Genomic DNA, 72,089 nt, shown 5'->3' with positions numbered 1-72,089 from the left:
TTTCTTCACTTGGATAAAACATACTCCGATTACTAAAATTACCCCCACAGCATTGGTCTTAAATTTGATCATGTCTGAAAAAAGAAAAGAAATTCAGCATAAAGTGTGAATCGTGTTCTTCAAAACCATGATTCAGCAAAGTAAATTCTTCTTAAAAATATAAATTCAAAACATTTTCCAAAAAGAGAACATTCCTATATTTTAAATATGAGTACGAGTGCTCTTATGTATGTATGTATGTCTAAAAGAACACTAACCCTTTTTATTGCGAAACAATTTACATATTTCCAAGCAAAGCTAAAATATTATTATATTATTTATTTTAACAGCCATTCTGTCAGTCCTTTGTTTAGATGCGTGCTCCCGTTAAGGCAAGACCCATTCAGTACTTATTTCAGTACGCTTTACTGGGTTTCTGGTTGTGCTCTGACTTTGACTCTGACTCTGGCTTTGCTGCTTTATCCTTTTTTCCTCTCTCTTTCGATGATGGTTTCTCAACAATAATATTACGAGAATGTGTAGAATGATAACATGTTAAGAATTTTAATTTTCCTTTTCTGTCATCCTTGCTCAACAACAATTCAAAAAAAGGAAAAAAAAAACAAAACATACATAATAAGGAAAAGCTCCCACAAATTGCCGCCGCATGAGTAAGAAATTTTCTTCCCTTAAATTTTTAAGGACGAAAAGCGTCGACAAGGCTCACGCATTTAAAACGAAAGCAAAAAAAAAAGAAAACGAAAGCAAAGGAAAGGAAACGGCATCAGAAAATATCAACACTCAGAAGACTGTAAGGACATTCGGTATCCTTTTTTATGGAAAATTGAAAAACCATTCCTTTTCGGATCATGTGTGTTTGTGGAGCAACTTTTTGTAATAATAACTCCAACAACAACAATGAAAATTGCGAAATGCTTTGCCTTCTTTGTTGAGGTCTTATTTGCCTGGGCTTGTTTCAAGGACGACTACGACTACAGGACGATGACGACGATAACAACGATGATGATGCTTCTTCACTCTCTCTCTCTTGCTGGTGTGGCACTCCCTTAAAGCATTAAAGCAATGACCGAGCACGAGTGCATTAGAAGTTTAGAAGCTAAGGCTCGTCGTCGTATGGGCGACGAGAAAAAGGGTGACTTAGCTGACATGTGGGGTCTCTGATTAGACAGATAGAACGGGGAATTCCAGATTCTGGTCACGTTTGAATTTATATCAAGATAAACTCTAGTTTTGCAAAAGAAAAAAAACTAAAATAAACGAATTAAGACTTCTCCTCATGTACGGAAAAGGTATATTGGCTTTTTTCTTAACAATATCTAACCATCTATGTGTTTGTGCAGATATTGTATTTATCCTTTGTCTCCACTTTCTATAGATGTTTAGTTTAGTGTATGTACAAAGGACTCGCTTTAATTGTAATCACAATTAAAAGTAAAACCTGGAATAAATGCTCTCCGTTATTTTGATATTACTTTACTATGCTATGGTGGTGAAATAGAAATGGGCATCATAGGGAGGGGATGAAGGGGGCTTATGTATTTTTGGCTAAGGTACTTTGATTATGTACGAATTGAATTCGATGGTCACGTAACATGAGAGAAGTTCTTATTGGAATTGTTGTTCAAATCAGTTAATTAACTCATTGGTACAAAATATACAATACTCGCATATCTGACATAAATGACCGAAAAATGAGGAAGATGTTGCTTCAGTTTTTGTCAATGTATATTTGTATAAGAACTACTGTTAATTTGATAAATTCGAAAAAATTGTTTTTATTTTTGTTTTTGGTGAGTGATAATTTCACATGGTTTGAAATCCTTCTTCTTAACCTCAAAATTTGTTGACAAATGTGGAAAAAGTTTGTTAATAAGCTTATCTATTCTAATTCTGTGCTTGCGTATCTTAAGCTAATCAAGTATTATTATTTGTTAGGTGTATTCACTATTCTAGCTTAAAAAAGGGATTGTTGTGTTAGGTAAACTTTCGGACATTCACTCATGCAATGTTGTCCTTATTTTTTTAAGGATTGGACAAGGTTTTTTGTCTCAGTTTTAATTTGGACATATTTTTTTCAAAAAACTTCTGATAGTTTTTGTATTTAAAAAAAATTAAGATAGTAAAAAATTGTTTGATATCATATAAAGCCTTTTTTACGTCCAATATGATATTTTTGTACTCCTTTAGATTTGCCGAAATGGACATTTTGACATTACTCGACATTTTAAGGTCTCAACAATCTAAATCAAAAGTTTTTAGAGAGGTTACGTTCGTTCGTCCTTGCGCTTGGACATTCATGATAACTTTTTTCGTCGACCATATCTCAAGAACCAGCAGATATATCGATTTCAAATAAATTTAGTTATACAGATAATAATGCAGAAAGATGCAGTAATGGTTTTCAAAACAATTGAACAAATAATGCTAGAGATTTTAATTAAATTTAATAATATAGTAAATTGTGACGTGGATGTTCAAATGGTAGACATGTGCAATCAAGAGCACACAAGCGTCCACAGGTTTTTATCAAAACCAACCTCTGTCTATCAACTCCTACTCTCACCTTCCTGGCAGCAAACGAGAGAGGTGGGGAGAGGTGTTTCCACTTAGGCACCTGTAATTATCCAGACGGCAGCGGAGGAATTTCCGAGATGGAATGAACGGTGGCGTCTACAGTTCCAGTAAGGTGGAATGCTAGGTCCCTTAACAGACCACGTGCAGCCAAAGAATTAGCGGAGGCCCTAGACCGCTATAAAGCAGATATCACCGCCATCCAGGAACTGCGATGGGATGGATCGGGCACAAAGAGGATGAAAAACTCCTATATTTATTATGGTGACTGCTCCCACGAAAACCAACAGCGCTTATTTGGATAAGGCATAGTCATTGGAGCCAGACTTATGCAAGAAGTCTTGAGCTATAGGTGCATCAATGAGCGCCTCATGACCATACGCATCAAGGCTTAATTCGGCAACATTAGCCTGATATGCGCGCATGTCCCCACAGAAGAGAAAGACGACAACACCAAAATAAGTTCTTCGAGCTGCTAGAAAAAACATATGAGCAGTGCCCTAGCTACGATATTAAAATAGTCCTGTGGCGATTTTAATGCCAAGCTAGGAAGGGAAGACATCTTTGGTGGAATAATCGGGAAGCACAGCCTGCACGACAACACTTCCGACAACGGATTCAGGCTCATAGATTTTGCTGCGATGCGAAACGTCATGGTAGCCAGTACGCTTTTTCCACACCTCAACATCCACAAAGGAACTTGGTCTACCGTCAACCAGATTGACCCCATTGCGATCGACGCCAGACACGCTTCCAGCATTATGGACGTACGAATTTTCCGAGGAGCCAACATCGACTCGAACCACTACCTCGTTGTAGCCAAGTTAACACTTTGGATTTCCAGACCCAAGGCAAAACAGGGAGGTGCTGGGAGAAGGTACAACGTCTAACGGCTACAATCGCCGAGTTACAAGTAACATCTCTCGAAGTTCCCTGCCGCCAACACAATGTATCGAAAACCAGTGGCAACATTGCCAAGATGCAATCAGAGAAGCCACCTATGATGTGCTGGGTATTAAACAACCACCAACAAGGAATCCCGGTTTGATGAGGAATGTCGGCAAGCAAATGCAGCCAAACAACAGGCACGCAAAGCGGCGCTGCATAAAAGGACGAGAGCTGCTCATGAGCTCTATGAGCGGAAGAGGAGAGGGGAACGCCGACTTCTCAGAAGAAAAAAGAGAGAGCATGAGAAGAAGCATGAGAAAAGAAGGTTTAAAAGCAGGAATGAAGTTTGAAAGTTTTATGAACAGGTGAAACGAAATTCACAGGTACACAGAACCGAAGCCTGCAAAGACTAAAGTGGAACAGCAGTCAATGCTGAGGATATGGAATGACCACTTCTGCAGACTGTATAACGTGGACGACGAACTGAATTCTGCTGTCAGGCAGGATGATCCATTCAATATAGACGACGAAAGCCATCAATCCCGTTCTCCGGACTTAGACGAAGTAAATATTGCCATATCTAAGCTGAAGTCTAATAAACCCGCTGGAGCAGATGGCTTAAATGCCGAGCTCTTTAAAGCAGCTGGAGATAAGTTGGCTAGGAGCATGCATCAACTTATCTGTAAGATATGGTCGGAAGAAAGCATGCCCGATGAATGGAACTTCAGTATTGTTTTTCCGATCCTGAAAAAAAGGAGACCCCCTAAACTGCACCAACTATAGAGGCATCAGTCTACTTAACATCGCTTATAAAATCGTCTCTGCCGTAATATGTGAACGTCTAAAGCCCATCGTCAACAACCTGATAAGTCCTTATCAGTGTGGTTTTAGACCAGGAAAGTCTACAGTCGATTAAATATTAATCTTACTACAGTTCCTGGAAAAAACCCAAGAACACCAAATCGCCACCCACGATCTTTTCATCGATTTCAAGGCCGCATATGACAGCATCTACAGGGACGAGCTGTATAGAGCCAAGTCTAGTTTTGGCATCCCTGCCAAACTAGTCCGTTTGCGCAGGATGACCATGGAGAATTCACGCTGCTTCATAAAGATTCGAAACAACTTAGTAAAACTTTCGGTGTCAAAAAAAATTTAGAACAAGGTATTGCGCTGCCATACGATTTTCTTAACCCTAGAAAGATGACCTACGTTGAATCGACGTATAAATCATGTGTATCTCTTATGGTCTATAAAATATGGTTATCTTTCTAGGGTTAACATCGTACTTGAAAGAATAGTGCAGAGCTCACATGTCAACACTAGAGGCACTATCTTTCAAAAGTCTGTCCAATTACTAGCATATGCTGATGACATTGACATAATCAGAAGAACCCAGCGTGATGGTACTTTTGTGAGTATTGAGAAAGAGGTTGAAAAAATGGGTTTAACGGTTAATGAGGGCAAAACAAAGTACATGCTGTCGTCAAGAAAGGACGTCTTGGTCAAAACGTCACCATCGATAGACGTAACTTTGAGGTAGTCAAGAACTTCGTCTAACTAGGCTCCGCTGTAAACGCAGAAAACAAAACCAGCCCTGAGATCAAATGAAGAATAACTCTTGCTAACCACTGTTTCTTTGGACTAAGAAAGCGATTGAGTAGTAAAGTCCTCTCTCAAGGGACCAAGGTGTTGCTATAATAAGACCCTTATCATCCACGTCCTGCTATACGTTGCAGAAGCATGGACTATGACAAAAGTGGATAAAAGCACCTTGGGTCGTTTTGAGACAAAAGTTCTTCGTGTGATCTACGGTCCCGTATGCATCGAAGGGGAGTGGAGGAGAGGATGGAACGACGAGCTGTACGGGCTGTACAGCGCCGTAGACTTAGCCAAAAGGGTAAAAGTCCAACGATTAAGATGGCTGGGTCACGTAGAGCGCATGGAAACCAATGCTCCGGCCCGGAAAGTCTTCGAACCCAACACCCCAGGACAGCGCAGTAGAGGAAGACCGCGGATCAGGTGTAGCGCCACCTTAAGTAAGTAAGTAAGTATAAGAAATATTGTTTTCAATATCTGAAAAATGTTGAGAAAAATCGAATTGACAGTTTTTTTACAAAAAATAAAAACCTAAAAAAAATTAATAAAAGTTGGTAAAAATTGATTTTCGACCCAAATATCTTTTCAAAAATTTGAAATATTGGCTTCAAACTAATTTTATCTTATAAGTAATATTGTTTTTAACATTAGATAAAATTTTGATAAAAATCATACATACATCAAGGCTTTGATTAGACTGCCTCGTATATCAATCCCACCGTTTAAAGAACAAACTATATCATCAAGGAAGAGGGAGAACAGTAGTGTGCTCAAGATACATACTTGCCTCAATCCCATAATAGTCAAAAAACTTTCAGGCATCGAGTTCCCGCAACAAACTTTTGCTGAGCAATTTGTTTACATTTTTTTTAGTGTTTTCCACATTTTAAGTGGTAGACCTAATACCGATAGTTAATAAAACATTAAATCTCTATCAACTCTGTCAAATGTGGATTTAAAGTATATAAAAAAGGAGCATAAACTTTTTTACTCTGAGTGCGTTTGATATCGACAATAGTACTAAGTGTAAAAATTTGATCCACAGTGGAATATCCTTGACGAAAGCCAGCTTGAAATTCACTTAGTATCTGATGGTCCTCAACAAAATTGGTTAAGTGCTTATACAAAATACTAACAAATATCTTGCGGATTGTATTAAGGAGTGAAATCCCTCTATAGTTTTTAACCACGTTTTGGTTTCCTTTTTTGAAAACTGGAAGAATAACAGATGATTCAAAGCATGGAGGGATATGATCATTTTCATACAACTCGTTCAGCTGATGTAAAAGACAGTTGGCAAAATCGTCAGAACAATACTTATAAAATTCGCGAGGGATTTTATCTTCTCCAGGCGTTTTGGCTTTCTTCATTTCAACAAGTAATGCTCTTAGTTCAGTAATTGGGAAAGGCTGATCAGTTTTTTGATCGTTGATGTAAATGACGCAATACTGAAAACGTAGAGCTGACTTCTCTACATTTACAAGGAATTGAAAATGTATTTTTAAATCCGATGTTGGTATGTTTATACCAATCCTAAGCTTTGATCCATTTAAAATACGAATCGCTTTCCAAAACTCTATAGTATTTCTACTCCTAATTATGATCTGTGCTTTTTCTCCGTAGTATTGAGCTTTCTTAATCGAACAGATTTCTTTGAACGTCGCTTTTTCTTTGATATTCTCTTGTTTAAAATAACAGGTATCTTACTTTCAAAATAGCTTAAGAAAAGCAAATACCTTATCTTTCGCTTGGCTACAATCATTATCAAACCATTGCTGTTTAGCTTGAAGTTGATGAGTTCTTTTGATAACTTTCGGCGCTGCTTTGCGAATAATAAATGATTGCAATGCATTCATTTGAAAATTCAATGCTGTTTGGTACGAACTTTTGCAATAGTCTCGCGCTGCGGGGCGAGATGTTCTGGCAGCTAGTACGCAGTTCACGCATCTTAATATCCACAAGGGGACATGGAAATCTCCTGATCAATCTACCGTCAACCAGATTGACCACATTGCGATCGACGCACGACACTTCTCTAGTATCCAGAATATCCGAACATTCCGAGAGGCCAACATTGACTCGGACCACTACTTCGATGTAGCCAAGGTACGGCTACAGATATCCCGATCCAAGCCAAAACAAGGAAGTACTGTGAGAAGATTCGACGTTAGACGGCTACAATTGCAAGAGACTGCCATGTCCTTTTCCGATCGAGCCTCTAATAACCTTAAGCATTGAAAACCAGTGGCAACATTGCCTTGCAGCCATCAGAGATGCTGCCTCTGAAGTGCTAGGTTTCACACGGCCACCACAGCGAAACTCCTGGTTTGACGACGAATGCCGGCAAGCGCACGCAGCGAAACAAGAGGAATACAAAACGGTGCTGCACAAAAGGCCTAGAGCTGCTCGCGAGCTCTACGAGCAGAAGAGGAGAGAGGAACACCGGCTTCTCAGATGGAAAAAAAGAGAGCATGAGAAGCGCGCGATCGAGGAGATAGAGGGATGTCACAACAGGAATGAGGTTCGTAAAAAAACCTTCCAAAAAAACCAGCCACAAACCGAAGCCTGTAAAGACGATCAGGGGAACATCGTAGTAGAACCGCATTCGATGCTGAGAATATGGAAAGATCACTTCTCCAAATTATATAACGGCGATGACTAACCGAATTCCGCTGTAAGGGAGATAGAACCACTCAACTATTCCGCCTACCTGACCTCAACAAAGTGAAAATAGCTATATCTTTACTAAACTGAAACAAAGCTGCTGGAGCTGACGACATCGCTGTCGAACTATTCAAAGCAGCAGGCGAAAAAATATGGTCGGAAGAAAGCATGCACGATGAGTGGAATCTCAGCATAGTTTGCCCGATACATAAGAAAGGAGACCCTTTAAACTGCGCCAACTACAGAGGCATCAGTTTCCTCAACATTGCGTATAAGATCCTCTCTGCCGTATTATGTGAACGTCTGAAGCCATTCGTCAACAACCTGAGATGTCAGTGCACATTGGTTTTGAATTCCTGAATATTGCAATAGCTGGGAAAGACAGAGTGTGGCAAGGCATTCCACATTCGCATAGTACGGCTAAAGAACGAATCTCTGTACTTTACAGTTCGACCGAAGATGGGCTCGAGGGTATATTGATGAGAATTGCTAGAAGCGCGAGTATTACGGTTAAACTGTTTAAGGGGAGGAATGCAGCTGGCTATTTCTCTAGAGCATGAACCATTAAAATAACGGTAAAAAAGCGTGAGACAAGAAACATTTCGACGATGTTCAAGTGACGTAAATGAACTTATGATGGTAATATCACCAATCAATCTAAATGCTCTACGTTCAATACTATCCAATTTTTTTTTTTTTCGATTTTAAAGCCGCGTATGACAGCATCTATAGGGAAGAGCTCTACCGAGCAATGTCTAGTTTTGGCATCCCTGTCAAACTTTTCCGTTTGTGCAGAATGACGATGGAGAATGCACGCTGATCTATCAAGGTCGGAAAAGATCTTACCGATGCATTTGATGTCAAAAAAGGTTTTAGACAAGGCGATGCACTGTCATGCGACTTCTTCAACATTGTTCTGGAAAGAATTGTGCAAAACTCAACTGTCAACACGAGAGGCACAATCTTCAAGAGGTCCATCCAATTACTCGGATACGCAGATGATATTGACATAATTGGAAGATCAAAGCGTGATGTCAGTGCAGTGGTGCGTTTTTGAGCATTGCGACGGAAGCGGGTTAAGTAGTCAATGAGGGCAAGACCAAGTATATGCTGTCATCAAAAAAGTCGTCTCTCGAGCATGTAAAATCACCATCTTTAAGACACTCATCATGCCGGTTCTCATTTATGGCGCTGAGGCCTGGACCCTGTCAAAGAAAGTTGAGAGCGTCTTAGGATACTTCGAGAAAAAAATTCTTCGGGTTATTTTTGGTCCCGTACGCATAGATGGAGAATGGAGGAGAAGATATAACGACGAGCTGTACGGGTTGTATAGCGACACTGACCTATAGTTAGCAGAATTAAAGTCCAACAGCTTAGATGGCGCGGATGGTTATCAACGCTCCAGCCCGGAAGGTCTTCGAATCCAATCCCGAGGGACGGCGCAGTAGAGGAAGACCGCGACTCAGGTGGCGCACCCAGGTGGGAGAGGACCTCAACCAACTTGGCGTGCGAAACTGGAGACAGCTAGCTAGGGACCAAGCTGGCTGGAGAAGCATGTTGGTTGAGGCCCGGGTCCGCCCCGGACTGTAGCGCCACCTTAAGTAAGTAAGTAAGTACAGACTTAGCTCTAAACTTAGGTTTAAATTTATTTATAAATAGACTAAACTCTGTACTTGCTTAGTAACAAGTTAGCAAGAGTTACTGCAAACATCTATGAATATAAACCATTGTATCTCACAGAAAATATTATTGGATATTCAGTAATTTTTTATAAGAACCGAACAGTTAATTCTTTCATAAAAAAAATAAAATCTACAAAAATAGTACGAAAAAACTGGTTTTCGACTAAAAATATCGTTAACAAAAATAGATTTTGGAATAAAACTATTTCATTATATGCAAGATATTGTTGGTAGTTTTTAAAATTTGTAAGAATAATTCAACTGACAACTTTCCTAACAGAACACAAAAACCTGCAAACTTTTGAGCAAGACAAATCGACAGGCGGGATGGGAAGTTATCAGTGTGGGTCGAATCGCAGCCTCTTTGTTTTTTGTTGTTCAGTGGATAAAACGAGGTCAATGAAACTTTCCCCAATTGTTGCTTTCCGATTTCTTAAATAGGTACTCTAAGATATTTTTTAATCACACTGTACATATATAAAAGAAATGTCAAATAAGCATGAGCAAAAAATGTAAGCATGAAATATAAAAAAAAATTAAAATAAATCTATTATGAGTGTAAAGTAACAAAAAACGCTTTCAAAAACCATTTCACCTACATACATATTAACTTTATGCTGTAGTTAGTAAATATTAAGGCTGCCAACACAGAATTTCTTAAAACAAAAGTGCTTCTTACTCATATCCGAATGTACTCAGTGCCAGTGCTGTCATTAACAAAAGATACGAATAAAGGTGCACACACATTCCATATATACACATATACATTAATATTTTGTTCCTTTTTTTTTAATTTTGTTGTTGTTGTTTTTTTATACTTCTTAATAAAAGAAATGTCTCTTAAATAAACCAAAAACCGACGAGAATTCATTACTTTGGCATAATATAGTACCTTCCATATGAAGGAAAGGGTTTCCACGACATCATTTTTCTCGTCCCCGTCCTAAAGGTGATTGTCCCGCACATTCACGTAGCATATAGTATAGTAGAGTAGGTAAGGTAAGGTATACAAGATGCATTTTCCACTTGAGCTTTTGGGTTTTGTTTTTTATTTTTGATTTTTTCAAGGATGAGTGATAAACAATGAAGAAAATAGGAAAAATAAAATGTGAAGAAAGGAAAAATTCAGCACTTAAACATTTTTTTTTATTCGTACCCGAGTTTATACGGGGTACCTACAAACATCAGCGTACACGTATAAGCATAAAGAATGGCGTAGGTCCTTAATGCACATTCCTACATTTTATAGAGTCCTTTGAAAAGCGTTTGCATCTAATTTTTTGTTTTAACATTTTTTCGTCAACCTAAGTGTAGTTTTGCGAAGCATTTTTTAATCATACAATTTTTGTGTTTTAGTTTATTTTTGGCAATTCAATCGCTCAAGGTAGGTTAACGGGGATATATACGAGTTGCTAACATCGTGCATCCTTCATTATCCGATGGGTTAGGGTTTTCCTTTGTATCTAATTTTTTTCCGCTGGAATAATTTATGCACCGAAATGTGTATGTCATTTACCTGCATACAGTACCATCCCCCACCCCTCCCCTCCAACTTAAATGAGCAGAAATCAGCTTTGAACAACAAGAGTATTATATTGTATATATAAAGGTAAGGTACCTCCTGCACTATGGGCTATAGAATTTCAAAGATAAAAATGACAGGGTGACAAGCCTCGATTTAAGACAACAAAATTCAAAAAAAGAAAACAAAATCCTTTTTCTTTGAGTAGATTTTATATTTTTTTTATTCGAGTTTCAGTTGCGCTCGCTTCTTTGGTGATGACTTTTAATTAACGGCTCAAAAAGAGAAGGAGACCCCTAGCCCTAACATTTACACAAAAATTTCAAGCCAAAGCTAAAGCTAAAGCCAAATCCCAGCGAAACTTTAGTGCGCGCTCTAATTAGACAAGGAGCAACTCAAAATGATGTATGTTGTTGATGGCTTGATGATGATGATGGATGTGTTAGTTCAACATCGTCAACAGATGGAGCTGGATGCCATCTTACCACCCTCTATATCGTGGAAAAAAACTCTAATCATTTGGGGGTTGAATGCAGAAATGTATGTGCATTCTTGAAGCAGGTGTTTTTTTCACGAATACCATCATCATCGTGTTATCCTGGAGTACCCCCAAAGGATCAAAATCAGCATCGGTAAAGCAACGTCATCAGGGGGTATTTTTTTGCATTATTTTTGACGCTGCTGATGCAATGAACATATAAATACACTTCGTGTCAGATGATTTGGGACAAGCTTTTTTCGTTTTTTTATTTGACGATATTTTTCAAACCCTTGGAAAAACCAAATGTGGAATGAATGAGGTATGTGTTAAGTTTGTATTGTAAAAAACGAAGTATTGTATTAAGTTGATAAATACAAGTTTAATGGCGGTTTTTCCTAAGAAGATGAAATTTTTTTTTGTGTCCATGAATAGGGAAAAGATCTAAAGTCACCTATGTTGTAATCGCAACCTATTATTAACTTCCCATAGGAAGTTTTTGTAATGGGTCCGATTTGTCAAATTAAAAATTTTGACATTTCTCGACGTTTCAAGGTCAATAGAGTCGTTCGTACGTCCGTACGTCCGTACGTTCGCGACGTTTTTTTCGTTGTCCATAGCTCAAGAACCAGAAGAGATTTCGACTCCAAACAAATTTTGTTATACAGATAATAAGGCAAAAAAAAGCAGAAAGGGCTCTCAAGAAAATTGCGTGGGTGGTTTTTTTACCATAGCAGTTTGAAAAAAAGGTGAACATTTTGGTTAACCCTAAATATCTTACGAACCAAAAACGTTAGACACTTGAATTAAATTTTATATAATAAACTGTAACGTGATCTCAAAGAAATATATTTTTTAAAAAAAATCTATCTAACGGTTTTTTTTATAAACCAAAAAAAAACTGAAAAAAAAAATTTGTCACCTCCAAATTTAACGACTAAAATATAATTTCATCTCCAAAACAATTTTGAGCAACGGAGAACAATGTTTTTGAAATCTGATAAAATTTTGAGAAAAATCGAATTGACGGTTTTTTTTATAAGAAAATAAAAATCTAAAAAAAAACATTACTCAAAGTTCGTAAAAATTGAACATCGATTCAAATATCTTTTCAAAAACTTGAAATTTAGGCCTAAAATTTATTTTATCTTATAACAAATATTGTTTTTAACATTCGGTAAAATTTTGAAAAAAATCGAATCGACAGTTTTTTTTACAAAAAAAAAACCTAAAAAAAAAATAATAAAAGTTGGTTAAAATTCATTTTCGACTCAAACATCTTTTCAAAACTTTGACATATTGGCTAAGATTCACTTTTATCTTTCAAAAACTATTGTTTTCAACGTGCAGTAAGATTTTGAAAAAAATAAAATTGATAGTTTTTTTTACAAAAAATTAAAAACCGAAAAAAAAATAACAAAATTTGGTAAAAATTGAATATCGACTCAAATATCTTTTCAAAAATTTGAGATATTGGCTTTAATTCACTTTTATCTTTCAAAAAATATTGTTGTCCACATTCAGTAAAATTTTGAATAAAATCGAATTGACAGTTTTTGTACAAAAAATTAAAAACCTAAAAAAATTTAACAAAAGTTGGTAAAAATTGATTTTCGACTCAAATACCTTTTCAAAAATTTTAGATATTGGCTCCAAACTTATTTATTTTACAGAAAATATTGTTTTCAATATTCAATGATTTTTATATAAAAATCCAACAGTCCGTTTTTTCATAAAAAATAAAATCTACAAAAAATAGTACGCAAATTTGGTAAAATTGAAACTAGTACGTAGTACATATGGACAAACTTTTAAGCAAGACAAATCGACAGACGGGATGGGAAGTTATCAGTGTGGGTCGCATCACAGCCTCTTTTTAAATATTGTAATCACTGAACTTGTCATTGACTTACTCTATATTTATATGTATACCTATTTTGACATTAAAACTTTATTCTGAATTACGAAGTCTTGGTGTTCACCTCTACTTATCATTTGGCGACGAGGATTTTTCTAAATTTCAAACCACAAATTATGATAATTCAAGGAAATTATCAAAGGATAAGATAAAACGTTGGACAAAGCAACCTTGAAAGCTACTTTGAAATCACAAAGTGATTGAATGGCACTGATTTTGGAGGCTCAGAAATCATGGATGGAGACAAACACGCGGGGCACAACTGTTGTTAGTTCAAAAAAGATGAAAACTGGGAAACCTACTTGAAGCAGTTGGAGCAACATTTAGAGGCGTGTGGAGTTTCAGAGGATAAACAAAAGCGCACATTTTTCCTTTCTTGGATTCGAAGCTCTAGGGGGGAGAACACTAATCTACAAAGTCTTTCAAAGAGCTAACGGAGAAGCTTAGTGAGCATCTCGTGTCAAAAATTCATGTTCTAGCTGCCAGATATCAATTTCACAAAACTTGGATTAAGCCAGGCAAACATATGCCGATTGGGTTGCTGATCTTCGAGGTGTGGCACGCAGCTGTAAGTTTTCTTGCACAAAAGAACCATGTACGTAGATAACATGATTCGGGACATAATTGTTCTCTTCACTCCGCATGACACTGTTCGAACGCAAGCTTTACAAAAGATTGACCCAGAGTTAAAAGATGTGTTGGATATAGACACTGCATACGAAACAACGCAAAAAACATTTTTTGCGATCAAAGAGAACAATAATGATATGGAGGTAAATGCATTATCGACCCCAAAGGGATGTTCTCATCAGTCGCGCAGTCCCAGCTGTTTTGTTTATCATCAGAGATGCGATTGTAGTCACAATAAAACTGTTTGCCATGACTGCAAAAAAATTGGGCACATAGCAGCTGTTTGTATGATGACAGCTATTTCAATTGGTGAAAACTGAATCAAGGCCTTGGATTATGGTGGATGTCTTTGTCAATGGGTGCCCGATGAGATTCCAGGTTGACACGGGGGCACCTTGTTCGCTATTTGGATTGAAAGGACTCCACAAATTGGGGGCAGCCAAAGTGCTGTTTTTCAACCAAGCTTCTCCAAGCATTTGCTGGAACACCACTAAGGTTAAAAGGAGAACTGGCTAGTGGCTATGCAGGTGACATACGAAAATTCCACACATTACATGAATTTGCTCGTAGTTGATGATTCTGGTGCGAACATATTGGGATTAGATTGGTTCAAAGCTTTCAGCTTAAAGGTTCAGCACTCTATTTTACAAATCTAATGATTTTCTTCTCAACAGCATTGAGACGTTATGCAAGAAGTACGGCAGACTTTTTTCATCGGGGCCAGGCAATGCACATCCTTTCAAGCTCACTTGAAATTGAAGGAGGGTGCAGTGCCAAAGTTTGTACGTCATCGTCAAATTCCTTATGCTCTTTTAGATGAAACGAAAAAAAAAAACTAGATGGCTTGGTGGTGGAGGGAATTTTGACCTGGGTTCAACGCACTCAATGGGACGCACCGGTGGTGATCGTCGAGAAGGCTAAAGGTGGAATACAGATTTGTGGCGATTTTAAAACAACGGCGAATCCACAAATCGTATGAAATCGTCATCCACTTCCTCGACCACGAGATTTATTTCACAAGCTTCGTGGAAGAAAAGTATTCAGTAAAATTGATCTATCGGAAGCTTATCTTCAGATTGAACTGGACGAATCACCGAGAGATTATGTGGTGAACAACACACCTTTTGGTCTTTTAAGGTTCAATCGGTTGCCGCACGGGATAAGCAGCGCACCAGGCGAGTTATAAGGTGTAATGTAACAAATCTTTGCGGATCTGCCTGTGGGTATTTATATTGATGATATAGTCGTCGATGGCACATCGGAAGTTGAGCATCTTCAAATTTTGGAAGAAGTTCTAAAGAGATTGGAAGCAAATGGATTTCGATGCAACAAACGTAAGAGCACGTTCGCAGCAACAGAACTTGAATACCTGGGGCACACGCTCAATTTGAATGGTATACGTCCCTCCGAAAAACACTTAAACGCTCTTTGTTACCTACCTCGACCAACGAATGTGAAAGAAATGAAAGCAGCTATTGGTAAATTGAATTATTAGAAACAATTTATTTCGAACTATTCGCAGGTGGCTGGTCCATTAAATTCACTTCGTGCCAAAGGGGTTAAATTTGTGTGGTCTGAGCAACAACAAATAGCGTTTGTGAGCTTGAAGGACAGCATCCTAAAAGCAACTCGGCTGCCGCATTTTGATGTGTCTCTCCCCATTATTGTGGCAACAGATGTCTTTCAAGTCAAGTTATGGCATTGGCACAGTCATTTCCCATCGGTTTCCAGATGGTTCGGAGCTGCCGATTGCATTTGCCTCCAAGACTTTGGACTGCCATCAGAAACACTATAGTCAAATAGAGAAGGAGGCGGTGTCGATTATTTTCGGCGTCAAAAGATTTCATTGGTACCTGTATGACCGTATTTCCGGGTTGCAGACGGATCACAAGCCTCTAACGGCGATGTTCAACACGAGTAAGCAGATTCCCGAAATGACTATGCGACGTCTCCGGAACTGGGCTTATATATTGATGGCTTATAGATACAAATAAAGTATTGACCTACAGCGAAACATGTCAACGCAGACGCTCTGTCTTTGCATGGAAGGACTCCCAAATACGATAGTGACGGACAATGGTACGCAATTCACCCCTCAGGTTATTGAAGAATTTTGCCACTACCATTCCCTACAACATTGGAGAACAGCACCGTTTCATCCTGCTTCTAACGATCAGGCCAAAAGGTTCGTGCGAACATTTAAAGAAGCGTTTAAGAAGATTTTCGAATAGGAGAAGAATACTGATGTTGCAGTCAACGTGTTTCTCTCGACATATAGAGCAACACCGTATCCTATTTCACAAAAGCGGAGCTGTTGCACGGACGACAACATAGGAACCTGCTTTCGTGTTTTCTACCGAGCCAACATAAAATGTCATTTTCAAGAAAAAAAACCTAAATTCCAACGAAATCAAAAAGTTCTAGCCAGACAATACAGGAAATCCAAGAAGTGGTGCAATGGAGTTATTACTAGCGTTTTGGGTTGTAACTACATGGTATCCAAATTGTTCGAGGATACATAATGCGTCATCAAAACCAATTACGGTTATAGAAGCATCAACCTGAAGCAGACTCGACTTTCATTAAAAGTTCAGAAACTGCACCAGGTTCTAAACAAGATTCAATGGAAGGTAGTTTTAATTTAAATAACCATGAATTTTCTTCATCTTTAAGATAAATCAGTGATGAGAGTTCATTTAAAAATATGAAAATTGAACCGAAGCAGAAATCATTTGCGCAAGTCACACAACCAAATTCAGAAGTGCACCAGCACGTTTCCAATCATGCGGATATTTATTCACCAGCTGGTTCACTCGAACTTAGAAGATCAAAACGACCTAAAATTGCTCCTGTACGGTTCCCTCAACCTCTTAAGGATGCTAAGTGCTTACATCCTTTGTAATTATAGCAGAGGAGATGTTGCAATCGTAACCTTATTATTAAATATTGTAATCACTGTACTTGTCATCGACTTACTCTGAATTTATATGCATACCTATTTTGACATTAAAACTTTATTCTGAATTACGAAGTCTTGGTGTTCACCTCTACTTATCAACCTATTAGTGTCTTTTAAATCAGATCAAAGTTTACTCTGATTGATTGGGAGCTTAGAACGAGTATTAATTTGATGGAATAAAAAAGCAAGGGTAGTGGTGTGGGTTTAACCATCGAGGAAAGAGACCTAACTCGAGCTGCCCGGACCTTCGCAAAAACCATCGGTTTTATAGCCAGCAAAATTAGAAGAAGTTCAAATGTTGTATACAAACAGCTCAAGAATCCAGAGAGGCATGGAAAAAACTACAAAGGAAGAGTCAAGAAAGCCATATTATTTTAGAAAAGTATGGAAAATACCACAAAGAAAGAAACACGGAATTTAATTACACCGACGCAATCTGGCTTTAGACCGAAACACAGCTGTACGACTGCGCTTCTTAAGATAAGCGACGACATACGACAACAAATCGATAATAATAAAGTCACAACTCTGGTTCTCCTTGATTTCTCTAAGGCGTTCGACACTGTTTCACATACAATTCTTCTGAAAAAAACTGAATTCTTTCTTCTTCTTTGAAAACTCAGCCTTAACCCTCATAGCACAGTATCTAAGCCATCGGAATCAGGCTGTTTTTGCTAACTCTAGGCTGTCGGATTTTCTCCCTACCCCTAATGGTGTGCCACAGGGATCGATTCTTATTCACACTTTTCAATAATGACCTTCCATCTGTACTCAGGCATTGCAAAATTCATATGTATGCTGACGACGTTCAAATTCATTTGAGCTACAAAATCGGCATGGTTGAAGATGCAACTGCCAGAATAAACGAAGATTTGATGTGTTTAAACCAGTGGTCCAGGGAGAATCATCTTAAACTTAACCCTAAGAAATGTCAGGCAATCGTCATCAGTAACACTGCAATAGATACTTCTTATTTCCCTAGTATTGAACTTGAGGGGAAAACGTTAAGCTACGTTAGAACAGTTAAGAATCTTGGGATTGTTTTTAACCAGAAACATACATGGGACGATCACTTGACTTGTGCCGTTGGTCGAATATATGCTGCTTTGGGGGTTTTATATATATCTGCCAGTTGTCTTCCAGTTTCAACAAAAATGACCATAGCAAAATCTCTTGTCCTACCAATACTTTTCTAAGGCAGTCCCATTTTCTGTGCCCTTGACAGCGCTAATAAACGAAAACTTCAAATCGCTTTATTTATGACTTGCGACGGTTCGATCATGTTTCGATGCAAGCAAGTAGTGTTTTCAACATGACCTTCAACAACTACATAAACTATCAAACTTTGACAATTCTTTTTAGACTTATTCATCTCCTGAATATCTATACGAAAGGCTTAGGTTCCCAGTATCACTAAGAAGTAATGTTCTAATTGTCATTTCCTTCAAATTCAGAAATTCAAAACAACAGTTCTTTGTACACGCTGTTGCCCTGTGGAACTCCTTGCCTGCTGACCTGAGAGGGATACACAGCAGCACTCATTTTGAGAACTCTTTAAAGAACTTATACAAATGCTGAAAATGTTTCCAAAATAAAAATCACTTTGTCTTAGAATTTAAAAATGTATGTTATTTAATTTTTTATCATGAAAACTTTTCTCTTAACTTCAAGCAAATTGTAAATTTAGCATACTAATTTGATTCCTCTTTTAATTTTATAAAATTTAAATCTGAACATAATAAGTATTAAAAATAAGACTCTATGTTTTAAAATGCTTAATGATAATAAATAAATACAAATACAAATACAAAAATACAAAATACAAAGAGCGGAGAAAGCCACATCATTTCAGAAAAACCGGTTGATAGTGAGAGTTGCTTCAAATTCAAGGCTTTCCATTAGTAATTCAAGGCATTAACTGGGGTAAATGCTAGTAGATCAACTGTTGCTAGAGTTGTGTAGAAGGCAGACCATATACGATACCACCATAGAATGCTGCACTCAAGAGCCAACGCAATAATTTTGCAACAAATCAAATCGGATGGAATCGGGCTTGACATAACGTCCTCTTTTAATTTATTCGATTAATTTGGACGGAACTGAAATTAAGAAATCTTTCTCGAAAAACGGCACAGCAAAGGAGGTTTTTTAATAGTATGGAAAGCAATCCCCTAACCATTACCTCTAAAATGACGAAAATCACTTACAAATTGATTTTGAAACGAGCTTTTCCGCAGTTTTCTGAAATATTTGGTGTTTAGATAGGGACTTTCCAACAAGATAATACACCAATACATACGGCACGGACAACAAAAGCCTGATCCCAGGTGCAAAATGTGAACCTATTACCATGGCCATTAGGTATATTTTCCTGGCCTGAACATCATGGAAAGCCTATGGGGATGGCTTTCAAGAATAGTCTACAAAGGATGACGGCAATATCAAAGAACCGATCATGTTATTAAAGCTATAAAACAGCACTGGGTCGAAATTTCGCTAAATTATCTGACAGTACTCTATGAATCCATACACCAAAGGTTACTTGAAATAATTTAGAAAGCCAGACCACATAACTAAAAATTATTTTAATCCATTCAATAAAACCAGTTTTTACCTTAACCATAATACTGTTTTTAATTTTCTTTGCTTTAAATGGTCTAACAGATAAGTTTAGATCTTTCCCCTATCCATTTGACACAAAAAACAGGTACTTGTATGACCTTCTTCTAAAAAACTGCCATTAAACTTGTATAAATAAACTTTCTTCCAAAAAGCCTAAGGGTTTGAAAAATATCGTCAAATAAAAACTAAAAAAGCTTGTCCCTATTCATGTGCCTCGAAGTGTTTTTATATGCATATATATTTTAACGGAGAATAAGTGTAAGAGTAAGAGTGAGCCTAAAAATCGTAGGTCCTTTTTCTAATGAATATCCTGCTCGTAGGATTTACGTTAAATCCTTCGAAATTTCTTGCATTTGCATTCATTTTACCCACACACCCTGGTGCCATTGCTTCGTCAGCACCCAATGACAACAAAACAAGTAAAAGCTCATGTTTGTTTATTTTTGTTTTAAATTTTTCTATTTTTTAATTTTATTTTTTCTACAGCTTCAATTTAAATGAGAAGTAAACAAATAAAAATTCAAGTGCATCTTTAGGGTGCATTCACATTCTCGTCCTTGTCGTCGTGTCGTCGTTAGAATATGGTTCTTTTTCTGTTTGTTAACTTCGTACTTTTTTCGTTTTTTTTTTTTTTTGGGAATGTGAGTAACTGGAACCAAGGATTAGCTTTTTCCTGCTAAAATAGCTGAGTGGTAGTTTTTAGGGGTTGGGGGCTGTGGTGTTTGGATTCGTAGGTTGGTGTGTTGTGAGTTAAGAAATAAAACAAAATTTGCAAACGGTTAAGGATAATCACTTTTGCAGTCCAACTGATGATGATGGGATGTATGGCAAGAAGCACTAAAAGTGATTTCGGTTGAGAACTGGCAGCAGTTTTTGTAATGCAAGTGATTAATGAGGGTTGAACTTGAGGTCTGCGTTTATGTACAATTTGTTGTTTTGGAATATCCTTTGATGTTTTTTTTGTGAAGGGAATAAGTTAAATATAACACTACAAACAATTCCTTAAGAGAAACTATATAACTATACAAAATAATAAAAATACAAAATAATAAAAATACTATTTTTTTATTTTGGTTATAGATCACTGACCTGATGATGGTCTTTTAGGATGACAGCTTGGATGTCATTTTGTGAGATGGACACACAATTGATGAATTGCAATTTGAGTAAATGAGTTTTCTTTTCATGAGTATAGGTAATTTGACTTTGAACGTGTTTAGTACTTAAAATGAAAGGCTTTATTAAGAATTGTGAAAAAAAATCGGCATACGGTTATTCCCAGAAATCTGGTAGTTCGTTGATTGAGCTTAAATTTAAATATGGACCCAATTTTGATGGCACAAGATAATTTAGTGTGTTTTTTTCACTTAGGCCTTGCAATTCATCACAAATTCCTTACCACCAAAACAGTGCTACCAAACTGTGAAAATAAGAAATAATTCTGTTCGCTAATCTGTTCGAAGCATGCTGAATGTTTTCTCAAAATTAATCAGGAGCCCAATGAGCAGAAGAGAAAAAAAGACCACAACTTGAAAAGCAGGTGATTTTAGATGTTGACAGATTCTGATGTAATCCATAAACATAGAACCGAAGGCTGCAAAGACGAATATGGAAACATCATAGTAGAGCCGCAGTCAATCTATGCTGAGGATATGGAAGGACCAGTTCTGCAACTTGTATAACGGCAACGACGAACCAAAATCCGCTGCCAGGCAATATGATCCATTCAATATAGACGACGAAAGCCAACAACCTCGTTTTCCTACTAAGAAAAAGTAAATTTTGCCATATTTGAGGTGAAGCTAAACTGAACCAAGTATAAAAGAATTAGTCTCCTTAACATCGCTTACAAAATCTTCTTCGTCATAATAAGTGAACGTCTAAAGCATATAACAACAAAAAGAATGGGATGCGATCCGCACTGATAACTTCACATCCCTTCTGTCGATTTGTCTTGCTGAAAAGTTTTCGTGTTGTGTTAAGAAAGTTGTCAGTTGAATTATTCTTAAAAAAATTAAATTAAAAACAATATTTTTCACATAAGGAAATAATTTAGTTTGAAAATCTGCTTTTGCTAAATAAATTTTTAGTCGAAAACAAACTTTTACCAATTTTAGTAGCATTTGCTAAATTTTTACAAATTGGATAATTGGAAGTGTTTCTCCCCCTGGAACAGCTGTGACGCTCGGCTGTCCCAAGGGCGGCAATTCCACGCAATAGGTTTTTCGAGGGCGACAAGCCTGAACTGAAAAAGTAGAAGGTGCATTCCAACACTCAAAGTCAAGATCATAGCCGAGGTCATTGACAGGAGTCATGTGGATGGTAACATCTCTCATGATCAATGGGCAGACGTCAAGGCTTAACTCGGTTTCAGATTTTTATCCGTCATCGAGGAGAATCCGGGGCCTCTCCCAGACACAGCCGATGCAGGATGGTACCAAAATCGTATCAAACTCATCGCCTTTGGTGATCAGAGATCTTTCGATCAATGGCTTGTCCCGGCTCTACACAACTGCCCAGATATGATCATGAAATTGATCAAAGCAAGTAATCCAAACCTGCCTACGCACGACTGGAAAGTCCCAAAGGTTGAGAAGGAGACAGTGGGTAACACTGGCCACGACCAAAGGCCTGATTAGGTATGGTTTCGATGAAATCGTGAATCGAATCTACAAAAAAGACGAAGATTCGCTTAACACGCCCCCCACAGAAGCCCCTTCAGCGGAAAAAAACGCTTCACTGCCACCAATAATAGAAGTCGATGCAACACCACAAGTGGAACCATCGAGCTCCACAGCCCCAAAAATTAAATACAAATTAATCTCCATCACACCATCATGGCCGAAAACAACTTAATACTCCGATTGCATAGAAACAAGGAAGACATCGTCTTGATACAGGAGCCGTGGGTCTCAAACTCCATCATCAGAGGCCTCAGGACTCCTGGCTATAAACTATTGTATGCATCGGAGAAAGGTGAACTAAGGTCATGCATGTTAGTCAAAAATTACTTAAACGTATTTTTATTCCCCAATGACAGCGACAAGGACACCACCACCGCTGTCTTGACAATTCAATCTGATGTCAAACTGTCATGTCTCAAAAGAGAATTCCTTTTCTGACCACAGATACATTCAGTTTGAGCTCAAAGATGTGGCAAATACATCTACGGGTTTTCGCAATCACCGTAATACTAACTGCCAGCGATATAGGGAGGTACTATAGCACAACTGCTTCATCACGGAGTTGGAAGTGGCATCTATTGGGAACAACTGAACCCAGTCTATTATACAGACTTCCCAATCAATGTAGTGTATTTCAGGCACGAGTAATGGCGATTAAAGAGGCATTATCCTGGCTAAAAGAAAACGTTATATCTTGCACGGATATACGAATCTTCTCGGACAGCCAAGCCGCTCTTAAATCTCTCACGTCTGTCACCACAAACTGTCATATAGTCCACGATTGCCGATCATCTCTGAATGAGATGACGGAACAGTGACACAGAGACATTCCGGGAAATTGCATGTTAGACAAAAACATGCAAATATCTTCTCAAACAATATGCTCTAGAATCAACAAATGCTTGATGGTCACATGGTACCACCTGCCCAGCAACCAAGCGAATAGGTCAAAAGGCTTGATATCCCTGAGCAGACAAAGTATAAGCTCTACAATTGGAGTAATAAGAGGACACTGCCTCATAGGAAGACCTGCTCTGAGGCTAGGGGTCGAGGAGGAAGAGGAAACAGTCCAACACCTTCTATGTACATGTCCAGCACTCTCCATTAAAAGGAATAACTTTCTCGGTAATCCCTTCTTCGATAATACCAGTGAACTGGCAACGATTGACACAAAATTTGGTTTGTTTAAGTTCATTACTCTCCCATGAGTAACAGTATTACAATGGACCCTTGACGTCTAGGTGAGTCAATGACATCTGGACAAAAAAAAAAAACGATACTGAATTTCGAAAACAAAGTTTTCTGTGAAACAAAAAATAAGGTTGAAGACAGTATTTTCACTTTCTTAAAAGCTATTTGAGTCAAAAGTTAATTTTTACCAAGTTTTAGTATTATTTGTTAAGGTTTTTAATTTTTTGTGAGAAAACTGTGAACTCATTTTTTCTCAAAATTTTAACAGATGTTGAAAACGTTATCTTTAATTGCATAAAATTGATTTGGAGATAAAATTATTTTTTGTTCTTACAATTTTCGAGGTGCCTTTGATTTATAAAAAAAAAAAAACATTAATTGGAGTTCACCCTTTATTCAAACTGCTACGCAATTTTTTTGAGAGCCCTTTCTGCATCTTTTTGCATTATTATCTTTATAAAAAAATTTATTTGAAGTCGATATCTCTACTGGTTCTTGACGACATCTCTCTAAAAACCTTTTATTTCGACTCTATGGACCTTAAAACGTTGAGAAATGTCAACATTTTTAACTCGACAAATCGGACCGATTGGAGTAACTTCCTATGGGAAGTTAACTATGCGACCCAGTTGAAGAAATTTTAATTTTTGGATATTTCAACCTTTTACACCAGTATCAAACACGGATAAAATTAAACTTGTAATCCCTCCTAGCCAAAAGGCTGTCTTTTTGTAGATAACTTATACCTAACTAATTCAAGCCTAAGCCAAATTGCATTCTAAATTATATGAATTTTTCAAAAGCCTGTTCAACTGCTACTGATGTCGCCAAAAATGACGCAAGAGATTTTCTAAGGCGATGTAAGAAGTTTTCCTTCTGATCAGGCTGTTATCTACAAGACTTATGTATATACGTCCAAGGCTTGAGTATAATTCAATTCGCTAAACAAAATTATTAAAAACTACCGCTCTAACGACTTACGAAAAATTTAATAAATTGGGGTTTTATTTGAAACAAGTTCTTGTGGCCCTTTAGAAATTGTTGATGCTATGTTAGAACCAATTATCCGTTCAGACAATACGCTCATTATTAAATAAAAGAATAAATTTGTGCTCACTTGTTGTTGCTCGTTGACACGTGGACATAAATTGTACACGTATTATGCGTATTAGGGGAGGTTTTCTTTTAACAATCAATTTGTGAGGCATTAGAAGCAGGGTTATAACAATTGAATTCAAACAAATGGACATTATTTCGATAATCGGACTGATGATTACATAATTTGGTCTTTTAGACTATTTCAGCATTTTTTAGATCCTGAATTACTCTAAAATTGTGTGGATACAAAACGTTTATCTCCAATGACCATTTTCAATTTTTGTTCACCCTAAATCACTGGACGACAAAATTACACTTTTTTGTGTTACGCAGGAAAAAACAAACTCTCGTTAGTCTTTTGAAATCTTGACTTTTACTCTTCCGTGGTTTTGGAAAATACTTTTAGAGTTCAATTTTAGTGCTGATTTTGAATCCGAACTTCGATTTAAACTATCTGCTTAAGTTTTCAATATTATTCCTATAATGTTTCAATATATTTCATAGACCTTGTTAAGACGGTTTCCGTAATTTTTTTAACTTTCTAACAATTCTTTATTTTTCTGTAAAGAACCATTTCAGAATTAATAGTTCAGCATTTCTTTAAGATTTGTATAAAGCGGGTGAAGTCTTATAAATTATGAACATTTTTCGAGCATTTGATGAAATATTAGAAATATTTTAATAGAAAATTGTAGGTAAGCATCAAAGATTTAGAATAGTAGTTTTAAAACAAATTACTTCATGAATTTAGTTTCCTTTATAACAAGCGCACTGTTAAGATGATATTACTACCCTTATTATGTTAAGACACAATGTTCGCAATGGGAAAGGTAAAAAGGAGTTAAAAGGAGGTGTCGGTGCACATTCATTTTTAGTTCTTGAATATTGTAAAGACTGAGAAAGGCAGAGTGTGGTAAGTATTGCTATCTGAGTATCTGTTCTTGACAGTAAGACCGAAGTTGGGCTCGAGAGAATACTGATGAGCATTGCTAGAAGCGCGAGTTTTACGGTTGAGCGGTTTAAGGGGAGGAATAGAGCTGGGTATTTCTCTAGATCATAAACCGTCAAAATAACGGTAAAAGAGGGTGAGACAAGAAACTTTTCGACGATGTTTAAGTGACGTAAATGATCCTATAATGGTATTATCACCAATTAATTCAAATGCTTAACGTTCAATGCTGTCCAAGAGTCTTAAGTAAGTTGCAGGAGCACCAGCCCAGATATGGGAGTTATACCCATGCTTTGGGCGTATATAAGTCTTGTGGATAACAGCTAGATCAGAACACCTTGCAGAATTTTCCGCTACATCGCGTATGTGATCGTTATACAAGAGGTGGTTGGTGACACTCATACGGAAAATATCGAGATGTTCAGTCTCATTGATGCAAGTGCCATTTATGGATAAGGGCAAGGGGAGTATAGCTTGCTTTAAAGTTACAAGACAGCATTGGGTTTTCGAAGCATTGAATTAATTCAGTTTTTTTCCTCATTGTACAATGCTGTTTAGGTCGGAATTTAATGAGCTTATCATATTTTATCGTTGCAGTTTCACATCCGAAGCAGAGGGATGTGATTGTGAAACCGAATATGAAAAGCTGAGTGTACTATCGTCTGCGAAGTATTGTATTGAATTAGAAGTTACAGGCAGGAGATTAATAAAAATGAGAAAGAGTGTTGGAGATAAAACAGAGCCCTGGGGCACACCAGCATTCGTTTTGTGGTTTTCAGACTTGAAGCCATCCTATCCGAAAGGTAATTAATAATGAAGCAGGGATTCATGAAAACTGAAAGCACGCATTATTAATAAGTGAACATGATGCCAACCCTTTCAAATCCTTTAAAAATATCAAGTGTAATAATCTTACTTTCTCCAAAGCGATGTAAAGATTTGCTCCACTGTTCGGTGAGATGAACCATAAGATTACCATTTACATATAACTGCCAAGCCGTACTGTCGGTCATTAAAAAACTTTAGATATTAGAGATATTTCTTGAACTGATAAATTAATCAGCGTTTTCATGACTAAAGAAAGAAGGGACGTAAGTGCAATCGGTCCATAATTATAAAAAGAGGAAGATTCGCCTTTTTTGGGTATGGACTGGACAAATGCTGTTCTCCATCAGTTAAAACCAGATATTAAGAGTAGGACAGATGAAAAGATTATGTAGCTTCTTCAGAACAATAGCGGGGATACCATCTTGAGCAGCGGATGTATGTATGTTGAGATCCTTAACGACTCTCGCCACAGTACGAGTGCGAAAAATGATTGGCCCCATAGAGTCATAAGACTCACTGTCAGTGTCGAATTGGTTGCGAACTGCTTCGCAAAGAGATAAGTTTTCTTGAAAGAGCTAACAAATGGAGTATCATTGGCAACGAGGGTGGTAACCGAAGAGGAGGAAGAATTGCCCATATTTTTTACGAATAACCAAAGCTTTTTTAATGCCTCGGGACATTGCACTATTGTTTGGCGTACCCAGTTATCTTTCTCGTACTGCCAAACTGTTTTCTTAGGAGCTCTTTCTCTAACTGAAAAGTTTTGACACAAGACATTTGTTGGTATAACACATTGGTCAGATGCACCTAAAGGAGATAGAACACTATTAGTGCACTTACCAGGGTCAGAGGTTAAAAACAAGTATTTTCTGCTAGACCTTTCACGTCCGATATTCAAGTAGGAGGTTCAACACAGCAGACACTCCTTGGGGTGTTGTCTGGCCCGAATGTTGACACCATGAAAAATTGTGTATATTGAAATCACCCATAAAATGATTTCAGTGCGAGGATAGGGCGAAGCAATTCATTAGATGGAAAATTCACGAGATGTTGACGCTCTGTTTAGATTAGGGCTTCGATAAAGGAATGTGCATATGTATATGGTGAGGGATCGAAATCCTAACCTACTTAAGTTTCACTTAGTTTCAAAACAGCTGACACGTTTAAAATAGTTTGGAAGTATGTATACGAATAAGTGTTATGCCTTAATAGTGATTTAAATCGAATCCGCCCCTGTTGATCCAAAACTGTAAAAATTGTTTTCAATTATCTGTTGGCGAACGACGTAGCTTCTGTATCAATTACATAAGTTATAAAATGCAATGCAATTTGATGCACATGCTAAGCCGTGAAACTATAGGACAAAAGGGAAACTGGTAGTTAGCTACAAAAAGCCTTATTATGTGTAGGTGTTTTTTCCGAATTCTTAAAAGCAATCATTTTGAAAAACGCTATAGAATAATTTTGGATACAATTCTTTTTGAATCATGGCCGTTTAAGTCTATCGGAAAATAAACTGATTAACAGAAATAAGAACATCATCGACCAGTGTCATTAGTCGTATATAGATCCTTAAGTAAATTGACACCAATTACTAAATTATTAAACGAAAACTTACAAAATTAAAAAAAGAGAGTACACAAATCCTCTAGACGACCTTTAATCTTCAAAAACTTGCCCAATAATAGGGACCAATATATATTTCAAGTAAAAGTTATATTCCAACATGAACCAATTTGAAAAACTTCTAAAAATTTCAAAAATCCACCCATATAAATTATAAATGTACAAAGTGTATCAATATGCAAAGATTTCTCTTAAGTACTAAGAGAAGTCCAAAGTCTTACTGAACTAAATTTTAAAAAGAAAGAAAAAACTACATAAAGTTCGAAGGATTTGATTTTAACATCAAGAGCCTCGAGCGACATACTCACTTAAAAAGGACGTGTAGCAGAATTTAGGACAAGATTGCACCTATAGGTTTGGATCTATTTTTCATCCTTCATTTAAGTGCAATAAAGAAAAAAGGATAAAAACTTAAATCCGAAGCTTGTCTTTGAAATCACAAGGAGTGATGAGTAAGGATATTCTCCCAACCACCCATCTCCCGAAAGCTCGACTTGTTCCATATTCTTGTCGGGTTGGTTTCGTATGAAATGGAGGATAGAAAAAGTGTGGGGCCTTATCAACACTTAGAGTATAGACTCTCCCAGGATTTGGCAGAAGTGAAGTGAAGGTACTTAGAGAACAGCACGCGGAAGATCCAAATATAAAATTAACAAAAAAGGAAAAAATAAAAACAGGACTTAACTAAACGAAACGAAATGAGGCTAAGGAGAAATAAAAAGTGTATGAACATGATTTGAAGTTGAAGTTGTATATTTTCCTTTGAAAACGTACGACCTACGAGTTACGAGTCGAGTAGTATATCCGCATCCGCACGAATTGAAAGAATATTTAGTTTTTTTTTCCACACTATTCGTCTTTTGATTCTGAGAACTGAAAAACCTTCTTTTCGTTTTATTTATTAGTAGTTTGAAGTTGAAGTACTATAGCACTAGTTGGGACTTTTGGCGTGCCGGTACGCCAGCCGCACAGTACCAAGCCGGCAAACCAATCGAGAACAAGAAGTATGGAGACCAACCGAATACCTAAACCTATGTATAAACAGGGTTTGGTACCTCGTACATACAACTCTCTGGCACTTGAATATGGATAAAGGAAAAAGGATGTCGTCTTATCGGACGACGGGACGCGACGGGACGAAAGATAGTGTATGAAAAAGTTTAGCCTTTCTATACTACATATTTTTTTGGTTGTTTGAATGAATATTTTCTGACTGCATCTTCCATGCAATCTGTAAAACGTGACTTGAGTTCGAGAGATAGTTTAGTCAGTTGAAGTTTTTTCTCCAGTCTTTTCTTTTTTACTTTAATCTTTATCATAGCGAGATGTGGTTTTTCTTTTAACATTTTTCGATAGAAGTAAAAATTAAGGAATTTTTCAAAATAAACTATATTCTTTATAGAAAAATTGAAATGAACGAATCCGCGGATGAGTGAGTTCTAGCCTTATGATTGTAAAGAACAAGTTTAAAGTAGATCCTTCTATTGAATTGAAAAATAAAACAGTGTTTTACGTAAATCAACTTTAATTATTAAAGAAATTTAATTATTTGTTCAGTTCAATGTAAAAACTTAATGCACAATTTAATTTTTGTTTACTAATTTTTTAGTTGAATACTTGTAACCTTAAACTACTTAAAATGTAACATTTTTCATGATGTAATATTTAACCAATATAAATAACTAAAATATTAAAAACTTGGCGACACTTCTAGTTCCGAATACTTTATCTATAGATCAAGTAATTGCTTTGACACCCTGAACTGAAAATGTAAACACAGTTATTGAAAAGTTCGGGGTTACTGATTCAATTGTGTATCCAAGTGTTTTAAATGTATTTATATCAAAATAATACGTGTTAATTAATTTTGTGATGGAAAGTAGCGATGGTATTTGACACCTGTCAAACTCAACTGTCTCATAATGATAGTTTAATGGTTACCATTCACAATAATAACAACCTAATCTTTGAACTCTAAATTCATATTCGCGTTATGGTTGACATACCGCCCGAAATGTGCAAAATAGTGGTTAAACATTACCTCAAAAGTACCAAATGCCGTAAGTGGTCATTTTTCTTCGGTCCAATAATAATTTTTGTGAGCTCGGTTGATAATGCTAAATTGCTTGAAGCACTATTTAGTATAAACGTAACGTAAACGATCTTGAAAGAGTTGGAAAAATTAAAGACCTTGACATACAATGCTGTTGGAAAAATTTTGGTCAAACATTTTAGTATCCTTTTCGAGATCAGTTCTTGGAGTTTAGGAACGCTACGGGTTTTTTTGCACTGGAAGTTGAATATTTTATGTCTGTGTCAATTTGACTAGACATGAAATTTCTAAGAGACTGAATATAGCACAACAAACTGAGGTATGGAATTTGAAAAAATATTGTGCCTCAGGGAGCCCAAAAAAGACGACCCCAGTGGAAGATTGTTTTTTGGTGTTGCACAGTCGTCAGCAAAAAAATCTGTGTCGAACTACATCAAAGTAATTTCGTCAAGCTTAGTGAGAAAAAGGCCCGTGAAAGCTGGACTTAGAGCACTAAAGCCGGTACTAAGGTCGGATCTTTCAAAAAGAGTCAAGGAAAATAGATTTCTCTAGGCGCAAAGCAATTAAATTGGAAGTGGAACAATGTCACGCCTGTCAAAAATCCTCGTTTCAAACCTTCCCAGTTGGTGCCGGGCGGTAATGATCACCACAGTTGTCTTGCACGTTGTCAAGATGGAGATCAGCTAAGGTCAGATTGAATTGCTGAAGTTTCCTACTCTTTAATAGTAGCAAGCTTTAGCAATGTAATTTGACCATAGATACGGGGTCCCTAATTTCAGTGGTGTTGTGAGCGTCTTACATAATCCGTGCCGAAGAATGAAAGGCTGGGGGGCAAACCAATCGCTAACGAGCTCATTCGGATGCCTTGGCATGGTCCGTTTTATCTTTTGCCTTACCCCGGCATATCGGCTCTGCCGGGGCTGACCTTTTTTTTCCGACCTACTCGTGGGACCAATATTCAAAAACTTTTATAAAATGGACGAATTAGACATGACAAACGTAGAACCATCCACAGACTTGACCAAAGAGAAAGTGGGCAAACACTAGAACGAAATACTTTGGTAAACCATTCTTTCACGAACTTGATGAGCTATCTGAGACAAAGATTAGAGACCTAATCTTTTTTCTCAATGCGACAAAATGGCTCTAACATAATCGCTATGAAGCTTCTCTATAAATCTGTCCCTTTCAATCACAGGTCAAACGAGTTTTTGGTATCAAAACGGCACACTACAGCGCTAATTGGATCTCAGGCTAGGTTGCCTTGAGATCGCCATTTTTACCTACCTACAATGTCATCTTTAAGGAAAAATCAAAATTCAAGCGCCATGTTGGAGGGTCTTTGTGCGAAGAGAACCGAAAGAAGGACTTAGCTTAGATTGTATTTTGCGGATGCCCCCAAAAACTGAAGATATGATGGTGATGAAAAAGGTAGAATGAGCTATCTAGAATACAAAGTCAATGCAAAAGTTACCTTCGAGTCCTGGAAAACGTATTAGAGCTCATGATGCTAGAGCTTTTTGGGGATACTTGCACTTTCGTTTTCAACAGGATAGATAGATAGATAGATAAATTATTTTGATAACGTTAATTACAATTTTTTATAAAGTTTACAAACAAAAAACAAAAAAGCATGGCTTTACCGTGGTCTGCCTTGTAGTAAAAAATATAACATAACTCAATAAAATATTTAAAAATTTTATTTATAATTCTACTTCTATAAAGAAGAGCTAGCCTGCAGAATTGTTATATTTTTTAACTTCATATTGTTAAGCAAGAGTATAACTTGATTTTGCGTCAGTATTTCGCTACCGAAAGCATTCCTTCTTATTTCTTTAAGAATTGGACAAAGTGTAAAACATCCTCCCTTTCCTTTAAATTGCACAATGAGCATATAATTGGTAAGTCATTTCTATGAGGTATAAAATTCAGCTGCATAACTTTACCTCTCGATTTAAACCTCATTGAAATTTCAGCAATTTCCAAGTTGTGATTTAGTTAACAGTAGAGCTGCCTGTATGCAGATCCTGTGGCGTCATTCAAGTATTTTTCTCGTTGTTTTCAGTTCACTGCGCAAATGAGCTGCTAAAAAGAAGCTTTTAAATCAACCTGGTTATTACACAAAAGGTTAAGTTCCATTCCACATTCTGTTGCCAAATTTATCCAACCAGCACACCAACTTGTTTGGTTCGTATTACTTGAAGCGCTACTGTCTTTGGAAGTCTTTAATTGCTCATCTTCATAAATCTCAAGATGTAATCATGTAAACATAAGTCAAAATCCTGATTCCAGCATAATAACATAAATTTAGATGGAAAAACCTATCTCATTTAATGGCTCGCGGCGTGCAGCCGTAATAAAAGCAACAGGAGGTCCAACGAAGTATTAATTAGATACAACATGTTTCTGAGAAGCAATACAAAAAAAACCTGCACCAACAAAGTATTTTTCTTTAAACCTTAAAAAATAAGGCAGGTACCTGAAAAACTGGTTTTTCCATAGAATCACTTTTTACTTCCGTGACCATTTTAGAAATCTCAAAATTCTTATTGTATGATAAAACGATTTCAACCGCATAATAAAACGAAACCTCATTAAAAAATATGTTCTTATTTCAACACATTTGATAAAATTCGAAAAAAAAAACCAAAAAGAAAGTTTGACCAAGATTTTTCGAACGGCACTGCATATATGCAAATCTGCTGGATCCCTCATATTATTCTGCGTAATTTTTGTTTGTTCTATTCTATAGGCCTCTTTCCGTTTTTCGTTCGTATTCAAAACTCCTCTCAAACAAGTAGAAAAAACCCTCTAACTAATAGTTATCAAAATGCAAGAGATCTTGTTTTTTTGGGAACCTTCCACACCTTAAATTAACAGTATCAGGCTAATGATAAAATTACACTAGTAATCCCTTCTCAACAATAGAATGTCTTTTTGTAGATCATTTAACTGATTTAATCCTGAGCCAAGTGAGTGGTGCTAAGTTCTGTCAGCTATTGATAATTATCACCCTCCCTCCCTACCAACGTTCTACCATAACTCGTGCCTAGAAGTTACTTAATATTCACAAACTATGGTGTATGATTTTCATAAAGCCTACGATTAAGTTCTCAATGCCCACCTGACTGCTTAAAGTAACTTGCTGCTTATATGCACTTGAGTCCATTCCTACCAAATTCAATTTCTACATTAGCCATTGAAATCAAATTTTCTCAACTTAATGATGAGTTCGCTCCGTGCCCCAATGGTCTTCCTGCCATTTTCTTTTCTCTTTCAACTCGTCCATCAAAAATTTGTCATTTATCCTTATCTCAGGGAACATTTCGCAAAATATGGAAAATATCTTTTATAAATCCTATTCACAAGAAGGGAAAGAAAGTGGAGGTGATAAACTATCAACCAACGAATTGTTTAACTTTCTCAAATCAGCTTCCGATGCAGATCACTAACTAACCTAGCACAACACGGTTTGTTAAAAAAATAGATCTACCACCAGAAACCTTACAGACTTTGTTTCATTCACCCAAAGAACCTTTGAAAACGGGAATTAAGTTGACAAAACTTCTCATAATCATATATTCTTGAAACTCTACTCCTTAGTTTTTTCCCTGAAATGGGTTAAATCTTACCTTGAAAATAGTGAATATTATGTCCAATTTAGATCTGCTCGTTCCAAACCAATTTTAACCACTTCTGGTGTTCCCCAAGGTAGTTATTTAGTCCCTTTCGTATTTATGCTTACAACTAATGACACTGACATGGGTCTTTAAACATTGTTAAACATCCCTTTACGCTGATGATCCCAAAATTTTTCAAAACTATTGCAACTCATAAAGGCTTATCACACCTCAAACAGATCTTGACAATTTCTCAACCTGGAGTACCAAAAATTGCTTACAGTTCAACATTAGCAAACCGAACAATAAAATTTTGCTTAAACGTATTAAAACAGCTCCTCTTCATTAGTAGAAAACATGATTACAAAAAGCGGCTGGAATGCGACCCACACTGATAACTTCCCATCCCGTCTGCCGATTTGTCTTGCTTAAAAGTTTTCCTATATGTACTCGTATCAATTTTTTCCAAATTTGCGTACTATTTTTTGTAGATTTTATTTTTTATGAAAAAACGGACTGTTGGATTTTTATATAAAAATTACTGAGTATCGAAAAGAATATTTTCTGTGAAATAAAATAAGTTCGAAGCCAATATTTTTAATTTTTGAAAAGCTATTTGAGCCGAAATAAATTTTTACCAATTTTTAGGTTTTTGTTTTTTGTAAAAACACTGTCAATTCGATTTTTCTCAAAATTTTTTGAAATGTTGAAAACAATATTTCTTACAAGATAAAATAAGCTTAAAGCCTAAATTTCAAGATTTTGAAAAGATATTTGAATCGATATTCAATTTTTACGAACTTTGAGTAATGTTTTGTTTTAGATTTTTATTTTTTATAAAAAAAACTGTTAATTCGATTTTTCTCAAAATTTTATCAGATGTCAAAAACATTATTCTTCGTTGCACACAATTGTTTTGGAGATGAAATCATGTTTCAGTCATAAAATTGTTGAGGTGACAAATTTTTTTTTTCAGTTTTTTTGATTTATAAAAAAAAAGTTCTATTGATTTTTTTAAAAAATATACATGTTTTTTTTCACGTTACAATATATTATATAAAATTTAATTCAAGTCTCTAGCGTTTTTGGTTCGTAAGATATTTAGGGTTAACCAAAATTTTCACCTTTTTTTCAAACTGCTATATTAAAAAAACGCAACGCAATTTTCTTGAGAGCCCTTTCTGCATCTTTCTGCCTTATTATCTGTACAACAAAATTTATTTGAAGTCGATATCTCTTCTGGTTCTTGAGCTATGGACGACGAAAAAAACGTCGCGAACGTACGGACGTACAAACGTACGTACACGCGCACGCACAGACATCTCTCTAAAAATCTTTTATTTCGACTCTAGGGACCTTAAAACGTCGAGAAATGTCAAAATTTTTAATTTGACAAATCGGACCCATTACAATAACTTCCTATGGGAAGTTAAAAATGTTCATAAATTGTCAGATTAATAAATATCTTGTATCATGAAGAACGGTAGTATCAATAGGTTCATATGTGATTGATTGTTTTCAAAAGCATTTCGTAGATACAAGTTATGTTATGTTGGCAGGGCCGCTTCATGGTTCGAATTCTTTTTTTTATAAGTTTCATTTTTGAGAATGAGAGCTCTCCAGTGCAATTTGTTACCATCAAAGCCAAATACATTCTCAATGCAATTTTGAGGTTTGGGAATGTAGCTCTGAAATTTTGATTTTCGAGAATTTGGTAGTAAAATAGTTCCGGCGACTGATCTGTTCCATAGTTCTTTTCCTTTTTGTATGAGTCAGTCAAAGACACAAATTAAACCAACTCATTATCAAGACTAGGCTCTAAATCATCCGGATACACTTTGTTGCAGCGTGCAAATTTTTAGCATCCATCTTCTCGATGTGATTCAGGAATCCAAATCGAGAACGTACAGCTTCATAGGCATGCAATCTTTCAGTAAGAGAAACGGATAGCTGGTCAATCACTGGGATAAAGGCGGATACTTTCTATTTTTCCTTGGGTGACAGATTTGAGTCTTGTGCTTTCCCGTTATCGAGTAGATTCAACCTCACATTTCTCTTTCTAGTACTGGTGCCTTATTGTACATATTCATCAGTATGGAATATTTTTTTGGCTGCTTCCTCGTATTTATCAAAATAATTACGTTTGGAATCCACGAATGATTTCAATGATTGTAGTGCACGCATTGCCGATTCAAGAATCATTTTCGGGTAATGTAACATCTTGTTTGTAGCGTTGAATCGCTCCAAGATATCGTTCAAAAATGTTGCAAACAAATCGATTTCAAGAGACCTCATCTTCTGCGGCAGGCGCCGCACAGTGCGTTGAATGTATGGGAATTCGGAAAAAAAATAAAAAAAACACATAATTTTAGTAAGCATATTATTTTCATATTTATTTGTTCATTTTATGGGCTTAAGTAATAGATACAAGAGAAACAAAAAGAGGTTCTTCAATTATCTTCATCAGAAGAAGATGATTGGTCGTCATGATAATCAATGATATATTTTTTGATATCAGTATCGTATATTTTGGGTTTTCTTTTAAATTTTCTTTGAGAAGAAAGGTACGGGTCTGACATAAGTAGTAAGTGGTTCATAACGTCCTTACAGTTGTTAGCTCTTGAGGATTTTCTTGCATGATTAAGCCTAGTCCGGGGGAAAGTTTTGTGCAAGCCTTCAAGAGCTTCTTCAGACAGTTGCCCGATTGGTATGTGAAAACTTTTCATGACATCTATACTATGAAAAAATAGTTTGTGCAATGTACAGGGCATATAGTACCATCCGTAAAGATCCAAATACATTTCTCTTGTTTCACAAATTAGTATATTAAATTTATCGAAATTGATGTCAATTCCTGTTGCCATTACTCGTAAAATGATATTTAATTTTTGGATCAAATTTTGGTCGATTTTTGTTATTTCGGAACTTTTCTGTGGATCAGAAAAGAATGTCCGAGCAGTGTTACCATCGTTTGATGACCCATGACCTTGCTTCGGTTGGTCAACAGTTAGTCCCATTTTCGATTTGAATTCGGCTTGTATACGCTTCTTTTCAATCTGGAAAAGAGTTTTGTTTTCTTCTCCTTGAACCCTCCATTTTCTGAAGGTTATTAATAATTTCTGAGCAAATTGTTGATGCATGTCTCGTAAATATTTTTTTATCTTCAGGCTCCAAAAAGTCTGGTTTATTTAATTTTACCTTAATTAACTGCAAAACACCGAGCACTCGTGCAGTTGAGTTGGAACTCCATACGTTAAAAAGCTCCCTGTTTGAACACATTCTGAAAAAAATATTCGTAAAAAAACACCTGTGGCACGAAAAAGTGCAAGTTGTCGGTTTTGTTTTTAACTCATTAGCGCAACGCTATTTAAACCGCCATAAATCTTACTCTCACTAACTCTTTAATTGTGCGGGTTCTCTGAGGCTCTCTAACAACACAAGAGTGGACTTTATCATAAATAAAATGTTGGTTTACTTATTCAGACTTGTTAACATAAATTTGGCATACTTGTAACAAAATTTTGGAAAACTTTTTTTTTTAATTTCTTCCACTTGTCGCCGCACTGTGCGCCGCATCAGACATCATTCTTCATGATGTCTTTTAGCTCTTGGAAGATAGCTGGTTAGAGCTTCTTCGATTTTCGAATAGCCGTTGACTAAGGCTTTCGGAGCTTCCGAGCCTTTTCAAGACTAAAAACTGGCCGCTTTTCCTCTCCGATAATTTCTCAATCAGAATTCGGTGCCGCTCTGTACTGGCTGTGATAAACGTGTACAAATTCTGCACGAAGTCAAAGAATTAGACAATAATAATTGATTTTTCCAAGAATTGAAGAACACCGATTCTTCTTATACAGCAATTTATTTATATGTAGATATATAAATATAAGAAAAAAAAGATTTTGGAGACACGGAATCAAATATACAACCTCCGAGGTTGCGGGCAAGTACCATCCCACTCAGCCACTTAGCGATTGGGGTACTCCCTCCAGATGGGTAGTGAATTTTGAGTGCTTCTTATCAGGGCCATTTGAGATTTTGATATTTCACTGATTGTTTGATTGGATTGAACAAATAAAGATCAATGATTTCTGTTATTTAAGATTAATATAATTAAAAAATCATGGATGCACAAAGTACTATGGGCTGTAGTTAAAAGAGCAAACCAAAAAATACATATCAAATGGAAAGATGTGTTTATTAGTTAGAATTTGAAAACAAAATTTTCTAAGTCTCTATTGTGGGGGCCCTCCCCTCAATCCAGCCCTGTATGTTGGATGTTTTCAAGACTGAAATTTAAAAAATAAATACTGGTGTTCCTCAGGGTTCTGTTTTGCCTCCGATTTTCTTTCTCATATTCAAAAGAATTTGAGTATGCAACTTAAATAAATCAAAGTATTTCTGATGACTGTCTGATGACTTTTTAGCTTTGCATTTTGTTTTCTAGATTAATACTCCTGTCCTTCTTCGTATGTGGAATTTAAACGTCGTCATTTATCAAGTTCATTAAATTCTGGTCCCGACAGCATTTTCCGTCCAATGGAGAAATTTTAACCGTGTTGAATTTAATACTTCAAAAGCTCAATGCTGTCTCCTGTCATTAGAGTGTAATTCAACACAACTCTATCAAGGTTTCAATGTTTAATCACACAGGCAAGGTGGCCAAGTTACAGACTAATGGTAGGTAATAATAAATAGGTTTGGAATTTAAAGGCAAATGGTCCGATGACGTCTTCTATTGGATTGAATTATGCTCATTCCAAAAACGAATATAAATAAATTAACGATAAAATTGCTCTTAATATTTGGAAAACAGAGCATGCGTTTTGAAAATAAATTTTCAAGCCAAACATGCATGTTTTGATTAATACGAGTATATGTTTCAAAAGGAAAACTGAACCTTAGATTTCTCTCTAAACGTTTCTTTAAGGGCGCACACTTCAACTATCCTCAAAACTGTTGCTTTCTTTCTCACACCTTCAGGTATTATAATTGCATTATTTTTATTTTCTTACTTAATATTTTGGCTAAAATTGGTATGTTAAACTCAAAATTGTATACTTCTGAGGTAAAATTCGGTTCCAAACAATTTTATGCTCAAAAACATCTTTTTTTAGTTTTTAATATTACAAGTTTTTAAATACTGTCCTCGCTCTTTCAACACATTACTTATCCATTCTGTATACGGATATATTTTTGTATAGATCGCTGGTGGAAACCCTGAGCAGGCTTGTCCAGATGATGTTATTCCGACAGCAAACATTTGATTTTTGTGTCTATAAATAAGTGGTCCACCAGAATCACCCTGAGCAAAATTAAACATCAAAATTATATCAGTTATTTATTTTTTAACTACATATTTAGTATGCCAACCTGACATGTGTCTTTTCTGCCATCCTTATCACCAGCACAGATATGGGCGTCGGACAGGCCCATTTTGAACTTTCGTTGACGTTTAAAAAATGGCGCACAATAATCAGATGAAAAAACAGTCAAGTTGACTTTCAATAACTCTTGAGAACCCAATCCAGCTAAAGTAGGGATTTTTGAAAAAAAAAAAATAGAATTAATTCATATTTCTTAATGATGTGGCCCTACAATAATGCAATATTAAGCACTGGTTGAAGATGTGATTTCAACTTAAAGAAATCGGGGCAACACATTGCTGAATTAATAATAAAATATTAAACCAAGATTGTGCAACAAGCTCTTAGAAAAATATACCAACCAAATTCTGTTAAACCATATCCAATGGCTGTGACATCAGCACTTGGCAAATTTGGACTTGGCCATAAACAAATCGGAGGGGACCTATTTCAAATCAAAATACAGGTAAATTCATTATTTCACAGAAAGTATGATTACCAAACTTACCATGAAAATGCACTTAATTCCAATATTGCAATATCATCGTATCCTTGACTAGGATCATACTTGGGAAATATTGTAACATTGACTACTGAATATTTTGAATGTAGATCGGTTGATGATTTATTTCCTGATAGTGGATTTCCTCCTGTTAAAACTATGTCAGGAAGTTTGCTAAAATTATGTACATAAATATAAAAAATAAAAATTAATAATAAAGATATTCCAATATTTGAAGAATCAAATTATTTGACAATATACAATTAATTATAAAAATTGAGAAAATAGTAACGTAAAGTTATTCAATTTCAATAGACTATAATTTAGGTAGCTGACACTTTCAAAACTGTCATCTTTTGAGTAGAGTAAAAACTAAGCCATAAATAAAAATGGACCGATACACACAAAATTGCTAATAAAAATGACCACACAAATTTTAGCTATTGGCACTGATTATTTTTGTGAAGTGTGGAAAGCTGTGTTTTGAGAATATTGTTTTTGTAGCCCGTAGTGTTGACGATTCTTTGTCGATGTTTGGAATTAAACATTATACCATTTCTTGGTGAAATTGGTGGAAACGTAGTCGAATTTTAGATGATTGCTTCCTTCAAACGAATCAAAATCAGAAAAATCATCAACAGTGAAGGTAGCCATTTTTACAACGAAGTACCCTTAATAATTAGAATCGTTACATTGTTGGAAAGCTACTACTTGATGCGGATTTTTGGGCTGTTGACGGCAGGCAGGGTAAACTAGGGTCTCACCCAACATACTTCTTCATCTAACTCGGTCCCAAGATAGATGTTTTCAATTGGGTTCTTTCGAATTTGTCAATGTCATCAGCATATGCCCGTGGCATGATGGTTAGTGCGTTGGACATGCGAGAGGTCTTGGATTCGATCCCTGCCTGTGCCACCTAAAGTTTCATTCACGGGTACTGCCTCTTACGAGGAATTGACAAATTCTCCAAGAGTAACTCTTGTCATGAAAAAGTGCTTTCTCATATTAGCCGTTCGGATTCGGCATATAAACTGTAGGTCTCCTCTATCTCTCGCACACAGAAATGCCTGAGAGTTGTAAGTCACTAGGCCCTGGTTCTTATTTATTTATCAGCATATGCCAGTAATTGTACAGACTTTTTAAAGACAGTGTCTCTAGTGTTGACGTGGAAGCTCTGTACTATTCTTTAAGGACGATGTTGATGAAATCACCTTGTCTAAGACTTTTTTTTGACATCGGAAGGTTCTTTTAAGATGTTTCCAACCTTTATGGAGCAGCGTGAACTCTGTATGGTCAACCTGCAGAAACGGACGAGTCGCTCCTGTATATGCTATGCTGTCATATGTGGCCTTGAAATCGATGAAAAGATGGTGGGTGTCTATTTCATGTTCTTGGATTTTTTCCAGGATCAGCTGTATTGTGAATTTTTGATCGACTGTGGACTTTCCTGGTCTAAGACTACACTGTTAAAAACCTATCAGGTTGTTGACGATGGGCTTTAGACGTTTATATATTACGGCAGAGAAGATTTTGTAAGCGATGTCAAGTAGACTGATGCCTATTTAGTTGGTGCAGTTTAGAGGGACTACTTTTTCTTTTAAATCGAGCAAACCATACTGAGGTTCCATTCGTCGGGCATAGCTTCTTCCAGCTCGGCATTCTTCTCCAGCAGCTTTGTTTGACTATGGCTTAACTTTTTATTACTACCACTATATCAAGAGGTAAAAATATAAACCACCAGTAAACTGAAAACTCAAACAGCTTATCGCTCTTGCCATCCGATGTAAATCCACACAATTCACGATGCTTGTGCACGTGCTTGCAGATCCAGTTGATCTTAGGATCACGACGAACGGCATTGTGGTGGGTGTCAATCCTGGGAAACCCAGTATAAGTTGAGTACTCTCAATCCACCGACTCTGCGACCGACACGTTCCTCAGCGCATTACATCGCTCTGCTTCTTGCGGTAAAGTTCTTGCATTTAACGATATGCACCCATTTTTGCGACCTTTCACGGCGATAGACCTTTTAAGGGAATTCGCCTTCACTCCACAAAGTGAAAAAAAAGTTATAGTTAACTTGATTTCATCTAAGTCGGGAAGACGTAGTATATGTTGAATGGATAATCCTGCCCGACATTGGAATCCGGTTCCTCTTCGCAGTTATAGAGTCTGCAGAAATAGTTCTTTCATATTCTTAGCAATGGACTTCGGTTCCACGATGATGTTTCCACTTTCGTCTTTGCAGCCTTTTCTTCGAGATTATTAGAAAATGAGACAATTGCAATTGTGAATGGAAGCCGCTAAGAGCTATGATAATTATTTTTGTATGTCCGAAATTCGGAGATATTGATGAATTGCCACACAAAACTTTTTTTCTGGAAGCGTGATTACAATTGGACAACTATGTTTTGTGACTTTATTTAGGGGTTTTTTAAGATAAGATATATGTTAACGTTCCAAGACCGATTCTAGACGTTTAAGATACAATCCACGAAATTATAAAGGAAATATATCGTCCAATATTTGAATTTGTTATGGAAAGTAGAATGGTACTGCTACCACAGCCGTGGCGGTCATTATATTCATTCTATTTTCTATTGGCACTTCTTTCTCTTAAAAATACGTTGTTTTTAAATATTGAAATAATACTTGTTTTTAGAAAACTCTATGTTAACACGTCAGTTGCAGTGCGAAAAGGTAAAATGTTTCTTGAAATTTCACCAATAGGTTACTGCTTCCATGTTTACATTTGCATTTAGTAACTATATTCTTCCCAGTTGGTAACGAAGTAAAATCAATATTAAGAACAAATTTTAATCAAAGAATATGAATCATTGAAGACAAGCTTCTACTTCTATCTCCATTTTTACTTTTCATATTAAATATTAGTTATCAAATGATATTGATGAATGTTAGCTAGAAGAATTTTATGTAAAACATTATCAGTCTTATTTAAAAACGCTGTATAGAGCCTACATAAAGTTATGTTATCTCTATAATGCCTCTAAACGCAAAAATGCTATTTATAAAACTTATACAAGGTTGCATAGTCCCATAATACGCTAAACGCGTTTTGAGGTTGAATAGAGCCTACATAAGGAAATTATTGTTATTATTATTTCGCAAATGTCATTTTGATTTCTCTCCTCTCTTTTTGAAATTAAAATAAAAACAATAATGCCTCTCGAGTTTAGCTCGTGAGCCGAAGAAACGAAGAATCTAAAAAAAATATAGATTTTCGAAAGAGAATATCATACAAATAATTGGAATTATTTTGTTATATTTTAGTTGTTATGACAACTAGCAGATTTTATAGTACTTTTGGCACTTTTTTTGATATAAGCATTGTATAACTAAAATTTATAGCAGATTTTTTTATAAATAGGAATTTTTGCAACGTTACATAGAGCCTACATAAATCCTTATTCACTGTATAACTATTCATCTGTTTAGCGAATTCTATTAAATAAGACTGTATATATTTACCCGTCTTTGTAAGCACAATGAGCAGCTGTTAAGATCATTTTGGGACCTATCACCATTCCACCGGCAAGAAATTTCATTTCTCCAGATTTGTCTTTCCATCCTAATGCTGCCTTTAAAATATTTTAAAATTTAATGTAGTTTTTAAGTAAATTTGTTGTTATCTTAGTTTACCATAAAAGGGAATTCCCCAGCAAGTGTTGGTTCTCCTTCAATTATATAATATTGATCTTCAAAATAAAGTTATTTTTTATTGCAATAAATATATTCTATACACAACCTCACCATCGTCATCATTATCGTCTTCAATGTTTGATGATGTATGGTTAACGGAGGTTTCTATAATTTAAAAAGATGATGAATACAATTATTTCTGTCGTCACGGTCTTCTATTCGTTTTACTTGGAGTAGTATTAATTTTGTAACTATCAGGAAAAAGTATTTTTAGAAAAACTAGAAAAACAATTATTGATGCGACTATACCCCGATTCATGGTTCGTTAGAATTAATTTGAGTGATTCGAGCTTTGGGAATTTGATGACCGACTTATGTGAATTATTAGAAATGATTATTTTTTACTGGTAGCTTTTTATAGATATCTATTGATTTGGCGCAAAAAACTTATCTGCAGTCTAAAAGCTAACCTGTTCGATGTCTTAACAGGTTTTTTTTTTATTCATAATCTCTTATTCCAAAGAGAGTAAATGCTTAACTTGAATTTGAGTTAAGGTCTGTTTTGTTTTAAAATAAAAACAAAACACGAAACTTACTAAGTAAGTCTGCTTTATTCGAAAGAAAGTCTACAAGTGATTAGCTTATTAGAAAGAAAAATCAGTTTTAAAGAATTTTATTTTGCTTTAGCTTGTTATGCCTGCATTTTATAAATGTACACACTACACAATATTAATTATACGGAAATGGTTAATAGCTAAATATGTCAACAGATTAGAGAATGTCCAACCAAGCCTTGGAGGTCATGTGCTACAAATCATTATTAATTTAGTATTTTCTTTCAAAAAGTCATTTCATACTCGTACCTTCGAGCATCGGCCTTCCCCTACTTTCGCCTTCCCTCGGAATTGGATTCAAAGAAATTTCGGGCTTGAGCCTTGATGCCCATTCGCTCTACATGAACCAGTCATCTAAGTCGTTGGACTTTTATTCTTTTAACCAGGTCAGGGTCGCTGTACAGCCCGTATATAGTTCGTCGTTGTATCTTCTCCTCCGCTCTCTATTTGTGAATACAGGACCAGAAACGCCCCATGGATTTTTTCTCCTGAAGCATCCTAAGACGCTCTCATCTTTCTTTGATAGGATCTATCGCTCAGCGCCATAAATGAGAACCGGGATGATGAGTGCCTTACAGATGGTAATATAAGATGCTCGACAGATGCAAACAATTGCCCTCATTGACCACTAAACCCATCTTATCCACTTCCGTCGCAATACGCAAAAACCTCCACGCACTGTCATCATGCTTTGATCTTCCAATTGCGTCTGTACCATTGGCGTATCTCAGTAATTAAATTGACCTTTAGAAGATTGTAGTACCCGTGGCATTAAGGTCAGTGCATTGGACTGCCAACCAGTCAAATCTTCGGTCGATAAGTCTACTTCCGAGCATCAGCAAAGTTTTCGAAAAAATCATTAATAGGGCTCTGACTAAGTGGGCTGCGGACAACAAAATAATTCCGAATATACAGCTCGGGTTCAGGGCGGGCCATGACACAATTCATGCTGCGTCTAAACTCGTTTCTGATATCCAATGAAATAAATCAATACAACAATGCACAGGTGCTGTTCTGGTTGATTTGGAAAAGGCCTTTGACACCGTATGGTTAAAGGGTCTTTATCTAAAACTATTATGATATGCTTAACGGTAGAAAATTTGTTGTCAAAAGTGGCAATTTAATTTCTACCACAACAAGGAGCGGTGAAAAAAATGCGTTGGACTGTCATGCCAGAGGTCTTGGGTTCAATTCTCAACTGTGCCATCTAAAGTTTTTTTTTTCACGTTTACTGCCCTTTTCCGAGAGTAATTCTTGTCATAAGGAGTGCTCTCTCAAATAAGCCGTTCGGATTCGGCTAAATGCTGTAGGTCCCCTCGATCCCTGACAACATTACTCTGACAAAGGAATGGTTGCTCACAGCCAAGTCATCGCCTGCTGCTTTGAAGAATTCGGCAGCAATGCCGTAAGTTATAGCAGCTTTGTTGAACTTCAGTTTCGATATAGCTTTCTTTACTTAGTCAGGTCTGGTAGGTGGAATTGTTGCTCTGCGTCACCTAGGTTGAAAGGCTATCTCCCTTAAAGCGAAAATCGTCATCGCCTTTAAAAAATTTGAAAAGTGGTCATTCCATATTCTTAGACTGCGGGTCTACTAACGATGTTCCCCTGTTCGTCTTCAATGGCTTCCCTTAAGAAACTCATTCCTGAAATGACATTCCTCTATCTCTACGATATTGCCCTTTCCCATTTCTCCATCTAAGAAGTAAGTGCTCATATCTTCTCTTTTGCTCGTAGAGCTCGAGAGCAGCTTTGGTCCTTCTGTACAGCACCCTTTTGTACGCTGTTGCTTAGCTGCTTGCTCTTGCTGGAATTAATCGTCAAATCAGTAAAGCATCGCTGTAGTGGACTTATCAACCTAGTTCTTCAGAGGTGGCATCTTTTATTGCGGCAAAACAATGTTGCCACTGGTTTTAAATGCTTTATACAGGCAGCATAGGAATTCACTGATGATATCAAGATGTGTGAACTACGAAAGTTTCGCCCCGCAGCGAAATCATGCAGACTTGCACAAATGCAAGATACAGTCTTCCTAACTTGGCGATAAAATCTCCTAAGACAATATTAATGTAATAACAAGGGCAATGCTCATCTGTTTTATCCAAGGGCTCGAAAAATAAATATGTCTTTGGTGTTTCTATCTTGATCAAATTTAGCTTTTGGAACTTAGCTGTTGGAACTAAAGAGTTTTTGCCTCAGTCTTCGGGGACAGCTTAATAATTTTTTTTAAGAATGTCATGCTAGAAAATAGGTTAAAAGTTAGAGCAATATGTTTTGAAAAAGCTACTATGTAATATTAAAAAATTTTGAAAATTTATTTCAGCCGAAATTTTGTCGCATTAAGATTTACTTAAAACTCACAACTTTTTTATCAAAATAAAGTACATATTAGTCACAATTACTATGAACTTTTAGATACAAAATCGAACAAAACTTAGGACTTATTTTTATTTTAGTAAGCAATAATCTTGTTTCTATGGACTATTGTTCTTATTTTCTAAATTTCTGGTAAATCACAAATTTTTAAAAACTCTCCTTGTTCTTTCAAAACATTGCTTATCCATTCAATGTATGGATAGATTTTTGTATAGATTGATGGCGGAAATCCAGTGCAGGCTTCGCCCGAAGATATTATCCCGACAGCATACATTTTATTCTGATGTCTAACAATAAGTGGTCCACCAGAATCACCCTATAAATGAATTATTATCACCGAATTAGGAGAGTTTTTGTTTTTTTTAAAATTATTTCTGGATTACCTGACAGGTGTCTTTTAAGCCCTCCTTATCGCCAGCACAAATAAGAGCATCCGAAAGACCCATATCAAATTCTCGTTCATCTTCAAAAAATTGTTCACAGTAATCATTTGAAAAAACTGTCAAATTGACTTTCAACAATTCTTGAGAACCCATTCCAGCTAAATATTGTGATATTCGAGCTTAAATGTAATTATTTTCTTTGGAATTTTGCAAGGAGTTAGTTTACCGAATTCTGTTAAACCATATCCAATGGCTGTGACGTCATTGCTTGGTAAATTCTTATCAAACCATAAACAAACTGCTGAAAACCTGTTAACAGCATATATGTATTTTTAATAAAATTTAGTTTAATGTATTTATTTTATAAAATTATTTACTCTGTTGGTTTGGTGAGTTCAATTATTGCAATATCATCGTATCCTTGGTTGGGATCATATTTGGGAAAAATTGTCACATTAGCGATCGAGTGTTTTAAAAGGTCATTGTTTTGTAATGTAAGAGATTGCCCTCCAATAAAAACTGTATCAGGAATTTCACTGAAAAAGGAAATTATATTTAAATTACCACGATTTATTCAAAAAGCTCAAAAATGATTTGAATCTTTACTAACAGTCTTGAGGATGGATGTGATATATAACATAAAAATAATAATTGCTTACCCATCATTATAAACACAATGAGCAGCCGTTAAGATAAATTTTGGACTTATAACCATTCCACCGGCATAATATTTAAGTTCTCCTAAGTTTTCAATCCATCCTAAGGCAGCCTTTAATTAAAGAAAGTAAGGTAATAAACAAATTTAAGGATTGTAAAATAAAAATGTCTGCATGTTTCTATTAACTAACTTACCATGAATGGAAATTCTCCAGAAAGTGATGATGATCCCTCAACAATATTGAACCTTTCTAATATTAAAAGAACAACTACAGCTAATATCACCAACTTTGAAAATGATGAAATGCCGCTCATTATGAAGACAAGGGAATAAGTTCACCCTATTGAATCGAAGAGTTATAGTTTCATATTTGACTTATGCCAATTATAAATATTTATTAATTATTATTTACAGATAACTTGTTGAAGTTAGATTTCGCAATTTAATCTCAACTGTTCTGTTTAAGTTGTATATTTCAATGTTAAACTTTTCGTTACCTTAAAAGGTTCTAGTTCTTAAGAAGTGGTGTGGGGTAAGCTCAAATACTCATCAAACGTAAATTTCGTGCCTGAACAATAAAAAGTTGATAAATAAGAAAATAAACTATACAAATTTATAGTCGTATATGCATTTGAAAAAATTAAGTCAAATGAGAACTAAACTTGACAACTAAACTTTTAATTGTTTTCAAAAGGCGACAATGTTGGTTTTAATTTGATGGGTTTTAAGGAAAATTAATTTATTAAAATTCTGCTGCCTCTTTTAAAGGGTGTCCCAAAATTAACGCAGGATTTGAATTAAGTAGAAAACGCCGTTTTTAGTCTTTTGATAGTTATATTTTTATTGACTCGTAAAGTACATAGGATAAGGTTATGTATGGAATAACACATCGGACAAATGGCCTCCACGGCTTTGCATGCACATGCGCACTCTTTTGTTGAAATTTTCCATGACCATTCTGCATAATGTGGCTGAATTTCGTTGATGCAGCGTTAAATCTCCTCCTTTAATGCATGGGTGGTTGTGGGCTTGTTGACATAGACTTGTGATTTCATGACATGTGGCGTCGTCTTGTTAAAACCACATATTGGACACATCGATATCATCCAATTTTGGCAGAAAGAACTGTGTAATCATGTAGCGATATCGAGCGCCAGTAACAGTCACTGCTTGACCAGCATCATTTTCAAAAAAATATGGCCCAATTATGCCTCCAGCCCAAAATCCATACCATACAGTCACGCGTTGTGGATGCATTTGTTTTTCGACAATCACATGTGGGTTTTCCGAACCCCAAATGCGGCAATTTTGGCGATTGACAAAGCCATCAAGATGAAAATGTGCTTCATCGCTTAGGATGATTTTGCTCGAAAAATCAGGGTCCATTTGTTGATGTTCAATAATCCAGTCAACGAACTCTCTTCTCTGTCCATGGTCATTAGGCTTCAATTGTTGTGTTAATTGAATTTTGTAAGCATGAAGACACAGATCTTTGGTGAGTATACGCTGTAGAGAGGTTCTTGAAATTTGCTATTCTTGTCCACGACGTCGAATTGAGGTTCCTAGATTGTCAGCAACACTCTCACGCACTGCTTCGACATTCACATTTGAACTGCTTGTTTTTGGACGACCAGTGTGTTTGGCGTCTCCAACGGATCCAGTCTCCATGATTTTTCAATTAATCTCTTCACAGTTGACGAACTTAAAACACTATTCCGACCATATTTTGTATGAAATTTTCGAACTGCATCCGCCAAGCTTTCACTATTTTTGAAATATTCTTTAATAATAAAGACACGTTGTTCTATCGTGTAACGCTCCTTTTTTAATAAAACTATACTGTTAGCTGTCAAATTGCTTTTTTTTCAGGGTTGCCAACACTTCACTGCACAAATGGCGGCAAATTCAAATCTTGCGTTAATTTTGGGACACCGTTTACTTCCTCACATAAATCACATCTGCAACACAATTTTAGTGATCTCTACATACATTACTCTTTGGAAGATGTCCAAAATTATCCCTATCTCATCCAATCCAATTAACGGTTTTTTTATAAATCGAAAAACTGAAAAAAAAAAATGTTGTCACCTCGAACATTTTACGAATAACAAATGATTTCATCTCCAAAATAATTTTGTGCAGAAAAAAAAAACACATATTTAACATCTGGTAAAATTTTGAAAAAACCAAATTGAGAGTTTTTTTTTTATAAAAAATAATAACCTAAGAAAAACAATACTAAAAGATGGTAAAAATTGAATTTCGACTCAAAAATCTTTTTAAGAACTTGAGGTTTTAGCTTCAAACTTATTTTATCTTATCTATTGTTTTCAACTTTCGGTAATATTTTGAGAAAAATTGGATTCACAGTTTTTTTACAACACTATAAAAACTTAAGAAAACGTTTTAAAAATTTAACAAAAGGTGGTAAGAATTGATTTTCGACACAAATATCTTTTCAAAAACTTGAAATATTGGCTTTAAACTACTTTTATCTTTTAAAAAATATTGTTGTCAACATTTAGTAAAATTTTGAGAAAAATCTTTCAAAACAGTTTGTTTTACAAAAAATAAAAACCTAATACTAAAACTTGGTAAAAATGATTTTCGTCTCAAATAGTTTTTAAAAAATTAAAAATATTGTCTTCGAGTTTTGTCCCGTCTGTCAATTTGTTTAACTTAGAGGTTTTTGTGTTTTGTTAAAAAAGTTTTCAGTTAAATTATTTATGAAAAAATCAAAATGACCAACAATATTTTGCATATAATCAAATAGTTTGACTTGGAAACCTATTTTTGTGAACGAGATTTTTAGTCGAAAGCCAGTTCTTACCAATTTTCGTAGAATGACTTAAAATGGTTGTTTCTTATATAAAAATTGGATTAATGAAATTAATTTGAAGTCAATTTGAAATCAATTTTTACCAAATTTGCGTACGTTTTTTTCTTTTTATGAAAAAACGAATTGTTGGATTTTTGTAAAAAAAACTGCTGAATATCAGAAACAATACTTTTTGTGAAATAAAAAAGTTTAAAGACAATATTTTTAATTTTTGAAAAGCTGTTTGAGTCGAAAGTAACTTTTTACCAAGTTTTGGTATTGTTTTTTTTTTAGGTTTTTATTATTTTTTAAGAAAACTGTCAATTAGATTTTTCTCAAAATTTAACTGAATTTTGGAAACAATATTAAAAAAAAGAAAAGTAGTTCGAAGCCAATATCATAAGGTTTTCAAAGATATTTGAGTCGAAAATCAATGTTTACCAACTTTTGTTAAATTAACTTTAAAGTTTTTATTTTTTGTTAAAAAACTGCCAATTCGATTTGTCTCTAAGTTTTACCGAATGTTGAAAACAATATTTTTTATAAGATAAAATAAGTTTGAAGCCATACTCTAAATTTTTGAAAAGATATTTGAGTCAAAATTTAATTTTTCTTATTAACTTTGAGTAATGTTTGTTTTTAGGTTTTTATTTTTTATAAAAAATCTATCAATTTGATTTTTCTTAAAATTTTATCAGATGTTAAAAACATTAATTTTTCGTTGCACAAAATTGTTTTGTAGAGGAAATCATTTTTTAGTTGTAAAATTTTTCAGGCGACAAATTTTTTCATTTTTTTTTGTAAATTGTATTTTTTCCAAAAAATATTGCGTTGGTATCACTTTACAATACATAATATAGAATTAAATTTAAGTCTCTAGCGTCATTGGTTCGTGAGGTATTTAGGGTTAATAAAAATGTTCACTGTTTTACTTGCGTTACATAGGAACTATATGGCAAGTTTCCCATTCGTGCAAAATTTCGAACTCCAGATTTTAATCAAACATGATATTACGATGGTAGAGAAGTCGAAAAAATTGGGTCCCGCGATTCCGTCCGGTCGTTTTTGTCTGTCTGTCCACGCTCCTACAGCCTAAACCATTTGGTCGATTGAGGTCAAACTTGGAAGTTAAAGTTTTGAACAGTTTCGCTTTAGGCGGTTTTTCCTTTTTTTTCAAGATCAAAACTAACAGTGGCCACCATACAATTTTTTTGGCCAAAAAACTAAAATTTGAATTTTCTCAAAACAAACCGATAGATTTTTCTTAAATTTTCTTTAAAATTTTATTTTTTAACTTGGCTTCTTTTAAAAAGAAAAACATATTTTTGTATTGCTCAGGAATGGTACCGCTCATAGAACTGTTATTTTATTTTTTAATTTTCTCAGCATCTAACTGATTAACTGATTTCAATCATTTTTTTCTGAATAAGTTCTTATATTGCCTTAATAATATTTGATTATTAAAAGTGCAATTTTTTATTGCTTGGATTTTTAAAAAAATATTGAATTTTTTTTTCAAAATTTAATATCTCAAAAACGGGTCAATATTTTTTTTACAAAATTCAAATGTAAAGCGTATATTTTTATTTTCTAAACAACTGCATACCAACAATATTTTTAGGAAAAATTGAAAAACTTTATGTATAAAAAATGAATTAGAAAAAAAACCGCTCTAACGATTTTTAAAAAAATAATTTGAAAATTCAACGGTTTTTTGATTTATAAAATGGCATTTAAGTTTTTGAAGAAAAACTTATTTGTCAGGTAAAGTTTTGAATACTAATTTTTAACTTCCCATAGGAAGTTATTGTAATGGGTCCGATTTGTCAAATTGAAAATTTTGACATTTCTCGACGTTTCAAGGTCCCTAGAGTCGAAATAAAAGATTTTTAAAAAGATGTCTGTGCGTGCGTGTGTACGTACGTTTGTACGTCCGTACGTCCGTACTTTCGCGACGTTTTTTTCGTTGTCCATAGCTCAAGAACCAGAAGAGATATCGACTTCAAATAAATTTTGTTATACAGATAATAAGGCAGAAAGATGCAGAAAGGGCTCTCAAGAAAATTGCGTGGGTGGTTTTTTTTACTATAGCAGTTTGAAAAAATGGTGAAAATTTTGGTTAACCCTAAATATCTTACGAACCAAAAACGCTAGAGACTTGAATTAAATTTTATATAATAGATTGTAACGTGATACCAAACAGGTATATTTTTTGAAAAAAATCAATATAACGGTTTTTTTTTTATATCAATAAAACTGAAAAAAAAATTTGTCACCTCCAAAATTTTACGACTGAAATATGATTTTATCTCTAAAACAATTTTGTGCAACGAAGAATAATGTTTTTGATATCTGATAAAATTTTGAGAAAAATCTAATTAACAGTTTTTTTATAAAAAATAAAAATCTAAAAAAAAACATTATTCAAAGTTCGTAAAAATTGAATATCGGTTCAAATATCTTTTCAAAAGCTTGAAATTAAGGCTTCAATTTTATTTTATCTTATAAGAAATATTGTTTTCAACATTCTGAAAAATTTTGAGCAAAATCGAATTGACAGTTTTTTTTACAAAAAATAAAAACCTAAAAAAAAAATGTATAAAAGTTGGTAAAAATTGATTTTCGACTCGAATATCTTTTCAAAACTTTGAGATATTGGCTTTAATTTACTTTTATCTTTCAAAAAATTTTGTTGTCAACATACAGTTAAAGTTTGAAAGAAATCGAATTGACAGTTTTTTTTTACAAAAAATAAAAACCTAAACAAAAAATTTATAAAAGTTGGTAAAATTGATTTTCGACTCAAATATCTTTTCAAAACTTTGAGATATTGGCTTTTATTTACTTTTATCTTTCAAAAAATCTTGTTGTCAACATTCAGTTAAAGTTTGAAAAAAATCGAATTGACAGTTTTTTTACATAAAATAAAAACCTAAAAAAAAAATGTATAAAAGTTGGTAAAAATTGATTTTCGACTCAAATATCTTTTCAAAACTTTGAGATATTGGCTTTTATTTACTTTTATCTTTTAAAAAATCTTGTTGTCAACATTCAGTTAAAGTTTGAAAAAAATCGAATTGACAGTTTTTTTACAAAAAATAAAAACCTAAAAAAAAAATTATAAAAGTTGGTAAAATTGATTTTCGACTCAAATATCTTTTCAAACCTTTGAGATATTGGCTTTAATTATCTTTTACCTTTCAAAAAATCTTGTTGTCAACATACAATTAAAGTTTGAAAAAAATCGAATTGATAGTTTTTTTTACAAAAACTAAAAACCTAAAAAAATAATTTATAAAAGTTGGTAAAAATTGATTTTTGACTCAAATATCTTTTCAAAACTTTGAGATATTGGTTTTAATTATCTTTTATCTTCCAAAAAATCTTGTTGTCAACATACAATTAAAGTTTGAAAAAAATCGAATTGATAGTTTTTTTACAAAAAATAAAACCCTAAAAAATATAATTTATAAAAGTTGGTAAAAATTGATTTTCGACTCAAATATCTTTTCAAAACTTTGAGATATTGGCTTTAATTTACTTTTATCTTTCAAAAAATCTTGCTGTCAACATTCAATTAAAGTTTGAAAAAAATCGAATTGACAGTTTTTTTACAAAAAATAAAAACCTAAAAAAAATGTATAAAAGTTGGTAAAAATTGAGTTTTGACTCAAATATCTCTTTAAAAATTTTAAGTATTGGCTTTAAAGTAATTTTATCTCATAAGAAATATTGTTGGTAAAATTTAAAAAAAAATCGAATTGACAGTTTTTGTTACAAAAAATAAAACTAAAAAAAAAAAAATAATACTAAAACTTCGTAAAAATTTACTTTCGACTCAAATAGCTTTTCAAAACTTAAAAATATTGGCTTGAAATTTATTTTATTTCACAGAAAATATTGTTTTCGATATTCAGTAATTTTTATATAAAAATCGAACAGTCCGTTTTTTCATATAAAAATAAAATTTACAAAAAGAGTACCCAAATTTGGTAAAAATTGATACGAGTACATAAAGACAAACTTTTAAGCAAGACAAATCGACAGACGGGATGGGAAGTTATCAGTGTGGGTCGCATCCCAGCCTCTTTTTTTTTATTATTTTTACTGTATTTAAAGTAAATTATTTTGACAAAATTTTAATTATATTCTTATCTTTTACCCAAATTATTGCATTTGGTACATATTTATGTATTTTTATAACTATAACTATTGTAAATACCAACTATGGCCGTGTAGCACCACTGCATCATATTAACGAATATGATATGTTTAATGAACAATCTATTTTGAAGTGAAGAATTAGTATCTTAGTACTTTTGTATATACCCGTATGATTTTAAAATATTACTCTTTAAGAATAAAGTTGTTTAACACATATTTTACTTGCCTTTATAAAAGAATAAATACTACTAGTTAAAGAAGCGTACAACCTCTACAACTACTGCTTACGTGTCACTTCATAACTAAAATCCAAAACGCACAAGAGCCTGACTCTAACCAACGCATGAATAGCAATTTCTTGTACTTTAATGAAAAAAAATAAATTGAACGTAATAACTCCATGTTTGCTCTGAAAACTTGTAGGAAACAAGGAATGTGATTGGATTGTAGTAGGTCCTTCTACCTACCAATAACATTCTTTCACTATCATCATAAACATGTCATTATATATCTATCTGCATAAAGCTAGCACGCCAAGTGAACTATTCTATGTTCGTTTTAGACACCTGCCTAACTTCATAACCAATAGGCGATCGCTCTACAATTTAAACATACATATTCTTCCTCTTTCCTATCTTCAGCTAATTTACTTTCCATCCTGGTTCTTCTAATATGAAATTAAAATAAGGCTATCCAATTGAACGAAATAGTTGAATACATATACAGTAGTTTTCTTTAAGTTCGCTTACAAGTATATTTCACTTGCGGGATGCAATGTCCTAGTGTGAGTTGTGTCTTGGGATGAATTGCGGTTTTTTTTTGACGAATCAAATGGCATTTTTATCTTTGAAGACAAACTTATTTTACAGGTATATTTTAAAATCTTATATAAGTACTTTTTTAAACAGACGTTTTGCATACAGGAATAAGTTCGTGCGACCCAGTCGTGCATTTTATTTTTTAGCGGTGTTCAGAAAGTATCAGTGAAGTATACGACACCCCCCTGATTAAAAGTCTGTATTCGCTCTGATGACAAATAAACATATAATTGCTTTGCTAAGGCGGTTTTGGTTTCAGTTTGACTTTTTCAACACACAAACACATTTCTCAATTTTGGAACTGTCTACCATTTCAAAAAAATTATTGTGTTCAGTCGGATTTGTAAAATTATAAATTTAAATTTGATGGTTTTAAATTTTAAAATCATCATTTTGTGTGTGCGTTTGTTCGAACTTTCTAGTTTCACAAAAAAAAAAAAACGATTTAAATAAATAAAAACTTAACTTAACTAAAAAAGCCAATATCCTACATTTTCGAAAAAAAGATTTGAGTCGAAAATAATGTTTACCAAGTTTTAGTAATGCTTTTATTTTTTTTGTAAGAAATCTGTATTGAAAACAATATTTTCATATAGTTTGGTATCACGTCACGATATGTAATATAAACTTTGATTGAAGTCGCTAGCGTTATTGGTTCGTGAGATATTTTGTGATGGCCCCAATATGTAAATTATTATGGTAAGAAAACCACCCACTCAGTTTGTTTAAAAGTCATTTTTGCATCTTTTTGCATTATTGTCTGTATAACAGAATTTATGTAAAGTCAACATTTCCACTGGTTCTTGAGATATGGAAGACGAAAATAGCTTCCAGAACGTTCGGAAGTACGGACGTAGGTACGATGTTTTATTTAGATTCCAAGGAACTTGAAACTTCTAGAAATGTCAAAACTTTCCATTCGGCAAATCGGATCGATTACTATAACTTCCTATGGGAAGTTAGAAAACAAACAAAGTTATTTTTAGAATTTATAGAAAACGATTTTTTGTATACCTTTAGAACTGGATCAATGGAACACCGAACACTGATCGCATTCTTTTTGACGTATCAGAACGTGGAGGTCAGCGGTGCGTTATGACCGTTCCGTAGAACCGCATTCTGTTTGGCTAGTCCTTAATTTGTTTTGATATTAATTGTTTTAAGTTGACCACTCAGCCGTACTCCGTTGATACCGACATCTCATTCAAACACCAAGTGTCTTCAATGCTTTCAAATGCTTTAATGGAACAGACTATCTGTCAGTACTCGTCGACGATTTGTTTGTTTAACTATTCTGAGCGAGAGAACTCTTGGTTGATGAAGCTACTGCCTGTGAAATAAAAACACAATTTGAAGAAACCGAGAAAAAGGCTATGGAGAGTATGAAGCTTGTTGCAGTGAATTTTGACCATAACAAATTATAAAGGATGAAGCGATTTTGATATCAGTATACTTCTTTGTCTTCTACTCTGAACGTCGAACATTTCGTGTTGTAGAAGCTGAGTAAGGTCAATTATTCTCGAGAATTTTCTCCAGATGAGTCCTGAAACTAGAGGACGTTCTACGTTCTTCCCTCTACCCTGCCAGAATCATCACCCATTCCCACATAAAACAAGGCATACCAGCCTATGTTTATGTCACCAACTCCCATCCCACCTGCCAAATTTTAATGGCTAGCAGCGCTCCTGCCTCCTATGCTCATTCTCACTCCAGGTAACCTAGCTAAATTGCTGTTAACAAATCCCAATCTTTTCCTTACATATCAGAACGATGATTTTACATCAACTGACTCCTCACCCTTTCTCTTACTCCCCAACCACCTCTTATCTTTATTGGGCTGGATATAAGGTGTTAAACGACAGTGCCGATGATCAGCTTGGCTGGGGGCCCAATTCAAAAATAGCCCAGACTCTAACGGAGTATCCGAATACCTGGCGACCTCCGGATTAACTAGCCGTGCAAATATCTGTGAAGACGGACTTTTTTTCTTCACATCTCGTGGGACCAAGATGAACAAAAACAAAACTAAAAACGAAAAAACGATGAGACCGGTATCTCTTCAGGACCGGGTTGCAGCTTGGCGTCAAAGCCTGCTGCCGTATCTCCTGGGGCCAACACAGAGAAGGGAGTAATGGCTAACCATGGACCCTCCTCTGATGTTGGTAGCAACGAGAATATGAAGGATTTCTATACCTCTCAGATCTTTTTGTGAGGATAGGACATTTTTGGAGAATGAGTCAAACTTTTTTTTACACAGATGAGTCAAAAACAAAAGAAAGAATTGGTAGCTGTGTGTACTCTGAACGACTGAAATTAAGTCTCTCATTCCGCCTTCCCAATCATTGTAGCGTGTTCCAGGCGGAACTTTTGGCGATTAAGGAAGTCTTGTCTTGGCTCCAAGAAAACGTGATATCAACATATGATATCCGTATTTTCTCAGATAGCCAGGCCGCTATCAAATCTCTGGACTCTGTCTCTACAAACTCTATAACAGTCCATAACTGTCGATCATCTCTAATGGAGATGGCACAACAGTTTAATATTCACCTTTGCTGGGTGCCGGGCCATAGAGACATTCCAGGTAACTGTAAGGCATATGAACTCGCCAGGAACGGTACAGTACAGCCCATCCTACCACGTTTGGCAAGTACTGGCATACCAATCGCTTTTTGTAAACTGCTGCTAATGCAAGACGCTGTGAGGAGGGTAGGCACCAGGTGGAACAACATCACCGCGTGTCAAGTCAATACTGGATTTAAAACGTTCAAGGTGCTTGCTCTCCCTAAGCAGATCGCATATAAGCTCGATAGTAGGTGTCATAACCGGACACTGTCTAATAGGAAAGCACGCCACGAGACTAGGCGTATTCTCAAATGACTTTTGAAGAAGCTGTATGGACGAGGAAGAGAAAGAAACGGTTCTTCATCTTCTCTGCACATGCCCTGCTCTAGCTCGAAAACGCAAGAATTACCTAGGAGAATTCTTCTTTAACGATGGATCGCCAAATATTGTTGTTCAAAATTGTTTAAAGCTTAGAAAAACAACAAACGGGTACGTGGATGCATCCCAGCCTTTTTGTCTTTTATTTTTGAATATCCGAGTTAGTAAAATTGTGAGCTAACATTCATTTAATAATGTCAGATTTTCAAAAGGAATAGATTCGTATCATTTTTATATTTTTTGAATAGACGAATAATTTGCAATCAAATACAAAAGAACATTAATACTATAAAATGCATAAGAATAAATTGCATCGAATAAAAAGGTTATTTTGTTTCTTTAAAAATGGAGATGTTCATCGTACGCTACTATTGATATATTCTATCATCATCACACACTGTTATAAACTCTCCTTGTTCACCCAAAACAATACGTATCCATTTTAAGTATGGATAGATTTTTGTATAAATCGCTGGCGGTAATCCCGAGCAAGCCTGTCCTGAAGACGTTATCCCGATGGCGAACATTTCATTGTTGTGCCTTATAATTAGTGGTCCACCAGAATCACCCTTAAAAACAATTGAACACCAAATTAGTAAAGTTCTTGTTTACAATAATACTTGCTAACCTGACAAGTGTCTCTGATGCCTTCTTTATCACCAGCACAGATGTGGTCATCCGATAGGCCCATTTTGAATTTTCTTTGACGTTTGAAAAATGGTTCACAGTAGTCAGATGAAAAAATTGTCAAGTTGACTTTCAGTAATTCTTGAGAACCCATTCCAGCTAAAGTTTGTATATTATTTTGAAATGTTTAAAACAATATAGTGTCTTTATATTTTTAGTTTTGAAAGCAAACATGGTCTAGCGAAGGCTCCCCAAAAGAAATCGAACAGAGCCAAACTGCATGAACTTTTATAGAGAATTTAAATTTGAAAAAAAAAAAAATTGGGTGGCGCGACAGTCCGTTGAGAACCAAGGCCTAGTGACTTAGAACTCTCAACCATTCCTGTGTGCGAGTAATGTTGTCAGGAATGGAGGGGACCTACGTTTATATGCCGAATCCGAACGGCTAATTTTGAGAAAGCACTTTTTCATGACAATAGTTACTCTTGGAGAATTTGTCAATTCCTGGCAAGAGGCAGTACCCGTGAAGAGACTTTAGATGGCATAGCCGGGATCGAACCCAAGACCTCTAGAATGACAGTCCAACGCACTAACCATCATGCCACGGGCACCACCATCATTTTAGGTAATTTTTCAAGTTTTAAACGATTAACTATCGTGAATGACAAAAATTCACATTATGACACTTCAAATGACAGCTGATTTTGATAGGTGTTAAATTCGTGCTTTACCAACTTCAAAATTCGAAATGAATGAGCCTGTATATTATGTATTATTATATTTACCAAATTCAGTCAATCCATATCCAATAGCCGTAACGTCATTACTTGGTAAATGTGGACTCGTCCATAAACAAATTGATGGAAACCTTTTCCATAAAATTAAAATAAAGATGCTTTTGAAAAAAAAAAACTATGAAACAAATATTTTACCAAGTTGGTTTAGTTAATTCAAGTATTGCAATGTCATCGTATCCTTGATTCGGATCATATTTTGGAAAAATTGTCACATTAGCAATTGAATGTTTTGTATACTTTAAAGTAGCATTTTCGGACAAAGATCCACCTCCTATAAAAACTGTATCAGGAAGTTTACTGAAATAAGGACACAAATTGAAGTCAAGAATATTTTTAGAATTAATAAAATGTGGTTTTTTTATAACCCATCTTTATAAACACAATGAGCAGCCGTTAAAATAAATCTTGGACTTATAACCATTCCAGCGCCATGATACTTAAGCTTTCCGGAATCGTCAAACCATCCCAATGCTGCCTTAAAATTAAATTTATATTTTAATTAAACAAAATCCATAAAAGCAATAACAATACAAAGCTTACCATGAATTGAAACTCTCCAGGAAGTGAGGGTTGTCCCCCCGCTATAACATACGCTTTTTTGAAAAAGTATAACTTTTTTTTAATTCTTATTAAATAATAGTAATACACTTAATATTTACCAGAAGCAGGACCGTATGCTGCATAGTTAATTGATGATTCTATAATGATTAAGAAGAAATTGTAAAGTTAAAATCTTTGTCTGTCTTAAAAAAATGACGAATTCATCTAAAGCTGTTTAAATACCCTCACAATCAACAACAAATATCAATAGAAAAACTTGAAATCCAATAAATACCGCCGAAACCGTTGCCGCCGATGATTCTATCGAATTCATGGTGGTAAGAGAGTAAATACTGAATCAAACGATAATATTTCGATGACTAAAAAGTGACTGAAGCGAATTATTGGGAATTCTAATGCGGTGGTATTTTTTTGAATAAACCTCAAATTTAGGTTAGACATCAAGTTGCATTTATGTTTGAACGTAAACCTGTTCGAAGTCTTTAATCTGGTTCTCTTTGTATCGAATTAAAATCAAACTATACAGTGGTGGTCATATTTTTCGTAAAATTGATGTTTTTGATTTTGTACCGTTAAAAAAAAAAACGTATTAAGTAAGTCTTTTGTCGAGGTGTTTAATGTACTTGGAAATATGGTAGAGTATCTACAGGTCTCATTCCGAGTGGAAGGAAAACACCATTTGCTAAGCCTGTCCCTAAAAGAGGTGAATGCTCATTCCCCTCTAACTATCATTCATTACACTCACGTCCCATTTTTCCAAGTTCATGGATACGCTGTTCAATTATCAGCTTAAGAAATATCTCGAAGAACAAAAGCTTCGTTTTGACCGGAAATATGGCTTACGGAACAATAGGTCCACAGGTAATCACATATTTTATCTCGCCGAACAGTGGAACAAATCTCTATATAATGTGTTGGAGAAATGAGATTAATTCACTTGATATTCCAAAAGCATTTGATAGAGTTTTGCATCAAGCTCACTTATCGAAAATGCGTGAATAAGGTATTGATGAATTTCCTCTTTTTTGGTTTAGGAATTACCTTTCGGACCGTTCAATTCTTGTAGTATTAGATGGTTTCAAGTCTGAAACTCATAAAATAAGTATTGGTGTTACCCAGGGCTCCATTTTGTCTCCGACTCTCTTCCTGATATTCATTAACGATCTCTTACTCTTATCTGTCACTTCTAATTCATTAATCTGTTTCGCTGACTATTGTACTTTCAGCTTGTCTTAATCATTTCTCATTAAATTCCGATCTTAACAACATTCTCTAATATGTAATTATTAACCGTGTTGAATTTAATGCTTCAAAAACCAATTATGACGTAATCTAAGCTTGATGACACTATCCATGAGTGGAACTTTCATCCAGAAAATTCGGTATGTATATAACAGATAACCTGTTATGGAATGATCACATATTCAACATTGCCAAAAAGCTGTTAGGTGCGTCGGATTGCTGTAATTAACAAAGCCTTTATTCCAAAATTTCAATATATCTCGCATATATGGGCATTTGCCCCTAAAACAAGTTTAAGTCTTTTAGATAAATAAGGAACTGAAGTGAAAAGAGATTCTGCAGCGTGTAATTCGTAAGTGCCACACTAAAGTTTCTTCCCAACTTATTTGTTTTTATTATTTTTTTAGAAAAATTATGTAACTTCCGTAAATTCAAGAACCAAATCTTTTTTTCATTAGCAGTTTTAAGTTTTGGTGACCTTTAATATCAAAATATTTTAGCAGTTTTTTATAGTTTGTCATCAGATCCAATGAACAGTAACCAAATTGATAACAATAGTAAATAGAGGCTTGGATGCGATCCACTCTGATAACTTTCCATTCCGTCTATCGATTAGTTTTCCTTAAAAGTTTGTAGGTTTTCGTGTTATGTTAAGAAAGTTGTCAGTTAAATTATTTTTCAAAATTAATCTCAATTTTTGAAAAGATATTTAAGTCGAAAATAAACTTTTAAGAACTTTTGTAAATTTTTTTTAGGTTTTAATTTTTTGTAAAAAAAATTATGAAGTTGATTTATCTCGAAATTTTACTGAATGTTGAAAACAATATGTTTTTAAAGATAACAATAATTTGAAGCCAATATTTTAACTTTTTGAAAAGAAATTTGAGTCGAAAATCAATTTTTACTTACTTTTAATAATTTAGCCAAGGTTTTTATTTTTTATAAAAAAATTGTCAATTCGATTTTTCTCAAAATTTTATTAGATGTCAAAAACGTTATTCTTCGTTGCACAAAATTTTTTTTTGTTCGTCATATTTTTGTGGTGGAAAATATTTTTGTTCAGTTATTTTGATTTATAAAAAAACTTTAAAACCTTTAAACCGTTTGGTATGACGTTGCAATATAAAATATAAAATTTAATTTTACTCTCGACCGTTATTCGTTCGTGAAAAGTTCACCTTTTTTTAAAATTGCTATGGTAAAAAACCACCCATTAAACTTTTTTTGATGTTCCTGGGTTTTTCCAAGATCTGCCGTAGTGTGAATATTTGGCCGATAGTGGACTTTCCTTTTCTGAAGCCACACTGATAAGGACCAATCAGGTTGTTGACGAACGGCTTCAGACGTTCACATAATACGGCAGAGAGAATCTTATATGTAATGTTGAGGAGACTGATGCCTCTGTAGTTGGCGCAATTTATAGGGTCTCCTTTCTTATGTATCGGGCAAACTATGCTGAGATTCCACTCATGCTTTCTTCCGACCATATTTTGCAGATGAGTTGGTGCATGCTTCCTACCAAGTCATCGACTGCTGCTTTGAATAGTTCGGTAGCGATTGCCGTGAGCCCCAGCAGCTTTGTTTGACTTCAGTTTAGAATTAGCTATCTTCACTTCGTAGAGGTTGGGAAGGCGGAATTGTTGATCAGTGTCGCCTAGGTTGAGTGGTTCTATCTCCCTTACAGCGGAATTCGTTCGTCTTCGCCGTTATATAATTTGGAGAAGTGGTCTTTCCATATTCTCAACATCTTCTGCGGTTCTACTACGATGTTCCCCTGATCGTCCTTATAGGCTTCGGTTCGTGGCTTGTATCCTTGGGAGGTTTTTATACCTTTTGGTAAAATTTTTGAACCTCATCCCTGTTATGACATTTCTCTATCACCTCGATCGCGCGCTTCTTATGCTCTCTTTTTTTTCATCTAAGAAGCCGGTGTTCCTCTCTCCTTTCCTGCTCGTAGAGTTCGCCAGCAGCTTTAGTCCTTTTGTGCAGCGCCGTTTTTTATGCTTGTTGTTTCGCTTCGTGCGCTTGCCGGCATTCGTCGTCAAACTAGGGATTTCGTTGTGGTGGCCGTGTGAAACCTAGCACTTCAGAGGCGGCATCTCTGATGGCTGCAAGGCAATGTTGCCACTGAGTTTCAGTGCTTAATGCACTCCTTAAGATGTTATTAGAGACTCGATCGGAAAGAATATTCAAATGGTAGACATGTGCATTCAAGAGGACACAAGCGTCCACAGGTTTTTCTTAAAATCCACCTCTGTCTATCAACTAACCTCTACGCTCTAAACATTGGGTGCCTAGTAACTTAACTGGAGATTGGGTTCTAACCCCAGTGGAAAGTTGTTAGGGCAGCAAACGAGAGAGGGGGGAGAGATGTTTCCACTAAGGCGTCTCTCCTTATCCAGACGGCAGCGGACGAACTCTCGAGATGGAATCAACGGTGGCTTCTACAGTTCCAGTAAGGTTGAATTACTTAGTGAACATCTTATAGGGCTTCTTCGTCATATTCGGAGCCCAAGAATGTAAGGAGCGGTTGATCCGGCTCCCTGTCCTTGGAATTACACTAAGGATCTGAACCTCCGGGTTGGGGGTTGTGCCGTCGCGTCGGGGTAACTTCCTGGCCACGTAAAAAATACCTTTAGTTGCTAAGCACCAACAAGCCTCGGATACGGATGGATTCACTGTTGAAAACCCACGCAAACTAACAAAAAATACGATTTGCTATATTAAATTCATTTGTGCACCACACTGTATATATTTTTTTTTGCATATAATGTGGAACCATTTTTTTAACCTTAAAAATAAATAAAAAGTTGGTTCTTATTTGAGGAACAAAATGGAGACAGTTTGATTTCTGATCTTTTTCCCAAAACGGCAACAAATTTAAAATACTGTTTCCATTAATATTCAAACAAAGTTCTTTATAAAACTGTCTTTATTAAGCTTTACGACGATGCAATGATCAGTCACAACTTTTTAAAAACTCTCCTCGCTCTTTTTACACTCCTCTTATCCATTTTATGTAAGGGTAGATTTTTGTATAGATCGTAGGTAGTGACCCTGGACAGGCTTGTTTTGACGACGTTATTCCGACCGCAAACATTCGGTTTTTATGTCTAATAATAATCGGTCCACCAGAATCACCCTTATGGAAATATTAAACGTCAAATCAGCAATATTTTCGTTTTCTTTTTTTTTAATTCGTACCTGACAGGTGTCTTTTATGCCTTCTTTATCACCAGCACAGATATGAGCATCGGCAAGGCCCATTTTGAATTTTCGTTTACGTTTATAATGTGGTTCACAGTAGTCAGATGAAAAATTGTCAAGTTGACTGTCAGTAATTCTTGAGAACCCTTTCCAGCTGAAATATTAAAATTTAATTATATCTTTATTTAAATTCCTTAGAATATTCTTTTATCAACCGAATTCTGTTAAGCCATATCCAATAGCTGTCACATCATCGCTTGGTAAATTCGGATTTGTCCATAAGCAAACTGAAGCAGCGAACCTGTTAACAAATACGTAACATTTGAAATAACATTTAAGAATTGAAAAATTAAATAATTTTATTACGGTATTTACCATATTCGACCCTTGAAGAGTTCAAGTATTGCAATATCGTCATATCCTTGATTGGGATCATAATTTGGATAAATTGTCACATTGACTACCGAAATTTTTTCATTTTAAAATTATAATAATTTCTTATAAAATGACCGCTACGAAAATCACGTAAATGCTGTTTTTTTCTCCACCTCCTACAAAAACTGTATCAGGAATATCGCTGAAATAAGATATTTGTTTATTGCGGTTTAGTTGATTCATTAATTATAAAAGGTTAACTAATAAGAGGATTTATAGCCTTTTATATAAGTAGCTTTCATCTTTTATCCTTTGAAACGATAAATCTACGTTAAAAAACTTTTCTAAATGAACGATACAACGAAATGACAGCAACACATTCAAACTGTAACAAATTAATAAAAATGTTGAATTTTGTACCCACAGTTAAAGTACAACAAAATTTATAACTGAGGGCTAAAAACATATTTTTAGCCTCTTTATTCTTGGAACTTACTCAAAATATTGTTAAAATTACTATAATTAAAATTTTGAACTTGTTTACCGTTGATAATCCTGTTATTTTAGAAAGCGCATTAGTCATTACTGACTATCGTTCAATTGATCTGATTAACCCCTGAGCATATATTTATAACGGATGTTTTTTTAGAGTTATAGAACTCTAAGTTGGCAACACTATTTTAAATGATGATCATTTTGCGATCGTGTTTTCAACAAGCCGACCGGCAACCACAGTTGACTGATTAAATTAAGTGTTTGATAAAATCATAGTTTCACCTTATGGACCCTTACTTACTTTACTTTGGTCCTCAGATCTGTTAAGTCCGTTGGGAACCCTTACAGGAAGATAGGGTCTCTATACTACACCTACGAGCCATCGTGTATGGTTTCCGGAGATGTGTTTCAGCTCACTTCAACATTGTTTGGTCTGCAATGCCGTCGTTACCTTTTCGAAGCGTATGTCCAATCCATTGCCACTTACGACTTCGTATTATAGAGTCTATAGGTTCCTGGCCTATCCTTCTATGAAGGACCTAATTTGATATACGATTTGGCTAGAAAATCCTTAGGATGTTATAAAGACATCTATTCAGGAAGGTTTGCAGCTTTCTTGTAGTGGCTGAGGTAACCTTCCAAGTGCTGCATCCATAAAGAAGCAGAGATTCGACAGTTGTGCGAAACAGTCGTAGTTTTGTTATTAAGCTGAAAGAGTTATGTATTCCTCCAAATTTTCGACAAATGGACAATTAAATTGGGCTAAAAGATCGTGCGTTATAAGGCCACTTGACTTTTTCAGTGAGAATATGCGAAATCGCTAGGCTATACGTTGATAAGCCCGAAACGATTAACTATTTTGAAGAAAACCAACAACGTTCACCGGGGTTTTGCCTATATACGCCCACAACTTTTGGACCAAGTCCAACCTCCAGATTAAACTACGTCGGAGTCAGCCGTGCTCAGAATAATTTGGTCATATTTCACTTCAAAGTGCAAAGTGCAATATAACTAACTGCTTGAAAATTGGTCTTATTTTTAACTCTTCCCATACGAAGTTATTGTAATGGGTCCGATTTGTCAAATTGAAAATTTTGACATTTCTCGACGTTTCAAGGTCCCTAGAGTCGAAATAAAAATTTTTTTGAAAGATGTCTGTGCGTGCGTGTGTACGTACGTTCTTACGGTTCGCGACGTTTTTTTCGTCATCCATAGCTCAAGAACCAGAAGAGATATCGGTTTCAAATAAATTTTGTTCTACAGATAATAAGGCAGAAAGATGCAGAAAGGGCTCTCAAGAAAATTGCGTGGTTGTTTTTTAACCATAGCAGTTTGAAAAAAAGGTGAACATTTTGGTTAACCCTAAATATCTTACGAACCAAAAACGCTAGAGACTTGAATTAAGTCGTATATAATATATTGTAACGTGATATCAAAGAAGTATATTTTTTGAAAAAAAATCCATTTAACGGTTTTCGTTATAAATCAAAAAAACTGAAAAACAATTTGTCACCTCCAAAATTTCACGACTTAAATATGATTTCATCTCCAAAACAATTTTGTTGAAAAAAATCGATTTGACAGTTTTTAAAAAAAAAATTAAAAACGGAAAAATAATTAACAAAAGTTGGTAAAAAATGATTTCCGACTCTAATATCTTTTCAACTATTTGAGATAATAGCTTCTTACTAATTTTTACTTATAAAAAATATTGTTTTCAACATTAAAACAAATTTTGAGAAAAATCAAATCGACAGTTTTCTTACAAAAAATAAAAACTTAAAAAGAAAGTATAAATGTTGGTAAAAAATGATTTTCGACTCAAATACCTTTTCAAAACTTTGAGATATTGGATTTAATTTATTTTTATCTTTTAAAAAATATTGTTGTCAACATTCAGTAAAGTTTTGAAAAGAATCGAGTTGATAGTTTTTATAAAAAAAATTAAAAACCTAAAAAAATTAACAAAAGTTGGTAAAAATTGGTTTTCGACTCAAATATCTTTTCAAAACTTTGAAATATTGGCTTCAAACTAATTTTATCTTATAAGAAATATTGTTTTCAACATTCGATAAAATTTAAAAAAAATGTAATTGACAGTTTTGCTACAAAAAATAAAACTCTAAAAAAAACAATACTAAACTTGGTAAAAATTTACTTTCAACCAAACAGCTTTCCAAAAATTAAAAATATTGGCTTCAAACTTATTTTATTTCACAGAAAATATTGTTTGCGATATTCAGTAAAAAAATACAATCTACAAAAGACAGTACGCAAATTTGGTAAAAATTGATACGAATACATATAGACAAACTTTTAAGCAAGACAAATTGACAGACGGAATGGGAATTTATCAGTGTGGGTGGCATCCCAGCCTCTTTTTTCTTATAATAAGCGCACACTCACATGATCCATCAGACATAGACGACGAAAGCCAACAATCCCGTCCTCCCGACTTAGACGAAATAAAAATTGCCATATCTAAGCTGAAGACTATTAAGCCGCTGGAGGAAATGGCTCTTTAAAGCAGCTGGAGATAAGTTGGTTAGAAGCATGCACCAACATATCTGTGAGATATGGTCGGAAGATAGTATGCCCCATGAATTGAACCTCAGTATTGTTTGCCCGATCCTGAAAAAAGGATACCCTCTAAACTGCACCAACTATAGAGGAATCAGTCTACTTAACATCGCCTATAAAATCTTCTCTGCCGTAATATGTGAACGTCTCAAGCCCACCGTCAACAACCTGATAGGTCCTTATCACTGTGATTTTAGACCAGGAAAGTCCACAGTTAATCAAATATTCACATTACGGCAGATCCTGGAAAAAAACCCAAGAACACCAAATCGACACCCACCATCTGTTCATCGATTTCAAGGCCGCATATGACAGCATCTACAGTGACGAGCTATATAGAGCCATGTCTAGTTTGGGCATCCCTGCCAAACTCGTCCGTTTGTGCAGGATGATAATGGAGAATTCACGCTGCTACATAAAGGTTCGAAACAACTTAACAAAACCTTTCGGTGTCAAAAAAGATTTAAAACAAGGTAATTGATGCGCTGTCATACGATTTTCTTAACATCGTACATGAAAGAATAGTGCAACACTAGAGGCACTATCTTTCAAAAGTCTATCCAATTACTAGCATATGCTGTCCTGGAATCCACACCTACAGGACAGCACAGAAGAGGAAGACTGCGAAGCAGGTGGCGATCACAAGTGGAAAGGGACCTCACCCAATTTGGAGTGCGAAACTGGAGACATCTAGCTTGGGACCGAGCAAGATGGAGAAGTTTGTTATGTGAGGCCCTAATTCACACAGGACTGTAGCACCACTTTAAGTAAGTAAGTAAGCGCACACTCATGGGGATATTACTACCCTTATTATGGAGATACAAAGTATGAGCATTAGGAATTTAAGAGAGGGTTTAAGAGAAGGTGTCGGTGCCCATAATTTTTGAATTCCTTAATGTTACAATGACTGGGAAAGACAAAGTGTAGTAAGGCATTCTACTTTCGCGTAGTACGGCTAAAGATAAAAAATATCTGTTCTTGACAGTACGACCGAAGTTGAATTTGAGTGTATATTGATGAGCATTCCTAGAAGCGCGAGTATAACGGTTAAATTGTTTAAGGTGAGGATTTTGTTGTTGCAGTTCCACATCTGAAGTAGCGGGATTTGAGTCTGAAAATGAATATGAAAAGATCAGAGTACTATCGTTAGCAAAACAATGGGTTGGAAGTTGCAGATAGAAGATCATTAATAAAAATGAAAAAGAGTGTTGGAGATAAAACAGATCCCTGGGGTACACCAGCATTTATTTTGTGGCTTTCACACTTAAATCGATCTAATACTATTTGTATTGAATGATCCCAAAAGTAATGAATAATCCAATAAAGGAGTGGTTCATGAAAACCAAAAGCATGCATTTTAAATAAAAGAGTCTGATGCCAAACCATATCAAATGCTTTTGAAAAATAAAGGGCAATAATCTTGCTTTCTCCAAAACTATGTAAAGATTTGCTCCACTGTGGACCTATTGCTGCGAAAGCCGTACTGTCGGAAATTAAGAAGCTTTCGATAGTCGAGATATTTCTTGAGCTGATAATTAATCAGCGTTTCCATGACCTTGTAAAGAAGGGACGTAAGTGCATTCGGTTGGTAATTAGGGGGTGAAGAAGATTCGCCTTATTTGGGAATGGGCTTACAAATGCTGTTTTCCATATGCTCGGAACTAGACCTAAGGAGTAATACAGATGAAAAAGCTTACGCAGTGGTTTTGTCAGCGTTAAAGAACACCTCTTCAGAACAGTAGCAGAGATACCATCTGGACCAGCGGATTTAAGTATGTTGAGATCTATTACAACTCTCGCCACAGTAAGAGTGCGAAAAAAGATTGGCCCAATACTATCACAAACGCGCTCAATGACAGGAGGATTCATAACACGCACTGGCAACGTTTAACCCTGTTCGGGATAAAAGTTCTCATTCCGATTAGAATCAAATTTTTGATCAAATCCACGCTGGCATTATCCAGTTAAAGATCCTGAAGTAATTATTGAGACCGTCCCAGTTGGTTTTTCTCGTATTGCCAAATGGTTCTCCTAGAAGAAGAGTTTTGACACGAGATATTTGCAGATAAAACACGATCGTTAGATGTATTTTGAGAGAGAGAACACTAATAGTTTATTAGGTTCAGAGGTAAAAAACAAGACAAGAGTGTATACTGTAAATTCCCTAAATTTCTAACATTACTTGCACACAAAAATCGTTCTACTATTAAAATTATTTCTTATTTATTTAAGAGTTACTTCGTTTCAATCTCAACTTTTTTAATAAGTTTCAATTTATTTAAACCCGTTGTTTGATTGCTAACCGAACATTTACGTGTAATTCAAAACATTCAACTAAAATTACACTTGTAAAGACAGCTTAATTTGACTCATATCAATTGCCAGCATTACAAACTTTAAAATACGAATTTGATATCTATGTTTTATTTTTAATCCTACAATAAAAATCTTTTTCTTTTACGAATTAGCTGAAGTTGTTTCATAACTTTTAACATAAAAAAAGGTTATTCGAGAAACTAGATATCCAAATATTATGACCACTCATGGCGGTAAGAAAGTAAATTCCAGTGAATCATCAGTAACTTGAGAGAATTATTAAAAATTATAATGTGCGGGTAGTTATTTTGTATAAATCCCAAAATTTGCATTCATATTTGAATGTAACCCTGTTCGTAGACTTCCAGCAAGTTCTCATTGTTTTAAATAAGAGTAAACTTATACGATTTGCTTTTGCTTTTTTGAAAAAAACTGCATATTGAAAGATTCAAGAATTTGTATTTGCATTGATAGTAAGTTTTATATCGGAACTGAAAAACATTGTTTTTAAAACAAGCGCCCACATTTTGAAAAACTTTTTCTTATTTATTTTTGTACATAGTTTTTACAAAACAATCCTAATTTGTTTCTTTCTAGAATTGCGATTAATGCATTCTTAGATTTAGGATGATGCGATGATCAGTCACATGTCTTTAAAATCTCTCCTCGTTCGTTTAACACTTCACTTATCCATTCTATGTAGGGGTAGATTCTTGTATAGATCGCTGGTGGTAATCCAGAGCAGGCTTGGCCTGAAGACGTTATTCCAACAGCAAATGTCTTATTTTCATGTTTTACAATAAGCGGTCCACCAGAATCACCCTAAAGAAAGTTTACCATCAAATTATCAAGGTTTACAATTCTATCTGCCTAATTCCTACCTGACAGGTGTCTTTAATGCCTTCCTTATCCCCAGCACAGATATGAGCATCCGAAAGACCCATTTTGAATTTCCGTTGACGTTTGAAAAATGGTGCACAATATTCTGGTGAAAAAACTGTCAAATTGACTTTCAATAATTCTTGAGAACCCATTCCAGCTAGAATTTAAGTATAAATTTTAATTTATTTATATATTTCCTTGAAATTATATTTGTTTAATATTTACCAAATTCTGTCAAACCATATCCTATGGCTGTGACGTCATCGATTGGTAAATTTGGACTTTTCCATAAACAAACTGAAGAAAACCTGTTACCGCATAAATTTAAAATAAAGTTTGGGAATTAAAAATAAATTAATTTAAGGATAATTGTTTACCATGTTGGATTGTCTAGTTCGAGTATTGCAATGTCATCGTATCCTTGTGTGGGATCATATTCAGGATAAATTGACACATTGACTACAGAAAATTTTAAAAATACATCCCTATAATCATTGTTTTGCGCCTTAAGAGATTCTCCGCCTATAAAAACTACATCAGGAATTTTGCTGAAATAAGAACCATACAACCATGCGATAAAATCTAATATTTATACAATAAGATTAATAATGTTAGTTTTTAATAATTATCGCGAACTTGCACCTGTATTCTAACAATACATATAAATTAAGATCTTAAAATATGCCTTCAAAATAAGTTGGCCTTCAAAAATTTAAATACAATATGATATCACAAAATAAATTCGATTTCTTAGATTTGTTTTTGAAAATCCTTAGATATTTATATAGTTTTTAATTTTATATTTATAAAATTCATCAATTTTTGTTTAAAAATAGATAATAAAAATGAAAAGAAAATAGTTTATAAGAATACATAATTACATTTTTATTTGATTTTAATCAACAAATTATGACCCCCTTTGGAGATATCGAATTTTAATATATTTTTTTTTGAATCCAAGGCAACAATTTTAACATTTTTTATCCTCAACAATTACTAAGGCAATATGAGAGCTGTGTCTGAAAAAAAGGTTGAAATCGGTTCATGAGCTCCTAAGAAAATTTCGAAACAGTTCTATGCGGGGTACCATGTATTCTGGAGCAAAACAAATACGTATGTATATATTGTTTTT

At 34.9% G+C, this 72,089-nt stretch overlaps 3 protein-coding genes across 7 annotated transcripts in view; all 3 read right to left on the bottom strand.

Moving 5' to 3' along the window:
- Positions 1 to 38,685: 38,685 nt before the first annotated feature.
- On the bottom strand, positions 38,686 to 47,631 carry LOC129940102 (serine protease snake-like). 5 transcript variants are annotated; one of them, XM_056048346.1, is made up of 7 exons: positions 43,219 to 43,722; positions 43,108 to 43,163; positions 42,937 to 43,046; positions 39,454 to 39,621; positions 39,308 to 39,390; positions 38,953 to 39,110; positions 38,686 to 38,884 (listed from the first exon to the last, which is right to left on the bottom strand). In XM_056048346.1, the coding sequence occupies exons 2-7, from the start codon at positions 43,108 to 43,110 to the stop codon at positions 38,693 to 38,695; spliced, it is 714 nt and encodes a 237-aa protein (XP_055904321.1). In that variant the 5' UTR covers positions 43,111 to 43,163; positions 43,219 to 43,722; the 3' UTR covers positions 38,686 to 38,692. The 5 variants fall into 5 exon arrangements, with proteins under 5 accessions (XP_055904321.1, XP_055904322.1, XP_055904320.1 ...); XM_056048347.1 differs by having other exon boundaries at positions 42,937 to 43,042; XM_056048343.1 differs by lacking the exons at positions 38,686 to 38,884; positions 38,953 to 39,110; positions 39,308 to 39,390; ... (2 more) ...; positions 43,108 to 43,163; positions 43,219 to 43,722 and adding exons at positions 46,170 to 46,410; positions 46,478 to 46,635; positions 46,704 to 46,786; ... (2 more) ...; positions 47,330 to 47,475; positions 47,548 to 47,631.
- Positions 47,632 to 58,038: 10,407 nt separating this feature from the next.
- LOC129939839 (serine protease snake-like) lies at positions 58,039 to 60,173 on the bottom strand. Its single transcript, XM_056048009.1, has 8 exons — positions 60,083 to 60,173; positions 59,959 to 59,997; positions 59,840 to 59,892; positions 59,665 to 59,774; positions 59,435 to 59,596; positions 59,288 to 59,370; positions 58,504 to 58,661; positions 58,039 to 58,444 (listed from the first exon to the last, which is right to left on the bottom strand). Exons 1-8 carry the CDS (start codon positions 60,171 to 60,173, stop codon positions 58,244 to 58,246), a joined length of 897 nt encoding a protein of 298 aa, XP_055903984.1. The 3' UTR covers positions 58,039 to 58,243.
- Positions 60,174 to 70,514: 10,341 nt separating this feature from the next.
- Positions 70,515 to 72,089, bottom strand: part of LOC129939595 (serine protease snake-like) — an 11,890-nt gene continuing 10,315 nt past the window's right edge. Inside the window, exons 2-5 of the mRNA XM_056047668.1 lie at positions 71,335 to 71,505; positions 71,183 to 71,265; positions 70,957 to 71,114; positions 70,515 to 70,897 (exon numbers count right to left, since the gene is read on the bottom strand). Coding sequence (XP_055903643.1) covers positions 70,715 to 70,897; positions 70,957 to 71,114; positions 71,183 to 71,265; positions 71,335 to 71,505 — 595 coding nt within the window. The 3' untranslated portion in view covers positions 70,515 to 70,714. The remainder of the gene's footprint in view (positions 70,898 to 70,956; positions 71,115 to 71,182; positions 71,266 to 71,334; positions 71,506 to 72,089) is intronic.

Source organism: Eupeodes corollae, chromosome 1 (assembly GCF_945859685.1).
Source record: "Eupeodes corollae chromosome 1, idEupCoro1.1, whole genome shotgun sequence".
Taxonomy (NCBI): domain Eukaryota; kingdom Metazoa; phylum Arthropoda; class Insecta; order Diptera; family Syrphidae; genus Eupeodes; species Eupeodes corollae.
Note: the sequence above shows the minus strand (reverse complement) of the source record. Positions and strands in the feature narration are given on the sequence as shown.

What these genes read in the sequence shown, in the direction of transcription:
- LOC129940102 (XM_056048343.1), bottom strand. Translation starts at nt 47,449, where the DNA reads ATGAGCGGCATTTCATCATTTTCAAAGTTGGTGATATTAGCTGTAGTT. An exon ending in CTGGAGAATTTCCATTCATG is followed by an intron (nt 47,247 to 47,329) that starts GTAAGTTAGTTA and finishes CTTTAATTAAAG; the next exon opens with GCTGCCTTAGGATGGATTGA. An exon ending in GAACTCACCAAACCAACAGA is followed by an intron (nt 46,787 to 46,854) that starts GTAAATAATTTT and finishes TGCTGTTAACAG; the next exon opens with GTTTTCAGCAGTTTGTTTAT.
- LOC129939839 (XM_056048009.1), bottom strand. Translation starts at nt 60,173, where the DNA reads ATGAATTCGATAGAATCATCGGCGGCAACGGTTTCGGCGGTATTTATT. An exon ending in ATTTGTTGTTGATTGTGAGG is followed by an intron (nt 59,998 to 60,082) that starts GTATTTAAACAG and finishes TAATCATTATAG; the next exon opens with AATCATCAATTAACTATGCA. An exon ending in GCATCAGAGACACTTGTCAG is followed by an intron (nt 58,445 to 58,503) that starts GTTAGCAAGTAT and finishes ATTGTTTTTAAG; the next exon opens with GGTGATTCTGGTGGACCACT.